The sequence below is a fragment of the Haliotis asinina genome, chromosome 5 (assembly GCF_037392515.1).
Source record: "Haliotis asinina isolate JCU_RB_2024 chromosome 5, JCU_Hal_asi_v2, whole genome shotgun sequence".
NCBI classification, from domain to species: Eukaryota; Metazoa; Mollusca; class Gastropoda; order Lepetellida; family Haliotidae; genus Haliotis; species Haliotis asinina.
Window position 1 is genome coordinate 51,113,831 of NC_090284.1, and position 70,386 is coordinate 51,184,216.

At 40.3% G+C, this 70,386-nt stretch overlaps 3 protein-coding genes and 1 pseudogene across 3 annotated transcripts; 3 read left to right on the forward strand and 1 right to left on the reverse strand.

Annotated features, from left to right (window-relative positions):
- Positions 1-17,362: 17,362 nt before the first annotated feature.
- Positions 17,363-35,849, forward strand: LOC137283762 (sodium-coupled monocarboxylate transporter 1-like). The gene is made up of 15 exons (XM_067815436.1): positions 17,363-17,737; positions 25,956-26,021; positions 26,422-26,473; positions 27,076-27,143; positions 28,294-28,448; positions 29,677-29,817; positions 30,279-30,408; positions 30,866-30,954; positions 31,468-31,583; positions 32,071-32,138; positions 32,848-32,934; positions 33,494-33,738; positions 34,102-34,202; positions 34,840-34,958; positions 35,721-35,849. The coding sequence occupies exons 1-15, from the start codon at positions 17,369-17,371 to the stop codon at positions 35,847-35,849; spliced, it is 1,935 nt and encodes a 644-aa protein (XP_067671537.1). The 5' UTR covers positions 17,363-17,368.
- LOC137283763 (probable G-protein coupled receptor B0563.6) lies at positions 22,632-23,168 on the reverse strand. The gene has a single exon (XM_067815437.1). It carries the CDS (start codon positions 23,166-23,168, stop codon positions 22,632-22,634), a length of 537 nt encoding a protein of 178 aa, XP_067671538.1.
- Positions 35,850-44,474: 8,625 nt separating the features above from the next.
- Positions 44,475-45,607, forward strand: LOC137283903 (substance-P receptor-like; annotated as a pseudogene).
- Positions 45,608-58,581: 12,974 nt separating this feature from the next.
- Positions 58,582-59,724, forward strand: LOC137283905 (substance-P receptor-like). Its single transcript, XM_067815579.1, has one exon. The coding sequence runs from the start codon at positions 58,582-58,584 to the stop codon at positions 59,722-59,724; it is 1,143 nt and encodes a 380-aa protein (XP_067671680.1).
- The last annotated feature ends 10,662 nt before the right edge of the window (positions 59,725-70,386 follow it).

The following is a 70,386-nucleotide window of genomic DNA, read 5'->3' on the forward strand; positions in this document are numbered from 1 at the left end:
CCTTGCTGATATCGAGGATGAGGTTATAGCTGCTACTCTGCAACCTTTGGGTAGCATATGCAGCGTCTTACTTAAATGAACCGTGACGTAGTACAGTGGTTAGAACATTGACTTGTCACTCAGAAGTCCAGCTTCAATTCACCTCTTAGTACACAATGTGTGATTGCCATTTCTAGTGTCATTCATTACTGGAATATTACTAAATATGGCATTAAAGCATATTCTCACGCTTATTGGGGCAGTGGTGTAGCCTGATTGTTATAGGGTTTGCTCATCTTGTACAAGATCTGGGTTCAATTCCCCACATGGGTACAATGTGTGAAGCCCATTTTTAGTGTCCCCCATCATGATATGGCTTGAAAACTGCTACGAGGGGAGTAAAACTCACTGACACAACGTTAACGGCTTGCAGTAGCACCCAAGAGTGTTGATATTTTCTCCTGGTGTAAGTCACTGTGATCCAGGCTGGACATTTTGCATTATTACCTAGAGCTTTGTGCACATCTAACAGAAGGTGCTTGTCTAGGAATACCTATTTGTGTGGTGTTGAAACAGCACACACAAACAGAGTATATTGACAGTTATTACGACTGATGTTTTACTGAAGACATTGGACATGTTGGTCTACCAGCCTCCAGCATTTAGTATGTCCTAACTGCGATTTTTATGATGTGCACATGGTATCTCGGAGGGATATACTATTAATAGGAACTTGTATAGACCCGTCAAGATCCGGGTTAGAAGTGCTTGTCGTGAGAGTCGACTAACGGGATCAGCTGGTCAGGATCACAGACAGACATTTGCGTGGGTCGATGGTCATGGTGTTAATTACTGGATTGTGTGGTCCAGAATCGATTATCGAACAGTGTTGATTGCGGCGTAAAACAACAATCAAAACACGTTAACGTATGATGTCACAGAAAGATAGCACTTTTAAAACGAACTGGCATTAACGGTCGCATCCGCGAAATCATGTAGAGCTGTAGTCATTCCAGTTGTACAAAGCGACCTTACTGTCAAGACGATCGCAATATCCTTACTCTAATACAGACTTAAGTCTCGGCACAAACTTTGACTTTGTGCCACGGGTCCGTGTGTCCACTTACACAAAGCGATCGTAACGCTAATAACATACACGTATTTGTGAGTGAGTGAGTGAGTTTAATTTAAACCCGCGCTCGGAAATATTCCAGCTATATGACAACGGTCTGTAAATAATCCAGCCTGGACCAGACAATCCAGTGATCAACAGCATGGGCATCGATCTGCGCAAACGGGAACCGATAACATGTGTCAACCAAGTCAGGGAGCCGGACCCCCCGATCCCGTTAGTCGCCTCTTGCGACAAGCACAGTCGCCTTTTATGGCAAGTCGATTATTTAGAACAGTATTAAAAACTTTGCCAAGAGTACTCATGAGGGAAATACCTCTAATTATCAGGGTTTGTACAGTCCCCCCTTTTTATGAATAGGGATGATGTGTTTTGTTAGAGTATGGGAGTTCGTTGCGCTGAGATCGTTTTATGAAACTGAACCTAGGACGAAGTTAAACACCATTCCGAACAAAAGCAATATTCATTCACCCCTCTCCCAACTTAAACTGATTGATCATGAGGAATTATTCTTTTCAAAACCACATTCGATCAGCCACACGTGGTTTGTTCTAAATTTAAGACCCCTAATATTACTGTTGCAAGTCATGGAAAATTTAAACATAGACATCTTCTGCTACGTTAAATTTAGACTAAGGCTTAGAATTCGAATATAAATAATTTTGATAGTAACAAATATCCTGTTTGTATAGAACTGGAGCCAGTGAGATTGAGACTCTGAGGAAATCTAGACTTGCTTCAATAGGGATTAAGCATTACAGAGAGGGCTAGGCAGTAGGGGAAATATTTTGGTTCAGGGACTGAGACAGACTATTTTAAGGACGCAGGCCCCTAACCCGACACACAACCCAGTGACACACATTCACACCTCGCAGGGATTACTGGTGGGGGCGATGACCGCGTTTTGTCGGAAACGTGACCTGAGCGTGAAATTAAATCGAGTTTCCTGGTGCTGGAATTCAACGACTGGAATAATGTAACTGCATTATTTGATGTTATACCATTTCAATGCGAAAAAGTAACAGAACCATTTGTGGTGTTTTCCTGAATCACTGTTTAGCTGTTGACAGGATATTATCGAAATATATGTGATATGCGGGGTCGCGGTGGGCGAGCTGTCTAAGGCGCCAGGCTACTAATTCAGCGAGCTTGGAGGTGCTGGGATCGAGCCCACCTGTGACCGGGTGTAAAAAACCTTGGAGTCAGCTTTCTGTGCAGACTCTTTCAGTGTTGTCACAACCCCTAGTGTGCAGTGCACAACCCTGTGCATTTAAAAGAACCCACGAATCCGTTGGAAGATGACCAGATGGTGACCACACGAATACGTACAAACACCTAGTTGCGGGTACAGCAACGTGCAGTAAGCATGGACAAAGAACTGTGACTATATGTCCCAGTCCTCCCAGCTGTGAATGGATACCTCGTAAGGATGGGAAAGTAATATTAACTCGGTGCGCCTGGTAATTCTGCAAGAGTTGTATGATCCCCATGCAGTTGAGACTGAAAATACGATGTGCCGTTGTGATGGACATCCAGTGATCGAGGGGGAAAAGCGCCCTTGAGCAGTTGGATATCGGCGTTATGCAAATATCTGGCTGTATTGTATTCAAATTGTATTTGACTCTAGACATTCACGCCCGAGAAGAGATGAAGTGTCAAACGTCAGTTCACAAATTCAGTGCCGTGGGTGTCCGCTATTGGGTGTGTCCACCATTGGCGTTGAAGCAAGCTCGACAACGACACTAAGCTATTTATATTGAAGAAAGCTTGAGGAATGTTCCATGTCTGGAGACACTGAACCAATGCGTGTCAGTTAACATCAGTGGCCGAGCCTGGCCTCGGCCTAAACGTCCATCCATTTCTGGCTTTCAAAAATCAAATCGCCCGACGCCTGGCACAAGTCAGTTTTCATGTCGGGCAATCAAATAATGGTATCTTCCTTGTCCGTTGGCTACTAGATAATTTCCTCTTACGGTTTCATACTGCAAATAAACTTGGATTTAATTTTGTATCTGCTAAAAATGTAGTTATTGAATTTTGCAATGATAATAAAGTAGAATTATCGTTTTTGCTATTTGCCATTTCTCGATAAATAGTCCAGTAAACATTAACATCAAATATCATATTGAATTATTCTTTCGTAATTGCAGCATCATAATTTTGTCATAAAAAGCAAGGCAAGTGGAAAATTAGTCAGGACAAGTTATTTTCTTAAGGTCACTTGCCCTGAAGCAAGTGGCGTTTTAGAAAAGAATTGAACCCCTGCATTTTACCCAAATGTGCTCGATAGGAAACAGGTCCGGAGAACGAGATGGCCAAGGGAGTACCAAATGTTCTGATATCTCGAGAAACCTTTCACAACACAAACATTTTCCTTAGACGGACATTATTTTGCTGACATGTGTCTTTACGTCTCTGTCCTTAAATAAACGGCTGCACGTGAGGCCCAATGATCTCATTCTTGTATCGCGGACCTGTCAGATTGCCATTGACAATGACAAGTTGTGTCCCACCGTCATGTGACGTCATGTGATTCCTCCCCATATCATCTCAATTTCACTTTATTTGATTTACTCTACTGTTTAAAGTGAAATTCATCGGTGCGTTTTCACTTGAAACAGACTATACATGATCAGTGATCTGTAGGTCTGTCGAGGTAATGGCATTTTCATCACCAAAACTAATCAAACGAAAGACTCAAACTTTAAGTTTGCCACGCTCGTGGTTGAAGAACACAACGGAGGTAAGCTGTTAGTTTGGCTTTGGCTGACTGAACCACTCAGTATTAGCTTAATATCAATAAATGTTGTTCTATGAACACCACGTATTTGTGCTCAGTATTTCAATCTTGTGACCTGTGGAACAGTCACGTGACTGACGACATTTGCTACATTAACAACTCTTAGAAATCCTATGGAAAGTGTGTTTGGTAAAGGTATCTACTGACCTTGAAGTGTTCAGATCCTTTGCAGTAAGTACATGGTACATCACTGTGTAATTTATTTATATGTTGTGTAAATGTGGCATGTGTGTCTTGGGAAGCAATGGCATCGCAGATGAACAAGACATGAAACTCGTCCTCAACAGACACAGAATATGTAAAAACGATATTTTAAACATTGTGAAGAGACTCATTTTACATAATACACCTACCACGGGAAGTTCGCGTCGTCTTGCTGAAGACAAGGGTTCGATTACCCACATGGGTACAATGTGTGAAGCCCATTTCTGGCGTACCTGCCGTGATATTGCTGGAATATTAATTTGTCAAATGCAACAGAAAGGGAAATAATACGCGGTTCAAGAACTGTGAGACAGACAATATCTCGGTAATTCAACTATATTGAAAAACAGCCCCGCTCCTGGACCTACTGTGGGTCGATCGGTTAAACACCCCCCATTCTTGGACTAGTCTTACAGGCCCTGAACCGCATCATTTTCCCTTCAGCCCAGCCTGTTTTATAGTGCGAAAGCTCTGAATAAAAGTCTAGAGTTCCTCAGATTCTGAATCTCTCATCCCACTGGCTTTCTTTTCAAATGTAAATTTCAAATAAACTGTTTGTTTCTGTCAGAATTATTTATATAATATATATTTGGACCTTGAGTTGATCAATCGGTTAAGTAGCGTCGCTGGATCTACTGTCAGCCAGTGGCACGGCCGGTATTCTCATTACAGCTTATCAACACGGCTGTTATGTTGATCTGTAGGCTGAATTTATTTCCCGCCCTTAACAAGCTGGAAAAAGGAAATCCGAGTATGAGGTTAATCTTAACTGTAGCATCATAAACTTGCAGTTATGGTTGAAACATTAATTAGCAGCACCAGAAACCTGATTGTTGCAGCGATGTGAACTCGGATGAAGTATATTGATTTAACTGTTTTGCGAAGACGGTGCTACCCCTTCCTCCTGGTGTGGCCTAGAGAGCGCTGACCTCCAGTGTGGCTGGGAAGCACCGATAACAGGGTCAAACGATTGTATCCAAGAGAGGGCGATATCGGGTTATGTGTAACGGGAGAAATGGTTCAGATAACTTCCACCTGGCACGGTTTTTCTTTCTACTGTTATATACCTTGACGTATAGCAGATCAGTACTTGTTATAGACACAGTTTACTTTGGAGAAATATGTGAACGTTTTTACACAGGACCCACTCAGTCAGGAACTGAAGGTTTCTTCATGGGAAAGGGTGAAATAGATTATTCATCCGACGAAGCCCCATCATATGTACAGATCGAGTTTGGAAGGTTTTTAATGAAAGCATAATCTTGACTTAATAGTTCGAAACGAATTATCTTGACTTAATGGCTTCGAGACGAAATGAGGTATGCTAGTGGTTAAAGCATTGGCTCGTCACGTCAAAGATGCCGGTTCGATTCCCAAAATGGATACTATGTTCGACGCCCATTTCTGGTGTCCCCCACTGCCATTTTGCTGGAATATCGCTAATTGTGGTGTAAATTTAAACTGACACACTCGAGTGGAGGTTGAAAGAGAAACGTCAGTCGAAATTTAAGTGTTCAAGACAGTTGTTTCACTTCGCCGAACCGACTTCTGAATAGATGAATAGTTACTAATGAGCCATCACTGGTGGTAGGGGCATATCTAATGCGATAAACATAGTGATGACAAATACTCCACCATAAAACTCATAGGAAGTAGGACAGTGGAACGAGAGATCCTTCGGCATACGCAGTGGCGAGGAAGATGAATGTTTGGATTGGCCAATGACAATCCCTGACTGTGGTGAAAGGGGAATAATATGGTGGTCAGGATGACTCAAACGTTTGATGCATGTCATCATATCCTTAAGTTCGGAGATCGATGCTCATTACGATCACTGGATTGTGTGGTCTAGACTAGATTATTTACAGAGAGCCGCCTTATAGTTTGAATATTGTTCGGTGCGGCGTTAATCAGCAGGCAAGCCAAATTGTTAGACATCCAAATGAAACCTAGAATGCCGTTCATTTGTTAGTATTAATTAAGAGAGACACCAGTGGTCCATGGAATGGCAAACAATCTTTCGGTGAGAACAGTTTCATCAGGGATATGACGGTGCCAATCGGAGTAAGAAGTACACAAACCATTCGGTCCTGTGTCACTTTTGCACAATGATATATCAGGTGATATCGACAGAGCATACTGTAAAACTTAAAGAAAATGAACTAATATTTTATAAGAAAACAAGCGATCCAAAAAGCATTCTTCAGGATATAAAATGTACTTGTAGCATATACGCTCATCAGTGTTTGCTTATGAAATTTACACAACAGTTCCACTTTTATTAATGCGCAACTAAACAACTTTCAATAATTCGCAACAATGCAGCTTTTAATAATGTTCAACTTTCAATAATTGTCAAAGGTGCAACTTTCAATAATGTGCAACAGTGCAACTTTTAGTAATGCGCAACATTGCAACTTTCAGTAATTCTCAACAGTGAAGCTTTCAATAATGCGGAAAGTGCAACTTTCAATATTGAGCAACAATTAATGCAACTTTCAGTAATAGGCAACGATGTAACTTTCAATAATTCTCAACAGTGCACCGAGAATTGTGTCAACCATATTTTGCAACAGTGCAGCTTTCATCAATGTGAAACAGTGCACCTTATTCAGTCTGAAGGTTCAAAAACCTAAGTTGGTGTTTGTAGGTAAATACAAACGTAACACACGTTTCAACCCCTAGTCTCCGTTCATAAAAAATTACGTGGCCAACGTTGAAGAGATCGGGATTGTAGGTTATTGAAGTTTTTAATGACATCCTAAAAGGCTGTAAATTATGCTGTTGTTAAGAAATAAGCTACTCATGGTCGTTGTTTATGGTACAATAAAACCAGACAGGGAGACTAAGTGTTTTATTTCATTCCTAGTGGATAGTTCTCCTTATTATAACACCTTCAACGTGATAAAGTAAGTTACTACTGAAGGTATATATAACCGGACAAGTCAGCCATACATCACTCTGTGGCCAACTAACAAAGTCACTGTTTATTAACACAGGTAAGCATCGTGTACTGTCTTGCGCTCTGTTGTATGGTCGGATGGTCAGGCTCGCTGACTTGGTTGAAAGATGTCAACTGAGGTGAGGTACTATTGTGTCTAACGGAATGTAACATTTGTAGTTTTTGTGTGTGAATACCAACTAACATGGTATGTGTGTGTGAGAGTACTCTATATAATTTGCCGAATGAGGAATGGCCCTGCTATGTATATCATTTCAGAAAAGGAGGGGATATTCTAGTTTTGCTAGCATACAACAAGTCAATGCCAGTGCATATGAGAAACAGTAATACAGATGAAACCTTTCCAAAAGAATGTAATAAACTGTCACATTTTCCCATTAATTTCTCTTCAAAATCTGTTTTCTCTTTGGTTCATTATTTGCATTTTATCAGTTTGTAAATCCAATATACTTCTATAATGGTACATAATTCATTGTGTATGCGCAAATCATTCTGTAATCTATACATTCATCTGAACTTCTTCATGTATATTTATTACATGAATACTTGAATACATGTTTCATGTCCTCCAGCATATGAATGTTTATCAAGAACTATATTTATTAAATACACATTTAATCTTACGATAACAGTACAATACATCGAGCTTAGGCTATTTCCGTGTTGCTTTTCGATTCCTGTATTACACAGCTGCCGGATCTGGTTCATATTAAAACCACTTGAAATACCGTGTAATCTCTAAACATGAACTCGGATATGTCATGGTATAAGAGCAACTCTTACCACGACATATTCTAGTTTAAATGCCGTGCTACCTTCAGCCACAACGACGTGTATCCAACACAGGTGTTATGTTACTGATTGAGGTACTTGTGTTTCTGCATGGCTAAACTTAGTAAATGTATAGTGTGCACTAAACTTCGAGTCTAAAAATGTGATTAGTATGGTTGTATATATGGCTAGTATATCTGTGCATCTGTAGATGATGTGACCATAGGTGTTTAGTAGCCACCGGCGTCCCTGTCCTTCAGGTACATCACTTGAACACGCTAGAAACCCGTGATGGTTTGGATGCCTGTTCGGGCTTGACTGCAGGCATGACTGCACCATACACGTGTCCATACGTTTCACCACAACGGTAAACGTCGGAGAATAGAATATGGCTAAAAGTGGTGTAAAAGGCCAACTCGCTCATGATCGGTCATTGTAAACATTCCATAACAGTTTCTAACTCCTTTTGGACTTCTGAATTATATACACTCCGTGGCTGACTAATAGCTCTGTCTTAATTTACCGAGGTTTTGTATCAATGTGGGTTTGTCATGCACAGCAGAGACTCTGCTTAGCGTGTTGATCTCCTGTACGGTAACTTATTATATGCTGAACTGCATATCTGAGCATTAAAACGAATAATTGAATCTAAAATCAGGTTAGTTACAAGTGCGTAATAATTACATTTCTCCCTCATGCCTTTGTTGTTAAACACAACATGATCTTAATGCAATATGACGACAATAATTTGAAACTGAATTAGTTTGTAACTTTCAGGCAAACTTTGGAAACTTTTTCGCACACCGATCCTTGCCTGGAACCTCCACAGGTGAATTAATCACAGATCTGACTGTAAAAACTGATAACTGTGTTTGTTCTGGTTGTGTCTTGACACGGAATATAACACTGATAATTAACGATCAAACAATCGGTACTAAGTAGCTGGCAGCTGATAAATCAGAACATGTACACCAAGTGCATCCATGTGCCCGATAAGCTACAACACATCACCAGAACAGATTACGCAAAAGACTCTTCCAAAGATTTTTCTTCACCGGCAAACGCTTGTAGGTCCTTGTTGGGTATTTCTTAACATGGATCAGCCTGATAACCTCGTATGACCCTGGATGACAGAGGAGTATAATATGACTCCCAGCTGCCAACAGGAGTTGCCCAAGGCGTATACTCAGGTGAAGGTTACACTGAACAAAGTGGACGCATGAAGTACCTAGCCATGAAGGACATCAGTTACCCTCGAGTCCAAATAGGGTGTGCTACATTTTGTCTAAAGGGGACAGGTGAATGAGCTTTTGCTGCACATGCAGGTATGGTATTTTGAATCCAGATGTGTAATTTGTTCTCCGTTATCATATATATATATGTATGTATGTATGTATGTATGTATGTATGTATGTATGTATGTATGCATGTGTGTGTGTCTATATATATATATATATATATATATATATATATATATATATATATATATATATATATATATATATATATATATCCATTCACGTTTTAAATTATCATTTAATAGTTCATTTAAATAAGAAAGTAATTAAATGTAATACTGCAAGTGCAAATTTATCCTCTTTGTGATAGGATCCACAAGTGTATCGGAAGTCGAGAGAATCATCAAGAGAGCAGTGCTGCATCGTTGCCAAATACGCAGTGAACGTAGCGGTTGATTTTGAAAATAGAACTTCAAAGCCGTCACACCTTTAACCCCGATATTGCACATGCGAAAGGTGTGATGTGGTCTTGCAGCTGAAATTAAGAACAAACACATCCACTTGTCAATGATATGTAGCTAAGTAAAGTTAAACAGTCGATGCATTAAACTTCAGTTGGTTTCTTAAACTATTTCGGAAACCAACGCTTCACGTAATTGAAGTCGTATCTCCTTGATGTATATTTGTAAGTTTCCCTGGTACGTAAATATATATATTTACAGGATTTATTTCTTTTCCTTTACATCAAATCTTCTCACCCTGCCTCATCCAAACAGATGGGTTGTTTCTGCAACCCCAGGGAGCGCAACCAGCAATAAAGGAATAAATGTATGAATGCATAGCCTTGGTGTGGCTGCTGGAGAGATTTATCGCCTTGCCGTACCATATCCACTATCCCCTAAACGTCTTAACAGTTTGAGTGTTTATCCCAGCCACTTCATCAGGGTAACAGGACACTCAACTCTGCTTCGACTTTAGCCCTTAAGTAAACTTTTAGCTTCGGACAGACGTTTTCACACGAGGATAGTGAAACCTTTGATGCGGTTGAGCTTCTACAAGTTCGTTTCGCCTGGAAGCGAGTGCGGCTTTCTCTTTGACTTTAGTGTGTATTTATCCCCGGAAAAAACTAACGGCGATTTGAGGTATGTCAAATTCCTGCTCCCAGGAAGTGTTCATAGACTATATTTAGCCAATGGGAATCTGCTCAGAGGTACCTCATTGGGAAAGGTCTCGGTGTTCCACGCGGTAAGATTGAACATTTTCATTGATCATACCTCCGATGCAAACCCTCTTTGTTCTTTGCTATGCGTATGAAGATGTATGTTCTTAATTTCGAAATCGGCGTCTTTCGTGCTAAACTGTTGCTTTAATCTAACGCGAGCTGAACACGTGGATGTTCACAAACAAAAGACAGGCTTGACCTATTTATACTTCGAGTGCTCGTAGGTACATACATATGGGTCACTTTGTTTACGTGTGTTCAGCTATGTGAACCTTCAATGCCGCATGTCTTTAAGGTTTGGCAATGTGTCCCCAAACACAGCTACCATGTTACTGATTGCGATCATGAACTAAGTGGACGTAGCGCGTTCTACACAATGATTTTTAAAATGTGAGATTAAGCACTTGAGCCACTTAGCTTCACCACCCAATGCAGTGTGATGTACGTAGTTGCCCAGGGGACACACAATATGTCATCATTTGCCGAAGTTACGTACAGAACACTGCGATACTCAGATGTTATTTGATTTATATATCAATCCAAAAGAAATTGTCCTTTCACAATTTCTCTCTTGCAAGCCTGTTTGAGCTATATTTACATGCAGTGTGTTCTTTCAGAAACATTAATGTATAACATTTTTGTTAAACCGTATGAAATCGGTCACAGTGACATGTTGACATTAACAAATCTCCAGTTGCGTCCCTTTTTCATATTTAAAATTGTTGACGTCATCGTAGAGTACTAGTATTTACCTCAATGCTGGTCGTGTACTACCCCTACGAACTGCTCTATCAGGACAACTGAGTTCATCTGCATAGCACATATATACATGTTATGAGTGTATTCACAGTAATGTATGCAAAGTGGTGCTTCATATGTTAGTACGCGATCTTCCAGACCGACACCGTCCCTTAACGTCTTAAATGTATAATTAGCTCAGTCGTGGATCTAAATTAGCTTTGCTCGTCAGAACAGAATTTTATTTCAGAAGCACAGAATGGATGTTATTACGTAGTTAATTTATCACGCACCGAGTGAATAAAGAGTCATTGAGTAAATGCGTGTTTTAGAATACCTCGGTGATGAAATCTGACACCCGTGTGTCAGAGCACATCAGAAGCTTAGACACGATTAGTGCCCAGAATTCAACCCCCGGCCGAAAATATGTTGATTCTGTAAGTTGACAGAGTAATATTTCCTGAACATTTCACCCCATCCCGGCTTATGGTGAGATGGGATAAAAGGTTAGCCCTCGTCCAGCGACTTGTCACTTTCTCTGTACTTACGCAACGTCAGAAGTATGTCATGTCACAAGTCGTGACCTCCGTTTACAAGGTCTGGCCCATATTGTGGCCATATAGGCCTGTATGTTGTACAAGCTCAATGTGAACCACCTGTGGACAGATGTTGGGAGGTGTTGACAAGAATGAATTGTGACAGTTGAAAGACCCTTCTTTGTGAGTGTACATAGCTCATAGCAGATAGACACTTGAACCACTCTGGCACCAATTTGCGAATCATTATGCTTTTGTTTATACACCACTCATATGTGAGAATTAGTGTTCACAGAATGCCACGCCCATTCCCAAGAAGTTGTTCCCACGCTTGGAAAGTCTGATTTAAAAACGGCCTGTTGAGCTGGTTGAAACCGTAAATACTTTCTAACACCGTGTAGTGGCATGACAGAAATTCTACTATATTTTCTTTCTCTGTCTCCATCAAATTACTCTGTCATAATGACGATATATGGACGGATCACACAAACTACGAACATTTACATACTCATGAAGATTAGAACTGGGGTTAGAACTAGGCGCCATTGTTCAAAGCGACCTTAGCGCTAACATGAACGTAACTCCCATACCTTAACATAGGCGTAAGGTAGTCTTAGCACTAAGGTTGTTTAGTACAACGGCACTCTGGTCTTCATTCTTGTCGTAAGAGGCGACTAGCGGGTTAGGGTTGTCAGGCTAGTTGACTTGATCGCACATGTCATCGTATCCCAATTGTGATTTTCATGCTGTTGATTACTGGGTTGTCTGGTCCAGCAAGTCAAAACCTTGATTATACAAAAGTCTCGTTGCCTATTAACTGGGTACCGTTCTATTGTGCAACGTAGTGCAATAACCAGTCCCGAATTTTATACAAATTCATTGAACTAGATACATCTATACTAATCAGTATGATTTTATACATCTAAACTACACTCCCTCTAATCCTTGCAAACACTTCGTACAGCGTGCACTGTCGTACAACGAGCTCTGACAAACGGAAACCCTGAAATTGTGCAAATCTAAAACGAGGCTCTGCCGCTTCAAAAGTTTGGCGGTTTGGTACGGAAGTGATATTATATCTCACTGTGCGTTACAGAACCACACTGAATAAGCGCAAAAAACATAAGAGGTGTAACCAGTGAGCCAGATGCATTGTGAGTCGTTTTACGATATCATCAAATAGGAGCAGTCTGTGACGTCTTAGTTAAGGTCATGCTGCGTACACCTCGATATAAAATATAGGAATACAGTGTTATTAAAGTTTAAAAATGGAATTCATTTGTAAATATCATTTCTTCATAAAACAACGAATTGGAATTCAGTGTAACCAGAGTTGTTTGTGATGTCTGTTTTCACTTCCAGTCGAAAAAATATCGGATCGACTGAAAAGTAGGTCATTGTCTGAATAGGTTTATGAGACTCATGTTTCAGTATGATTCGAGTATGTATGTACGGCGCCATATAGCTGGAATAAAAAGAAACAAGCAAACGAACAATTACAAGTAGTTGTTGTTCAAAGACCAGGGAACAGTCTAATCCGTAGTCTGTCTCACACACCCTGAACTATATTAATTCCTCTACAGTCTAGCCCTCCCTGCAATGTCAAAACCCTAAATGAAACAAGTCTAGATTTCCCCAGCTTTAATCTCCCAGCTCACCGGGGCTCCTTCTCAGGTCAAATGGGTTTACTCGTTGCTATCAAAATTATGTATATTCAGAGACTAAGCGTTTGTCTATCTAATCCGTCTCATTGTCCTCGAAGGTGATAATTGATAGTTTTAATGATAATTTCTAATTTCCGATTTCCATATCCCCTAATGAGACAGTACGGAGCAGTTCCGTTGGTGCAAACGGTAACTGATACTGGACAGAAATAGGTTGACGAGTCACGCTAGGTTGTATACTCACATCCTCGATTAGATGTTCTCTTCGAAACGAGGGTTGTAGAACAATCTCGCAGGCTGTAAACAAGCCAAGCTGACATTTTAATTTAAATGATCAGTTTCAAGCAGGTGTCAAGTGCTTCCAATTTGTGCTGTAAAGTATTTCTTGAAGAGCATGCATTGGATATCTCCCCCCTGCTAAACTTTACGAAGAAACCGCGTTAACGTCCCAGTATCATGGAAATTATGTGCAGGTTTTCATCCGAATAGACATTTGGTATTAGGAGTATCTCTTATATTCAGCGAGTTTTTCTGAGTATACTATATCAGCAATAAAAGTTATATTCAGCCTTACGGAATCTTTAACGCCCAAAAGTGTCGAGCATGATAACGTCTTTCATATACGAATGTACTTTCATGTAAGATGTTTCCTTCAGTGTCTGAGATTAGCCAATATTGCAGCGGCAGCATAAAATAAAGTTCTGACTAAAGCTGGTGTTTAGATATTATTTCTTATTATGAAACTATTAATTATTACCTTATAGGCTTGTGTAAATCTATACATCACAGAACTCGCTAAATGGCAATCATAATATTGGTGAAATGTCCAAGGAGGATGTCCCATTGGGACCTTTAGAAGTCACGTTTTAATTTAGGTCTCACAAACTATGCGTATCAATCAGTAGGTATCTCAAAATACAAAATGTGGCGTTTAATGTTGCATATGTGAACAGGGTGGTCTTGTTTACCAAATGATCCCGGAAAGGTACGATGATCGATTTTTCTGAGACCGAGTGCCTAAGTATTCTGGGCGTATAGAACCCTTCACAATGTATGGCAAGCAAGAAAGTACATACATAATGACTCGTATTCTAACATAAAAACAGTATATTATGAACCAGATGTATTAACAAAAATGAATAAATGTGTAGAGGCATAATATTTACTAGTACCAACAAGTGCCAACTTCCAGACTACCAGAGTATTAGGAAACGACATAAACAACATCAATGCCATAAAATGTTATTTTCAAAACTTGGCACGAATGATTAGCAATGTAATACGTTAAACACAGGGTGCTTGAACAAAGTTGGAAATCATTTGAAATCCCGATGCATTAGCGTAAATCGGTCGCTTTTCATAGGTATCAGTATTTGACTGCTCTGTTGGTATTGCGTGAGAGGTTCTGTTTTGACAGTGGTGATGAAAATCTAGACACATAATCAGGGCGAATCGGGATTCGAGCCCATGGTAATAACACCCTGACCCATCCAAGGTAGGCAACTCTGTATAGCGAATTGTGGCTCGTGATGCTATTACGCCTTTCGTGGCCCCCGAGTATGAAAAGGCAAACAGTTTGGCTCATGTCATTATTGCACTACGGGGCTTTCAACAGAGGAAACACGACGTCACAAGGTCAATGACCCACTTTCTCAACACTTTCATCTACAGGGTCGATGACCACGAACTCTGCCATTGTCAGTAGCACAGATGGTGAAGTCATGTCAGAAACTCACACGGGGTCCAGCTAGTGTCTCTGGCGGATACTGGACTGGAATTACCTCGGTAAACAGCTAACGGGCAAAGGCATATATGTTTCCAAACCTAACAAATAAACACGTCTGTCCAGAAATAATCATGTTGTGAAACTTCATCTTGTTCATGAAACTTCATCTTGTTCATGAAACTTCATCTTGTACATGAAATTTCATTCTGCACATGAAACTTCATCTTGTACTTGAAACTTAATCTTGTTCATGAAACTTCATATGCATCTTGTACATAAAATTCATCTTGAAACTTCATCTTGTTCATGAAACTTCATATGCATCTTGTACATGAAACTTCATCTTTTGTTAATTGAGCATGTTATCTGAGTAGTATGGCATCGTCCCTAAAAATATAACCGATTAGTTACAATGTCTTTTGTTTTCGAGTGACTATGCATCGACAGATACAGGTTACACTTGTTTTTATAATTTGTAGAGCTACGCCGTTCATGAGATATATAAACAACCCAGTTTGGCGACACTGTACTCTGGAAAGGACGGAAAGATTGCCGGACTACCTCCACATTGCTGATAAAATCCCAGCAGGAATAAATACAGAATCGTTGTTTCTGATTTTGACCGATCTTAAGAAACGAAGACGTGGAAATCTGGACTTGGTTTAACTGACGTTGAAGAGTCCATATATTTACCTCAGTAACACATCTGTGTAATGTGCTGTCCGTTAACAGCCCATTCATCATGGGATACTAAAACTTCACATGTACACGAACAATTTCGGAAATCTCTCCCGTCAAGCCGATCGTGTCGACCATTTTGACGTCCTCTATTAATTTCATAAAAAAAGTGTTACGGCGCTCTGTCATCGTGACATTTGCGCCTTAGGTTGTGCGTAACACAATATATTTTATCTATAGATGGAACTATTTGAACTTAACTGTTGAAAAATCAACATAAAGAGAACTCTGAGCATAAATATACTCAGGTATCCTCACATTCTCAGCAACTATTTTGTTCCTCTTTACGGTTTGCTGTTAAATTATGGATCAGTATAAACGCAAAGTAACACTTACTGAATGAAATTTGTAACACTTACAATGAATTAAACAGAGTTAAGCTTTTATTACATGTTCGTATATAGCCCTTGTGAGCATTTTGTAGTCCTTAAATCACAACTGTCTTTAATATATTGTCTAGTCTTGATTTCAAAACTGAAACAATGAAGTTAAAGCAGAAAATTACATGCAACAGGATTCAGTATGAAACCACAAAGAAATTACACTTGCTAAACAGTTATGTTATAAATTAACTACGTCTGCAAATAAATGCAGATAATTGTAAAGTAATCACGATGGCAATACAATTACAACGGCAGTTGTCTCACAGTGGCTGAATCTAATACAACGGCAATGGTAAGAGCAATAACGGCAGCGAACATCGAAGTGTTTGTCGAATCAGCTGCTTAGTAGAGGCACCACTGTACACAGGCAATCCACAACACAGAACCCGCCCTCCCCCCTCCCACTCCCACCCCCTTTTTTCAAAAGGCTGGATCCGCCCATGGGAGTGAATCCACAGTGTCTGTATTTGTACCTATACATAATGAAGACAAACATCTGCATACGAATACGGGGCGGTGGGGTAGCCTTGTGGCTAAAGCGTTCGCTCGTCACGCCGGAAACCCGGGTTCGATGCCCTACACGGGTACAATGTGTAACGCTCAAATGTTGCTGAAAGCGGCGTGAAACTTCGCTCACTGAATGAGCATGGCAATCGTGTTGTTGTTGCCATCTCAAGTGACATTACAAGGGACAGAGCAACATAAAATATTTAAACAAAGGCATCAATGCGAATAAGAGTTTGGTAAGAAGAAGAATGCCAATCTGTGTGCATGCCACCGTTGACATATGTGTTACAAACGATTTAATAAGGATATATGGGGTTCCCCAATAATATACTATGTTTTGTTCCACATTCTGATCAGTACAATAAGAGATATTGACCCCTGATTATCCACTTTTTATTTGACCTAGGCTGCGACTTAGCGCGTAAGTTTGTAACGTCCATTATTCCCTATCTTTCATGTAATCTAATGCAATGTGATGAAACACATCTGTCAATCAATATATCTGTGGATGGTTTTCATGGTTTTATTGCTATGTTAGCCGTTACCCGAGAGTAGTTTTTATCTTGTCAATCGTCTGTCCTGTGCTGTGTAACCACGGATGCGCATACAGCTGTGTAAATGTTTTGACAATGTAATGGATGAACCTTTCGATAAACCAAATAAAAGGCAACATCCGCCAAAGGTAACCTTACACCACTCCTCAATAAAGTCTGTCAGTACAACACACGCTTTTGTTTTCAGGCACATCATCAGGAGCAGTGAGCAAAGATGGGGGAGCGACAATACAGTTTCCAGACCGGCCAGAGAAATTCGTTCCACTGGCTGGATTTCGTCATTTTCTGTGGAACGTTGCTCTTTTCCGCCGGAATTGGTATATTTTACGCCATCAAGGATCGCCGTAAGAAAAGCGTAAAGGATTTCCTTCTAGCAGGTGGGAACATGCACATTATTCCCGTCGCCATGTCATTGCTGGCCAGCTTCATGTCGGCGATCACTTTGCTAGGAACGCCGGCTGAGATGTACAACCACACGACGGTGTACATCTATATTGGTATTGGCTATTTCATAGCTATGGGGCTCTCGGCGCACATCTATGTTCCGGTGTTCTACAACCTTGGAGTGACAAGTGCATATGAGGTAAGTGTTACACCACGAGTCCATAACAGCAAGATGACAGTTTACTGTGTAAATATCACAATTAATGAGTGAGTGAGTATGGTTTTACGTTGCCTTTAGCAATATTCCAGCAATATCACGGCAGAGGACGCCGGAAATGGACTTCACACATAACACCCATATCGGAAATCGAACCCGGGTCTCTCTTTGTGACGAGCCAACGCTTTAACCACTTGGCTACCCCACGGCCTCTCAACACAAGTAATTTGACAAGACTTCGTGGAGACACATACGTACTAATTTCACCTGACATTTACTGCTGTGGACGCTAGAAATTGGTTTCACACATGGCACCCATGACGAGTGAAACCTTTAACCACCAGGCTACCCTGCCGTTCCCGATACTTAGACAATTTAAAGCGAAACCAAGAAATAACAAAGACATGTTATGCAGCTAAAACTTTTATTATAGAACATGTTAATCAGTACAAATTACTGCTTGTGAATAGCAAGACATGATAACATCAATAGAGTTCCAAGAACGAGGCAAAACTATGTAAAAGTGATAACAGCAATGAAAACAAATTAAGGTCACCTCGTTGCAATAATGGTCGGGTTTCCAAGCTTTGCTTAGACAGGTAATCCAGGTGAAACGGGTCTCACCAAACTGCTGGAGATCATGAGATAAATATGTAATATGAGCAATGGGGGTGACTATTGAAGGGGAACAACTATTGCGAATGTTATAGTATATTGCAACATGCTATTGCGAATGCTATAGTATACTGCAACGTGCTATTGCAAATGTTATAGTATACTGCAACGTGCTATTGCGAATGTTATAGTATACTGCAACGTGCTATTGCGAATGTTATAGTATACTGCAACGTGCTATTGCGAATGTTATAGTATATTGCAACGTGCTATTGCGAATGTTATAGTATATTGCAACATGCTATTGCGAATGTTATAGTATATTGCAACATGCTATTGCGAATGTTATAGTATATTGCAACGTGCTATTGGGAATGTTATAGTATATTGCAACATGCTATTGGGAATGCTATAGTATACTGCAACGTGCTATTGCAAATGTTATAGTATACTGCAACGTGCTATTGCGAATGTTATAGTATACTGCAACGTGCTATTGCGAATGTTATAGTATATTGCAACGTGCTATTGCGAATGTTATAGTATATTGCAACATGCTATTGCGAATGTTATAGTATATTGCAACATGCTATTGCGAATGTTATAGTATATTGCAACGTGCTATTGCGAATGTTATAGTATATTGCAACGTGCTATTGGGAATGTTATAGTATATTGCAACATGCTATTGGGAATGCTATAGTATATTGCAACATGCTATTGCGAATGCTATAGTATATTGCAACGTGCTATTGCGAATGTTATAGTATATTGCAACATGCTATTGCGACTGTTATAGTATATTGCAACGTGCTATTGGGAATGTTATAGTATATTGCAACATGCTATTGGGAATGCTATAGTATGTTGCAACATGCTATTGCGACTGTTATAGTATATTGCAACGTGCTATTGCGAATGCTATAGTATATTGCAACATGCTATTGCGACTGTTATAGTATATTGCAACGTGCTATTGCGAATGTTATAGTATACTGCAACGTGCTATTGCGAATGTTATAGTATATTGCAACGTGCTATTGCGACTGTTATAGTATATTGCAACGTGCTATTGGGAATGTTATAGTATATTGCAACATGCTATTGGGAATGCTATAGTATATTGCAACATCCTATTGCGAATGCTATAGTATATTGCAACATGCTATTACGAAAGCGGCAGTCTACCACCTGTTCCAGTTCTTTTGCAATAGTTGATTTTGTCTCCTTGAATTCATTCATTTAAAATCATTTTCCAAATAAATGTAAAGTTTATATGAAATGAATACGAGTTGAACCGGTTTCAGTCACTTTTTATTACTGACAAGAAACTTGAAACTCAGATCAAGTAAACAATTAAAGCATAAACTCAGTGAACCTGTAAGTGTGCACCCAAACATTCTGTATTTTGCGTTGCACATTTATCATCGGAAGTAAACTATCGATAGTCACACATACTATCGATGTATCGATTGTTTTGCGATCGTTTCTACCATCAGTTCATTATTATCGGAGACTCAACAACTGCAATCCATCAATAGTTCGATGTATCGTTACAGCCCTAATGAGCATGACTGTGCCTCCTTTGTATATGTGATCACAGTCCAAATATAGTAACAGAGACTGTCCTCAGCTGAATCCTAACAGAAACATTGTGGTACAAAAACTGTTGTAACACTTTAAAACAATCGAGATCGACACTAACAATGTTAATCAGTCAATTAATCGATTTATCGATTATTTACATTAATTTTGAATGTTTACCTCTACGAAGTTTCATCATTCGATTCGTCTTAAATCTCACTGTAGACATCAACTGCTGCTGGAGCTGACATCGACCTGGTTTTATCACTGCGTAAAACGAATTACCCTAATGGCCCCGAGGTTTGCTTGCATAAGATGGACAATTGATTTAATAAAATCCCTTTCCGTTGATGACGTCTAATTATAATTACATTTTTTACTGAGTTAATGATTAGTGATAATAACCTATTACATTGCTATAAAGGTGAAACGTATTTGTGCCGTCAAAGTGTCCTCCTTGACACAATACAACTCTGCTTTTTTTAGGTAAGAGGTTTGAATGGGGTTTCAGTCACAAGTTTCAAATCACTGTTGGGACCATATTTTTTAAATAAAAAAATCTAGACTTTTGCAATAATATATTGTTCGTATATGTTATGATTATTACATATTTCAAATTTGAACAGAATCGGTGAAGAAATATCGCCACTTCGATTATTTACCGACCGCCGCCATATAGCTGAAATATTGCTGAGTGCGGCGTAAAACAAACTCATTCACTCATTTTTGCATTTTATGTAATGAGGGTAGCGGTAGAAGTTTTTTTGTTTTTTTTATTATTATTTATTTATTTTTATCACATCACGCCGGACCACCGAACCCGTCTTATGACAATCACTGACTGCTGAAGACCACTCCTAGCCCGAGTCTTTTCCACCTGGAACCTTTATAAAATCAAGTGGGGTGGTGGCGTAGTCCGGTGGTTAAAGTGTACGTTCCTCACTCCGAAGACCCGGGTTCGATTCCGCACATGAGCACAATGTGTGGAGCCTATTTCTCGTGTCATGTGTCCGTGATATTGATTGCTGGGATATTGCTAAAAGCGTCGTAAAGCTAAACTCACTCACTCACTATAAACTAAAAATATAGTGGCAGGTTTGTGTTAATTATTCAATGAGTGCGTGAATGAGCCAGTTTAGTTATATTCAAGCTAGATTCTGACTATATAACGGCAGCCTGAAAATTATCGAGTTTAGATCAGACAATCCAGTGATCAACAGCATGAGCATCGATCTACGCAACTGGGAAACAATGACATGTGTCAACCAAGTCAACGAGCCTGACCACCTGACCATTGGTTACTGAAGACTGGTTACAGTTCTCACGCGGATCTTCACGGGTCGCTAATTATTTGACATTTTGTGTTTACGAGAAATGTACATAAATACATCCTACTCTGAGTTCGTATACTGTGTCTGAGAGGGGTCTCCATGTTCAATCGCAACACGGGATAGCGCAGTGGTTAAAGCCGACGTTCCTCACGGCGAAGACCCGAGTTCGATTCCCCACATGGGTACATTGTGTGAAGCCCATTTCGGGTGTCCCTCGCCGTGATATTACTGTAAGATTGCTGGAAAATTGCTAATATTCTACATAATTAAAGTTAAGGTAAATACGCATACAAGCATTCCTCTCTCCTTTTGAAGAACAACCGCAATGCATGTTCGCAACATATTTAATAAATGGATCCAAAACTATCCTCTGTAAGGTGCAATTTGCATTTTACCCTAACATTCAACCCTCGTGTCATGCATTATCACATGAAAAGTACTTTCAAAATTACGACAACGTATTTGAAACAAAGCAAGATCAAAATGTCACCTGACCTCCCTCCCGGATTGCCAGGCGAATCCATTACATCGCCATGTGTTCAGTCCACTTTCATCAAACATTGTTTGATTCTTAAAGTGGTCTGACTCATCACCACCTTTCACAAATAGTTTTAGTAATTCAAATAGAGGTCAAACTTGAAATGACAATGTCCGAAGAAGAACCAAGGTTCCTGAACACTTCTGACTCAAGTGGAGGGACATTGCATTATATACTACAAACAAAAAGTATGGGAACACACTAAAATTTGATAGTCATACATAAACTTAAACGTGCTGAGTTCATTTATACTCGTAGATAAATGTACCTTATCTGTGCTAAATGGGCACTTTACACGATTTGCAGTGAAGCAACTGTTTCGTTGAGTGAAACATTGTCAGAAACTACGGTAAAGAATCAAGTCTGGGCCAGACAAACTAGTGATCAATAGCACGAACTACGAGATTTGGGATGACAGGTCAGTGAGCCAGACCACCCCGTCCATTTAGTCACATTTTACGGCAAGCATGATGTTCTGAGGGTTAATTCTACCCCGGATCTTCACGGGTTCAATTGAACGTAATTGTAAGTCTGCTTATTATCCTTTCACAGTTGACGACAAAGTTTTACCTTAATGACACCACAACATGATAAGTCTCACCCAGAGTGCAGGGTATCCTTATAAATTTGTTAGATCGAGACTGTTAACGGCGTGATTGTCTAACAAGGCATGTATCTGTGGACTTACTTTCGGCCCCAGTGTCACCATTCAGGAGCAAGGAATGCAACTTTGAACTCTCGAAGCCAGAGCGGGTTCTGGGTTTATCTTAAATGATGCCTCGATATTTTATCGATTGAGCCACACTTCCTATGCCACTGTTGAAACTGACATCGTTGATAATCTTACTTCGCTTGGGGACGTGTCGTACTTCCGGTCTGAAAGTGTCCACTTCCGGTACACGACACGTTTGAACTCCATGCGCATTGGTCGGCTGGAAATTATGTAGATGATGAAGTTAGCGGAGGCGTTGACAATTTCAAGCCAAATTGCCAGTATCCCCACAAGGTTGTAAACGTTGTTCCGAGTTATAGGAAAGTTATATTCGTAGTCAAATAGCTGGGACAGGATATTGATGGCACCCGGTGTCATACAGAAGAAGAACAGAAGGGCCAGACCAAGCAATGTCTGAGTGATCCGCCGTTCTGCTGACGACACGTCGTGGTTCTGGTCCGTCATCTTGGAGCGCGCGGACTTGGAGCGGTACAGACTGACACTGACGGTGATGTTGCAGACGATGACGATAACGATGGGGATGAAGCGGATGACGGACAATCTGACAATGTACAGAGTAGCATAAAATTCCCGGTTTTTCCCGAACTCCGACAGTTTGAGAACTGTCGTCATTTCTGTCGAATTTAGTTTACGCAAATCGGTAGGTACGAACTCCAGGGCATATGGAACGAACAGGGCAATAACCAGAAGACTACAGATAAATATTGAAGCTCCCATTGTCTTCCTTGACCACAGAGATTTCACTTTCAAGGGGAAAAGGACAGCACACAACCTCTCTAGTGATATTACTACTATCAATAGATTTGATGTTCGACCAAAAACCGACATAAGGAAAGATCCAAAATATGGAAAAGCTTTTCTGGAGATATACAATCCAGGTTTATAGTTTAAAGCAATGGTTACCCCGACCAGACAGAAGAGTATCATGGCAATGAGGTGTAGAAAGTCACAGACAGTTATTGAAAGAAGAACCATCTTGGTCGTGTCCCGCATTTTGTGACGTAATAGAACCACAAAACTGATGACGTTTCCCACCAGGCCAATTAGTGCTGTTACAGGCATGATGGTCGTGTACATTGCAATCCGAAAAGTGACCATGTCGTCAGCAGGGATGACAAAGTAGCCGGGTGGATATATTGACTTTGGCGTAGTCCAGGGGACTTCGGTAACGTTCACACCGTCCATGCTGATACCGGAAGGAAAAGTGCTGATGGGTACCACTGTAACCTATAAACAAACAGAAATTCCTAGAGTCACTTAACTGACTGAAAATACGCTTACCTATTTGCACACCTACAATAAAAGCTACAAAGCCCTTGAGTATTCTGTTAAGTATATCTAATACGATTATGAGCGCATGTTTATAAATTACTTTCAAATAATGATGATTGCAGATGCTATGTGTTTTGATAATTTCTTGGTCATCTAATATATAGCTTTAAACCAAATGTTTTGAAATTATCAAACAGACTGTAACAATAAACAAAATCTAATGAAACATTGATCGATTAATGGTGAAACTTTCTATGAGGTTCATTGGCCTTACAGAAAGATATACTGAATCTCAAAATAGCAATCACAATACCAGTCTTAAGGTCGTCGACACATTGAACGAACTGCTGTTAAGGGTTATTTTATTATTATAACCCTCAGCTAGATTTAAGAGTCAGTCTTTTTTATTCCGTCTATAATAATAATAATAATAATACTTAATTACCCCTGGGGGAATTTGTTATTGAGGTTAGTAAAACATACCGATCTGTCTTTAAGTAGTTGATAAATCCAATGGTAGGTGATTAGATAATGATCACATGAATACGCGCGACCACCTAGTTGAGGGTACAGCAACGTGCAGTAAACTTGGACGAAGTACTGTGATTATGTGTCTTAGTCTACCCAAGTATCGGAAAACCACATTAACTCGATGCGCCTAGTAGGTGACTTTTGAAAATACAATGTGAATAATATATAGAAACACAATGTGAACAATATATATATATATTGTTGGACGTGTATAAAACAAGGCGTACCTTATGTTTAATCGGAAACCGTAGGTGCCGTGTCTTGTTCTGATCTTGCACCGACCTTGTCCTGATATTGTCCCCGATCTAGCGCTGACCTTGCCCTGATCTGACTCTGATCTTACACTGATCTTGTCCCGTTCTTGTACTGATCTGCTCCCTATCGTGCCCTGATCTTGTCCCGATCTTGCTCTGATCGTGCCATCAATCGTGCCCCAAGTTGTGCCTTGATTGTGTTGTGATCACCCTGCACTATCTTCTACAATATATACCAACTCTCTAGACAAATACCCGCCCTCATAATTGAAGGCTGCTAAGATGATGCCATATTATTAGATGATACCGATATTTTAGTGTGTGTGTGTGTGTGTGTGTACATTACAGCGTGTAATCGATCATACTGCTAGGGGCCTTATTACAAATTTATCTGATCAATTTTTGATCCACTGTTGTTACATAGGTCTTCGAGGGAAGTGGGTCAGTTGGTGCTATTCGAATGCTTCACAGGCATTCATTCTGCAGATTGCTATAACAATCCATTATGATTATATGCTCAGCACAATGAGAAACGTGACACCCACATTAATGGTAATAATTGCGAGGGGGTGTTTCGCTTTGGTTCTTGTACAATGTCTAGGAGGTATTTCGTTTTGGTTCTTGTACAGTACCTACGGGGTATTTCGTTTTTGGTCTTGTACAGTACCTAGGGGGTATTTCGTTTTGGTTCTAGTACAAAATCTAGGGAGTATATCGTTTTGGTTCTTGTACAATACCTAGTAGGTATTTCGTTTTGTTTACTTGTACAATATCCACGGCAATGCCATCTGAGTTGTTTCAGTATGGTCTTGGTGACCTACGTGACACATTTGGTCATTGAGGGTGAAACACATCAGTCAGGCGCAGCAGTTAAAGAGGTCACTATAGCGATCGCATGAGCATTGAATTGCCAACCCAAGGCCATAGCGAGTAAAGGGCGGGTATACCACGATTCACAAATCTGCAAAGGAAGCGTGCCATGGTTCGGGTGAACACTGGACAATCAGTCAAGCAGTTGCACAAGTCTAGTCTGACAAAACACAACGTTGGGGGTGGCTGTTGATGCCGCAGTCCCCTTGGCATCCTCAGTATTGTGTTTGCCTGGCCTATATACGTTCTTCATAACAGCGCACACACTACTTCCATTGTGTTATTCAACACGTGTCAAGTTTTCAATTTGGTTGAGTACGTTTTTTCGAAATCCTGAAAAGGTTCTGTTTTGATTCATTCGTAGGTTGATCTAAACTACCTTCTGTGCCATCCTTGGTGTTAATGTGTATTTTGGTTCCAGGTTTTGCTAAAATATGTATTTTTTGTCACAATCATGTTTGTTTTTCCGCAGTATCTGGAGAAGCGTTTCAGCAAGGGAGTGCGGACTGCCGGCACCGTCATCTTTTGTACTCAGACGGTAGGAGCAAATCAATGACTTTGTTTAAATGTAAAAACATACGGCCACTACTACTATATAACACACTGTATGATCAAAATAAACTCGCCTATTTATTGCTTGCATCACACATAACTTATTTACATGATTTTCCATTTGGTGTACTGTCATTCACTGCATGCACAATGTTGTTGTTGGTCTGTTGTTTAACGCCAAGCTCAGCAATATTCCAGCTGTATGGAGGTGATGTAAATAGCTGAATCTGGAGCAGACAATCCAGTGATCAACAGGATAAGCATCGACCTGCGCAACTGGGAACCACCTGATCCCGTTAGTCGTCTCTCACGATAAGCATAGGTTATTGAAGACCCGTTCCAAACCGGCTAAACCTGCAGCTGTACACCAATGCTTTCCATTACAGATTATCTATATGGCGATAGTGCTGTACGGCCCATCCCTTGCCCTGAACGCAGGTACGCCAACATCGTAAAATGATCAGCTGACTGACTGACTAATTCGCATGATTTTGACTGTAGTAAATAAGTTCAGCTTGGGTGAGTGAGTTCTGTATGTACACACGGCCTTTATTCAAGCACCACCCACTTTTATGTATTTGCTAAGCACGAAAACACTACATGTATAAGCCTTAGTCTGATGAACACAAAAAACGAAACTGAAATTGAAATCTGGTAACAATTGATATGCAATGTATAAGGAATACCACTCCAATACAAAAAATATCAACAATGTTGGAAAGTATGGTCACCATGACTACGTCACCAATGTGACTGTTACGTAATCCTCAAATAATGTTGATTGTGATTGTATGGACCATCCCTGGCCACCACGTCAGTCTCATACTGGAAATTAAGACTCGAATTCTCAGCATCGGAGTGCTCTGCCATTCCATTTGATGACTGGGGCTGCGGGGGAGAGTTTTTGTATACTGCGTCTTCGATTCCTAGGGAGTTTGGGTTTTTGTTGATGTGTTATTTGTTTTGTTTGATGATGTTATTCTTGTTGTTATTGTTTTTTGCCCAATTCATAGTGCAGTGTTGTTCTATTATTGTTTCAGTGACTGGTCTGTCTCTATGGGGAGCAGTGGCCGCAGTCGGGATTGTTTGTACGTTTTACACAGCTATTGTAAGACATACCTATACGTATTTGTTCATTAGCCTTGTGTGTTGCAATAGATGTTTGATCGAAGAACATAGTTTACCTATACGTATTTGTTCAATAGCCTTGTGTGTTGCAATAGATGTTTGATCGAAGAACATAGTTTACCTATACGTATTTGTTCAATAGCCTAGTGTGTTGCAATAGATGTTTGATCGAAGCACATAGTTTACCTATACGTATTTGTTCAATGGCCTAGTGTGTTGCAATAGATGTTTGATCGAAGCACATAGTTTACCTATACGTATTTGTTCAATAGCCTAGTGTGTTGCAATAGATGTTTGATCGAAGCACATATTTTACCTATACGTATTTGTTCATTAGCCTAGTGTGTTGCAATAGATGTTTGATCGAAGCACCTACTTTCTTCACTCAAATGAAACACGTCATTCGGGCCATGTTGATATTTGATCGTACATTTGGTTACTCAGTTATCACCTTCAACTGTTACACCCTTTAAGTAGATTAAATAAACCTACCATTTAAGTGAATTTTTCAAACTATTAATCTCGCTAAATAACTAGGGCTAAAATGTTCACGTTTATGTTCACTGTGTATGCCCTGTCAATTTGGGGCATATAATGATACAAGTTCCTCAGTCTTTTAAACCAATCAATTTGGTAATAATGATAATAGCATCAGTTTCGTCGGTTTAAGTAATTAAATATTGTCATAATTCTCGGCGTGTTTAACCTGTGGAATTTTGTGATGATTCTCTATTTTGTGAATATGATCATAGCAAGTCCTTCAGGGAGTATTATGTGTTTATAAACTCAGACGAATTTCGAGATATACCATTTTCTGTATGATGCATATTTAAAGGATGTTTATCGAATATGTACAGCATCCAGTTGGCGTCAAGCCTAGCTGTTTGCATGTAAACTTTTAAATGATATAATAAGCTTACTTATTCATTCATCCGTCCATCCATCCTTTAATTCATCGACACCCAACTAGCGTCAAACCTGACTGTTTGCATTTGAAGTTTCAAATGATAAAATAAGCGTTACTTATTCATCCATCCACACATGCTTTCATTCAAGATAAAATAAGCGTTATGATAAAATAAGCGGAGCTTGTTCATTCATTCATTCATTCATTCATTCATTCATTTCAGGGTGGGATGAAGGCGGTGCTGTGGACGGACACCTTCCAGATCTTTATGATGTTGGCGGGGCTCGCAGCCGCTATGATCCAGGGCTGTATAGAAATAGGTGGCTTCGGCAAGGCTTGGGATATAGCCGAGAACAACCACAGAGTGTACTTTTCAGAGTGAGTGAGTAAATTGGGCTCAGACAGTTGACAGCAACATCATAGCTATTGTTTAGCTGGGCGTAAGTCACGGAGCGCGTCTTTGGCCATGTGGACACAACATCCGGGCGGAAAGAAGAAGCTAGGGTTCCGGGCCTACCAAAGCCCCTGGCAAAACAGGGGCCAACTATGTACTAAACAAATCGGACGCAGCGCACGGAGATATGGGTGTTCATGGATCTTGCACTCGACGTTAAAACCCTGTTACCCTTACCTGTAAAAACGAATATGATTGTATTTCTTTCGACAGATGTACTCTCTGCAACACACCTGGCGAGACACAAAATATATTTGGCATCTGTTCAAGTATGCTCCGACTATGTATCTTTTTTATCAAGAAGTTTGTTGGCGATTTATGACTATGCCTATACACAATAATAAGCGCACATGCTTGGTTTTAAACTGACATGTCTGCTGATAATATATCGGGTCAACCTTTGACTTACTGTGTCCCTAAGTATATCAGGTCCATCTTTGACGTCAGTCTATTGATACCACCACACACGAGATTACCGTGCATGCTTGTTGAAATTCTTTTTATCAGTAAAAGATGCCTGCAAATACGTTGCGGCATCTGGTCGTGAACTTAAGATGGCCGATTCAGGCGACTGGTGGTATAAAGTAGATGCACGATTGAATCACACAGGCAGTGTTCCGAGTTGTTACGTGACGCACGGTATAGCTGGAGTATAGTCCTCACACCGGTTGACTTTACAACCTGCTGCAAAAACATCTCTGCTATTCAAATTCCATAGTCAACAGAGTTTTGATTGTAGCAACGCATTCAACCGGCAACGAATTCATCTTGCCTCGACATCTGTTTGGGAGTATGCAAGCAGCCCAAAATGTCGATTCTTGTGGGATGTTTTCATTCATATTCATAGTCTTATCCTTCCGGGTACCCACTCATTGCAGAGTGCACGTGGTGGGACACAATAGGCCTGAGCTCGTTTTGATTACCGCCAACTCAGTGCATGAAGCCCTTTATAGCGTTAATGACATCGATGTTGCTGTAGTATTCCCCAAATCGGTTACACTGGCGGGTGAACAGTGGCAGTGTTCCAAACTCACTTGCCAAAGAAACTTCCAATCAAGTTGTATTTTCCAAAGTGTCTCAATCTCCGGGATATTACAAATAAAAGGAAATAAATATTGACTGGTAAAGCCTGAAATGTCCATGTATTTACAGTTTCAGCGTTGACCCGACTGTGCGCCATAGTTTCTGGTCTCTTACAATTGGCGCTGGCTTCCTATGGGCGTCCGTGTATGGAGCCAACCAAGCTCAGGTCCAGAGAGCCCTCACGTGCTCATCTTTGAAGGATGCTCAGATGTATGTGGTCATTTTTCTTATCACACAATATGAAATGTATTATGATTGTAGCATCTTCAGAAAGAATTTTAAGAATACGTTGTGAACGTCTATGGCATGCATCAATTGCAGCCCACCCCACCCCACCCCTCATTGTCGCTCATGTTTAGGCTTTTATATATTATACATGGGGCGACAAAGCGTTATGTTTTGATCTTGAAAATGTAGCTATGCCGTATTGTCGCCCTTTGGCTGAATGCAAAAAATATTTTTTTCAAAACGTGACAATGCAGCATAGCGACATATGGCCGAAATGTGGCATTGTCAGGATTTGGTTACTTTGCCTCTTTTGCTTTGCTTGTATTTGAGAGGTTGACAACGCGACAATGCGACAATACGACAACACGACAATGTCCCTTTTAGGATTCCATAGGTTAGCAAGTTTTCAATGCTTGTGTTAATGCCCACTGCTTTCATCCCAGCGCCCTCTGGATCAACGCCCCCGGGCTCTGTGTCATCCTCGTGTTCTGCACCATGATCGGCATCGTTATGTCCGCCTTCTACGCAACCTGTGATCCAATCAGCTTCGGTCTTGTATTTGCCTCTGACCAGGTAAACTCAGAGTCGGTGTCGACCACGCCATACGAAGTGTAAAGACTGTCAAGAACACAGGTCGTTAAACTGAGAAATGTATCAAATGAACCAAACTCCAGCAGTAATTATTGTTGGGCCAAGGGCGAATATATCCACTTGTTTTCGTCTTCCGTTTCCCACGGCTTCTTTAAGTGTGATTTTAATCAAATACTTACCAATCCTTATGCACGTTGGCCTCCGCCATTGCCTTAACCAGAATTGTCTGATTCTTATCAACACGGAACATATTCACATATGGTTTGTTTGGTGTTTAACACCACACTCAGCATTACACCAGCTACATAACGTCGGTCCGTTAATAATCGAGTCTGGACCAGACAATCCGGTGATCAGCAGCATGAGCATCGATCTAGACAACTGATTTTTTCATGATCAGAGAGTTACAGACGTGTTAATGTCCACTTCCATATTGCAGCTGTTTCCACTGTTTGTGATGGATGTGTTGGGCCATGTACCTGGGATCCCGGGACTGTTTGTCGCCTCCATCTTCAGTGGCGCCCTCAGGTCGGTCTACCTTGGCTATACAACAATGGTCTTTTTAAGATATCTGCCCAGTATTATGTTATACGCGCTTGAAATGAAATATACAAAACTCATTTTTAGACAAGTGATGTATAAAAACAATGTCGAAATGAAAATTACATTCATGTAATTGATTTTATGTCTCTGAATACCATAGTTCATACTGTTTGTATGGTGATGACTGTCCGTTATTTGGGGTTCAAAGACAAAAGAGACGGTGGGGTAGTCTTATGTTTACACGTCCTCTCGTCATGCCGGAAACCATCGGTTCGATTCCTCATATGGGTACAATGTGTGAAACCCATTACTGATGTCAATCGCCATGATATTACTGAAATATTGCTAAGAGCGGCATTGAACTGAACTCACTCACTCACTCCACGTCAAAATGCCGAGAGAGAGGCGAGACGAGACACACAGAGAGAGGGACAGACAGACAGGCAGACAGACAGACAGACAGACAAGTGTTATATTTCTTACGTGTCATACTTACAGCACTATATCCTCTGGACTAAACTCTTTGGCGGCAGTGACCCTCCAGGATATTCTCAAACCATACTTTCTCAAAGGAATCAGCGAGAGCAGAGCCACCAACATTTCTAAGATCATAGGTAAGTAGCATAGCAGCAGGCAAGAATTCAATTTTGCTGTTTTTAGTGAGTAAGTGTTCATACATTCGCTTGAAGAAGATATTTTCCTTCACTTCTTTGATATGTGGCCTGAACTACAGGACATTCCAATCCCGAATTCTATAATATATTCTTCAGGACTGATTGTTGCAAGACCACGATAAAATGTTGTGTTTATAATTATCACTGGTTAATTAGAAATTAATTCACATTTGAAAATCTTTGAAGAGGAATAACTACCTCTCACTCTCAGTTGTATTTTATGTCCTGACACTCGCACTTCAGCACACATATAGTATTATTAAGATCATCACGGAAAGTTTACATTTATACGTTTCCCACGAGTTATCCATCCTACCGATGTCATAACTATCTATGACTCATGAAAGCTGCTACAGATAGACTATTCAGCGACATAACAACAGGACACACGCTATGGCATTGTTGATAGTATTCGTCTTTGTTGCAGCTGTTGTGTTCGGTGTTATCTGTCTGGGACTGACGTGGGTTGCCTCCAAACTCGGCGAAATTCTACAGGTAGCCATCCCGATTTCAGTTGTCCACCGTCCTCAAAATCTTAGTGTTTTCAGTTGCAGCCTTCGACAATACAGTTCTAATGTAGCTTATAACTTTTTGAAAGCTTGTAATGAATTGTCGTTTCATGTCCCAATTATAAGGCTAAATAAAAAAGTGAAATATTTCTCGGGCATCGGTGCGTCACTGTTTTTGTTGCCATTAAGAAAAAATAATTTTGACTTAGCCGCCTCCAGATCATCCATTTGTCTACTATAAGAATGGGTGTGAGTGAATCTACTACTCATTATAACGTGCTAAAATTGTAAAAAACTGTATTTCTGTATTTTCTAAATGTCCTACCGCCCTCGTCACTTTTGAAAAAATGTGCTCGAGAAACATTTAATTTTTTATGCAGCCTACAGGTTGTTGCACAGAATGTGTTCATATCTGGATGATTGGTGAATATAGCTAATGCTTTAAGGTGCCGTATTTCCTATTGTGACCATCAGTTCACCTTATTCTGTATACTATGAGAACCATGACGAACGAAAGTATAACGAGCTGGGAAAGAGTTTGGTGCTGATTAGGGTCATTCTTCCGTCCGCATCATTCTCAACACGTGTGTTCCTCAGAAATTCAAACGTCTGTAATCTGTGACACACATTCTTCTCCTCCCATATGAATTCCACTCACTCACTCACTCATTTTTACTTTAACGGCATGTCACTAGGCGGCGTTGTCTTTGTTTGGAATGCTGGGAGCCCCCATGCTTGGACTCTTCACGCTTGGAATGCTGTTTCCTTGGGCCAACAAATGGGTATGTACCCGAAAGATATTCCCTTTAAAATAAATATTTTTGCATTTTGTAATCCATCACAAATTCTTGAGGTTAACGTGGCTCTAGGTTGACCGGAAACCAATTAATCCAAGGAAGCCCATGTAAGTCTAGATTTCCATGGTCTCAAGTATCTTGGCTCCCTTTCATTATGTTTTATTATCATTCTTCATGAACAGTTCTTTTTCTGTGCAATATGTTTATTTCAGAGACGAAATGCTAGTCATTGGGGCTCCTGTTCACCATAGCACAGGATTATGCACAGGCTACCATGGCAAACGATCAAATATTTAAACTGCTTCAGTATGTCATCCTGACCTGGTAGATAGATGTTCATGTAGACTTGTACAAGTCTCTAGGATAATTATTTATGGCTTTTATCATAATGTTTAACAAAAATATAAATAAAAAGAACTCATTGTCCCTCTGACAGACTGGCGTTCTTGTCCGTTTATGTAAACCTTTCTCTTCAAAGGAATGAATAAGTATACGATAGTATCAACCAGGTACATATAATTTCTGTTTGGTGTATTCTCCCCAGGGAGCATATTCTGGCCTGTTCACCAGCCTCTTTATGATGTTCTGGATCGGTATTGGTGCCCACGTTGCTAAGCTACCAGCGAATAAGAGTCCAATCAGTATCACGGGATGCAATTGGAACATAACGTCAACAGCTACGTACACCTCCCCTGGATATGACGTCAACGCCACGCTGTCAACGTTAGCCTCCCACAACGTCACAGCGATACCCACTGTCTTAAACGTGACCGAAACAGCAGAGGACTGGTAAGAATGCCAGCGTATTGTTCAGGGAGCACATCGGTGCACATTGACCTCAGATTTGCTTCTAATATTTTACTGATCTTGTAATGGGTGTGATTGCTGGTGATTGCATTGATGCTGTTCCAAAGGATGCTGTGGTCAGGGTGAGCTTGGATGTGGTCAAAGATGGCAGATTTTGAGGCCTTGTTCTTCTTTGTTTCTCACAGGGATGGGTCTGGAGGTTTCACCGACGTATGAGTCACCACGGTCACAATTTATGTAATTGTATCATAGAGTTTAAAGATTCTAATAGTTTCTCTCTAATGTCGTATTGCCACAAAGCTGCAAGCTGTACAACTGTTCTGTAATTGCAACGTCTGTTTGAAGGAGCCCTCTGAACAGTCTGTACGGCCTGTCCTACCTGTGGTACAGTTTCACTGCTGTGCTGATTGTCCTGTTTGTTGGCTTGCCTGTCAGCTACTTCACAGGTGAGTAACCGGATGAAAATCTCAAATCCCAAGAGAAATTCAAACACGTATAATATATCTTTCGAAAAAAAACGAAAATGAAACCGACAACTTCATTGAGAGTGACACCCATTGAATACTGAAGTGATGACACCAGGTGTTCGCTCTCCGTGGGTGAGTAAGAGTTGGGCTTAAGAAAAATAGTGCAACCTTCCTCCGATTGCCATTAAATAAGATGGGCGCCAATGCTTATAGTTGTTGAATTGATTGTTTTATTCGGGTGAGCGCTGCCCATGCCAACGTGAATCTTCAAGGTGCAGACGACTATATTTTCGCTTAACTGTAAAAAGCAACCAAATTACAAAATCTATCGCTCACGCCACATCGATTAAATAGTACGTGCTAAACAGGCAAGTCACATAACATACATTGTAGAAATGTGTAGTGTCGATGATCAGCCGGAACAAATTTCACTTGGCATCCAAGGCAAAATAACCGTAACATGTTTGAAAATGTTGTTCTGGATCAAAGTAAGTCCCTGAAGAAACCGGGTTATTCCCCAGTATGTGTACAGCTCTCATTCCTGGGCATGTACTCCTTGCCCACACCAATCATCCTGCTTGTAACCGTGTATATTCGGCCAGCTGGATAATTACAGGTTTTGAGGACATCGAGAAAATGGACCCGCGTCTGATCTGTCCCTTGTTTGACGTCATATGCTGCTGTCTGCCGGAAAAATGGAGAGAGGCGTGTAGATGTGGGATTAATCACCAACAGGTACCAACATTAGCTGTGTACTGAATGTTCAATGTAAAGATAGGGGCTGGGTCACAGGGAGGCCGTTTGTGGAGGAGTAAATTTAAATCTTAATGTTTACAATATCTGAGTTTAACGCCGCTTTTAGCAATATTCCAGCAATACCGCGGTAGTGGACACCAGAAATGGGCTTCACACATTGAACCCATGTTGGAAACCGAGCCAGTGTCTTCGAGGTGACGACCGAACGCTTTAACCACTAGGCTACCCCACCGCCCTTCAATATCTTATGAAATGGCAATGGATGCAAACTTGATCTCGTCACTATATGGCTGGAATAATGCCGATGTGACGTAAAACATAACTCAACTCAACTCAACTAAAATTCGGTATCTGCTGCTCTGGTAGTTACAAGATTCTCAGCCCTCGTATTCTCACAGCTTCTCAAGAACTATGTTATATTTTAAACCATGGTTCATTCGTCTAACGCTCTGTAACTATGCGCAGTTGCGTCACTTGCCCACACCGGAGCCTATGGTCGTGGGTTCAAAGTCCAGTGCTCGTAGTTCTCACCCAGGTTGTAATATATAGAACATTGTTAAGAACGGTTTTAAACTCAACTCCCCAATCCACTGGACCAGACTCGATGCTGTCGGGTGAAACTGCTAAACTCTGTTCAAAGAGCAGTAAATCCGAGATTTAACAAGGATATGAAGATGTACACATGTATCTGCAGTCTGTCTCTACCTGTTAAATTGAACTGTGCATTGTGCAATATTTCAGGACGATGAAAGGCCAGACCCAGGAAGAGATGCCATGGATGGGAAGACCGTCACCGAGTTAACCTCGTTTCTAGATCGAGATATCGAGATAGCCGTGAATCCTCCACCTAAAGAAGACGTTATGTCGTAGTATTCCACACATTATGAGAGAATTAGGGAGCCTGGCCCAGTTTCATAAAACGATCGTAGCGCTAAGTAGATCCCATACGTCAACACAGACTTAAGGGAGATCTACGATCGCTTTGTGAAACAGGCCTCCGGACAACAGAGCTCTGGGTCCCGTTTCATAATGCGACCGTAGTACTTAAAACTTTACTTTAACATTGCCTTGCGCGGCTGTAGCGCTGATATCGCTTTTCTGAAATAGGGCCTTGATTTATGTGTATTTCTGTGGTGCAAGGACTGGATTTCGAACCGTCTGACCCGCTTCGGACACGTCCTGTACAGGGTATATGACTAGGGGATGTGCTACATCTCGGGGACTGGGGTTTTATCTAGTTGACACTCTGCAGTTCAGGGATAACGTTCACGACTGGCTGACACATCAAACGTCAGGGACTGGTTTTATGACTAGCTGACAGCCAACGCTTCAGTGACATGGTTCATGACTATATGACGAGCCAGTCCCAATAAAATCAGATCTAACTGCCAACTTCTTGTAAAGAAAGACGACTTTTCGCAGACTTTGTCTAAACAATTACAACCAGATCTATGCCAATTAGAAAGTAGTTTTACGAGCTAGGCCGCACCAATAAAAACGAGAGATAGACGTTGATTTTAAAGCCAGTAACTGTCGTTAGGAATATCCCGTGTTAGCCTTCGTAAGGTTGAAGATTAAAAAACACATTCCGACTGTCACTCTCCTGATTGGGTGTGCGATGTTGATACATGCTTCCTTTCACAAGTTTAGACTCACTTCAAACACTCACAATATGTTATGTGTATATATCTGGTTATATCGAAGATCGATTTCTCCATTAACTCTGGGGAAACATCTGCACAGCACATGCAGATGAACTGCTCGTGGATCATGCATCAAATTGCTGTAAATAATGTACAGATATCCTGGATGTGCACAGCTGCATTTTGGTATCAAATTTTGTTAAAAATTCGCCAATCTTTACTGATTGTCATCACTTATTAAACCCATGACGTTTTCAAGGTTACGATGTTGTTTTACAATACTTCAGTGCATTAGTAATCTGTACCTTTAAACAGTATGGAAAATTTAGTTTAGAACAGCTGCCTGAAGAAAGTAGCTATATTCACACCAGTGAGTCTAATATTTTGAAAGGAAGTACCGGCAATGGCGTTAATGGTATCTCCTCAAATCCCTGGATGAGTGTTCCGAAAACTAAAATCAGAGTTTAATTACATTAGGTTTATGACTGTCTGTCGTAATTCACTTCGTGGACTGGATTTATGACTAGCTGGCGCGCTATACGTTTCTTACCCAGTTATGACCAGTTAACGAGCCTGACTTACAGATCATTGTCCACTTGCTAGCTGGCGTCTTACACTTGCCGGACTGATGTGCTCACGCACCGTACTTCAGGGATTAGATTTTCTCAAGCTGGTTTGATTCACTTAGTAGACTGGGTTTATGAATAGTAGACACGACAGGTGTTAGGGACTGTTTTGTGGCCCAATGAATACGCAATGCCATTTAGAAAGTGTCAGAAGTAACATATTATATGAGGGATTACACTTTCTGGCGACTAAGGTGCCTGGCAGTGTGAATTCGAACCCGTATTGGACTCGACTTAACAGAAGTACTCACTAACTCAGCAAGTGCGATCCTATATACAGCATATTACATGGGACCATTTTTCTAAATAGCTTTCTGTGTTCACTGCTTTCTGAAACGAAAACCGTGTCAGTTATAACCTGTCAGCGGGGTTCATAATGTACGTGACTGAGAATACCAGTCGTCCGACTTCCATTTCTGTGTCTGAGTGGGTTAGATCGCTGACTTTTGTGTCACGGATGGGTACTCGAATCTGCACTGTACTGAGAAAGTGCAATCCCAAATATAACATATGTTACGTTGGTTTCACCTCACCGCCAGTGTGCTTCACCTCATGTTGTAGGTTAATGGCAGGTTGGCTTGCACTTGAAGCACAGCTTTATCGCTTGGTGATATGGTATAATTTACGGGCAGGGTTTATGCCCAGTTGATGTTCTTTACCTCAGGGACTAGCTGACATACCACACTTCAGGGATTAGATGGCCACCCGACAGTGGTTGATTATATCCGATTGTTTGTACTGGCATATTTTGATTTGTAAGATATCATTTGATAGAAATTTATAAATATTAAAAGTTACAGATGTGTAGATTTATATATATGTGTGTATGCGTCTCTTCATGTAAAATCAATGTTTAGCATATTGGGTAATCTACAAAGTGGATATTACATGTGTTGGACAACCACCAATGTCAGCTTTGCAGGTCACGAAATGAAAAACTGTTTCCAAGAAGACAGTTATTCTATTTGTTAAGCACTTGCTTGGATGAATTTCATTATCTTAGACTGGTCATCGATTTAGACTGAGAGTAGTCCCAGCTGTGAAGCTCAACTCAATAACCAACTCAAATCATTTGGGCCTAAGCTGAGATCACTCTAGAATATCTTGGGCCTATGTTGAGGTCATTCTATTATAACTTGGGCCTATGTTGAGGTCACTCTATAATAACTTTGGCTTAGGTTGAGGTCACTTTAAAACAACTTTGGGCTAGGTTAAGGTCACTCTATAATAACCTGGGCCTTCGATTGTTTGATCTGGAGAGATTCTACAATTTTCGGGAACACTTGATATTTTCTTGCATCCGTTCATATGGTTGTTATCACTGGTTTGACTTGGTATGACGTATGTTAAAAATATATACGAGACTGATGTGGCAGATATTAGCTTGCGTTCAAATGTTGATCATTTTCGATCTTTAATCTGTCATGTCAGTAAATATGGCGTTTCATTTTCAATTTTTATCATCAGGTTTTACCAACCATTACATTTATTATTCTGAAATTTTTTTTAATATATATTTTTGTCAGTTGAATTGCTAAAATCTGACGACATGATTTCATTCCGATTTTAGACAATGATGTCATAAGCAGTCGTGATGAAAACATCCTTTTACCCAAGGCCTAATGTGTTTTGATGTGTATTTGTTCTCTGAGATCATCCTCGGAATCATAGCCTTGAGTCAGTTTATGCAAAAAGTGTTAAGGAACCAATGTCCCGATCCTCAAAGCTCTCATATCACTACGACATTCGTAATCCTATGATAAAGTACAGAGTTACGACAGGTCGTAACGTTACGAAAACTTTGTGGATCGAGATCATTAAAACTCGGTACACGTCATCCTGTATCCAAAGTCCACTGAAACTTTTTCTCGAAAATACCAACAAGGTCATGCACTTAGAATGTTTATGACTAAGTAAGACGCCTTTAGTGTGGTCCGATACATCATCCTTTGGATGAGGCATTAAAGTCGTAAGGTGTTGAGTGACCTTCACTGAAGGTCAAGTTTCCTGAATGGTCATCCGAAAAACGATTCCGCATCAGTGTCTACCGAATTTTAATATTAAAGACAAACATCCCGTGAGTGAGGCTTCCTAAAGTAGATACTTTTAGTGATGGTACTTCATGAAAGATGTAATGCATTCTCCATATTTCCCTAGGGTTTTATAGCAGTACGGTTGAGTTTAATATAATCCCAAGACGGGAATGCATGCAACAAGAGATGTTGGATTTCGTGTTTGGTCAGATAAGAATACTGAACGACCGCCAGTAGTTTCATCAGGGGCAAGGCATATGTGGTTGCTGTTTCTGTAGCTGCAAGGTGGAACACATTGATTTCGAGGTTCTTCTGTGGACAAAAGCATCTTATGAATACACATTGCCATTTAGAAAGTGGTCAAATGTAACACATGCTATATGTGGTATTGCACTTTCTTAGAAAAGTACAGATTCTAGTCTTTTAGAGTTGAGTCTCATCCGAGTGTGGGTTCGAATCCAGGATTGGACTCAACCAACCAAATGTACTAGAATCTTTAGTGTACTAAGGAAGTGTAATCCGAAATATGACATATGTCATAAAGGCAACTTATGTTTTTCATGTATTCTATTCATTCAGCTGCAATGGGTTCGCTCAGGAGTTCTATCCCATGTATCATGGTTGTTGATATTAACGTCATTTGTAACGCACAACACGAACAGTTGACTGTTTCACATGTATATGCATGTTAGATCTTAATGTGGAAGAAAGCAAATTAGGATTTATGTATACCCCTTTCTAAACAGAAACTTTGTTCAGTATATGTATACATCTAGCGTATTTGTAAACTAGGTTGTTATGACTTTTAGAATTCAATGTATTTTTTCATGTATTATTTTCAAATGGCTCATTACATCATAAAACATGTTCCGTTTTTGTAATTGTTTGATCTTTTCGCGATCGCTTACTACATCTGTGATGTAACCTATGTATGGGATTGGAGATCAAATGGTGTTTATAGACATAAGAAATGGTACTCTTGTACTATTGGTACTATTGTTTGCCACGATGCTCAGAATTCAAAGAATTACTATTCTGGAGGATGAAGATGGGAGGGGAGGATGGGATCTGAACTTGGGTATGGGTGCAATGATGGGAATGATGGGAATAAAGCGACAAGACCATCCACACATCCTGGACTTCTATCTTAAAGCAGAAACAATTAAAACATGAGCGCGTTCTGGTGTCACCACCGTTCCCAGTAATCAATTTCATGGGGTCACGACGTTGTCACAATGTTATGCTTTCGTTGATACAATACTAATTTGTAGACTCCCATTTACATTGTCAAATCATTTTCAAGTGACGTGATATTAGCATATTTTACGTTGCCAAATGTGCTTCTCACTATATATATTAGGTCATATTTGGTTTCTCAGAATAACCACATTTGAGGTTTTTTGTTTTGGAGGGACAGGTTTTACTTTTCGCTTTAACGTTCTGCTTAACGTTAATAGTGGAATAGTTCTCCAGGTAGTGAACAGAACATAAGAAACAAAGCAGAAATCAACTTCAGTGTTTATTCGTCAATTTTAATGTTGTTTCGGTCGAATGTTTTCTGAAGTTAATAAGATGTACGCTCTTGTTATTAGGAGTTTCAGGAAAGAGACGTCGAATCAATGTTTCAAAAAGTATGAAACATGACAGTTTTAATGAACAATGACTAAATATGCGGAGTCTTCCAATATCCTTTTAATGTAGTCTCAAAGTATATTCTGCAAGGATGAAATGCAGAAAATAAATACATTGTTTGTGCACATAAGTACGTAGTTCTACAATGTTTTCATAATAAACAAATATGCACCGATGAATAGTAGATTATTACATCAAACTGAAATATACCTTATCTCCAAGATTTGAAATGAACCTCGAATTGAATATTAAACTCCCCCATGTGGGAAACAATACTCTCCACATAATGCAAATAATACTGTAGACCAGTTATGCTCGAAATAATACAAGTAAAAGGTGTAATAGCATTAGCGTAATGATAAACCACTTGAATATGCCTGACAACGGATAAGGCATATACCCTAAAAGGTAAATGGACTCACAATTTACTCAAATTCGGACTCTATAGCCACGTCAAAACGCAGAAATTTGTATACGAAGTAGTTGTATATAGAACTGTGAATAAAACCTCTAAAGTTTAAACACTCCTTTCCATTATTAACAATACTTACACATAACAAATTGCCAACGCAATATCATCTCCGAAATAGAAATGGAATCTTCCAAAGCGTGCACTCGAAGATATTTGAAAAGAGAAATGCAGTATTCCACAAGTTGCAAATATTAATGAAATATCAGTCATTAAACCATATTGTAAGCATTTTACAAGAAGTGTGTCATTTCCTACCTGGAGAGTGATTTCTCCGCACAGAAAATTTGAAAGGTTGAGTCAAAATACATACCCTGTCTGTCCATGCTCTCGCTCTGACATGTGTTCTGTGACTGAGCGCATCGCAAAGTGCCTAAAAACACTAGTTTATAATGGGAGATGATTTGCAATCAATGTCCAATGTGCAAACCACTAAGCAAATAAAGGAACTTTCTACAGTTATGAAAAACACGTAACATACTTTGTTATTAGTCTCAAATGAAAATGCCACCAAATGAATCTGAGCTAGTTTACTCCTCTGCTATACACTTTAAACACTATAAAATCCATGATACATACCCATGATACACAAACAGTGTATACAACACAAATCTCAGTAATCATAATAACATTCAAATTTCTTACGTTTCAGAACTGTTTAAACAGTAGCTATAAAATAACATTTGTTTCATGAAGTCCTCTTTCTAGAAATATAGAAAGATACATGCCTCGGCTACAAATTACTGACCTCATAACATATCACCATACTCCCTTACAGTGATTCTCTTAGTAATAATAAACATAAATAATGGATGAATACATTTCTAACATACAGGTAAACATGACTGTCAATAATTCTCTGGTGCACAGATTCCATGAATTTAATAAGTGAGTTAACAAGTTGAGTTTTACGCCGCACTCAGCAATATTCCAGCTATACCGCGGCAGTCTGTAAGTAATTGAGTCTGGACCAGACAATCCAGTGATCAACAGCATGAGCATCGATCTGCGCAATTGCAAAAACGATGACCTGTGTTGACCATGTCAGCAAGTGACCACTCGATCCCATTAGTCGCCTCTTGCGACAAGCATAGTCGCCTTTTAGGGCAAGCATGGGTTGCTGAAGATCTATTCTACCCCGGAATCTTCACGGGTCTCAGAAATTTCAGAACAATAACGTTGTGTAATAGACTTTAGTTTTGACAAAATATATAAAACTAAGTGACTTTTTAAAATGTGGCTGTAACGTTGTGAAATGACGTTATAAAATGACGTAATGCTAACGTTGTGACAACATTGTGTTATGACCTTACCAATCTACAATCTTCCCAGAACGTTACGAAAACGTTGTGTTAGCTGGGTTGGTGGTACCAGTGTAATATCTACATGGCATATCCATCATTGATAAAATGACAAACTTACTGGGATTGGCTCATTATTAGAAGCGTCTTTACAGGCACGCCGTGATGACTAATGACAATACTTAGGATAAGTAGAAAACCTCGGTAGTCTGATTAACGCCTGAAACCGTCAGGGAAATCCAGCTAATCAGAAGGTGGTATATTATTCCATCTCGCATACGAGAGCGTCATTTCCACCGGCTTTGGGATAGATTACCAGTCCTAAGGTACGTGTATCCGTTTTGAGACAGTTGTTTGGCATTTTTGTCTAGCAGTACATCTTCCACTTTCACTGGTCTCCTATTGTATCTTTGTCAAAACTTGCATCTTCGTTTGTATTATGATGTTATATATCTGCTTTCGATATTTAGGGAAATATATGTTAATGGACTAAAGTAACTGTGCATTACATGAAATTGCATATCTTAAAAGGTATACAAATAGCCCTAATAAGAATGTAGCAAAGCATTTTCCATACAATTTGACATCACGTATCGAGCATGGCGCGTGCACATTGTGCACAATAAACTTATTAACGTTTTGTACGCTTTTTTCACGCCTGAAGTTCACTCACTTGACACTGAAAATTGGTCGGACACAACTTGTCATTGTCAGTGGCAATTTGACAGGTCTGCAACACAGGGATCAGGTCACTGGGCCTCATGTGCAGACGTTCATTCACGATTCAGCAAGACGATGCCCGTCCACGCACCATGCTCCGTTGGGACTAATTTCCCGAGACAACAGAATATTCTGGTACTCTTCTGACTAGCTGTTTCCCAGCACCTCTCCCCAGTCGAACACTCAAGGGATAGAATGTAAAGGGCCCTTGGAGGTCCGGGTTAGAATAGGCCTTCAGCACCCATGCTTGCCATAAAAACGACTATGCTAGCCGCAAGAGGCCACTAACGGGATCTGGAGGTCAGACTCGCTGACTGGTTGACATGTCATCGACTCCCAATTGCGCAGATCGATGCACTGTTGATCACTGAATTGTCTGGTCCAGACTCGATTATTACAGACCGCCGCTATATAGCTGGAACAATGCTGTGAGCGGCGTAAAACTAAACTCACTCACTCCAAGTAAAGGAACAACCATTGACTCCCCTGGGCAGCTGTTTCTCCGCATCTCTCCCCTATCCTGATATCTAAGGATAGAATGGAGAGACGTTTACGCCAAATAAAGAACCAGTCATTGACGTTAACTGAATTAGGAGAAGCTTTAGTTCAGCATGGAACAAGCTTCTCCAAACTTTCATAAATCGCTTAGTGTGAGTCGTTTTTGTCAAGCCTGTATTAACGCCAATGGTGAGAACACACAATGCTGAATTTGTGAACTGACTTTTTACACCACATGTCTGTAAGGGCGTGTCACGATCCCTAGAGTCAAATCATACCGATATCGATCGTATCCTATCAACAGTTAAACACTGATTAAGGAAAACACTACAAATCGTTAAGAAAGGATAAGATGCACAAAACAATGCACAGTTACTGTATTCCAGTAGTTCACAAGATAAAAGTAATATATAGTTCAGTCTGAATGCAAAACCATGCCGACCTTCTACAAAATGGTCAAACGTTTTAAATGTATCAAATACCCCATTTCGGGGTTTTACAGCAAACTTCACATGTGAAATCATGACAATGTCGACAGTTGTGTTAACGTTATTTATAGATCAACCAGCCACAATGGAAAACACGACCACAGACGTCGATTATTTCCACAATTCCACAGAGGACAGTTTCATCACCACTGAACTCCCAACCACAACACCGAAATCTCTCTATCCACCCGGCTACTTTGTCATCCCTGCTGAACACTTGATCATTTTCCGGTTGGCAATGTACACGATCATCACGCCAGTTACAGTTCTTATTGGGCTGGTGGGAAACGGCATAAGCTTTGTGGTCTTATTACGTCACAAAATAAGGGACACAACCAAGATGATTCTTCTCTCTATAACTGTGACTTTCTACACCTCATTGGAACGACGCTGTCATCCCTCTATGGACTCACCATTTCTTTAGATTACAAACCTGTACTAGATATCTTCAGAAAAGCTTTCCCATATTTCCTTATGTTTGTCTTCGGTGATATTTCAAACGTACTAATCGTCGTTATCTCACTGGAGAGGTTATGTGCTGTGATTTTACCGTTAAAGGTTAAATCACTGTGGTCAAAGAAGACCACGGGTATTTCAATATTCTTCTGCAGTCTTCTAGTAATAGTGCTCCTGATTCCTTCATCACTGGAGTATAATCCAACTGATTTATCTACAGACAATTCGACCCAAGTGTCCACAAGTCTTACACTGACAGAGTTCGCGAAAAAACACCGGGAATTTTATACTGTGGTAAACACCATCAGAATGTCCCTCATTCGCTTCATCCCTGTAATCGTCGTCACCATCAGCACCATCGCCATTAGTGTCGGCCTGTACCGTGCAAAGTCCTCACGCTCCATGATGACGGATCAGAACCATGACGAGTCGTCAGCAGAACAGCGCATTACTCAGACATTGCTAGGCCTGACTCTTCTATACTTCTTCTGCATGACACCGGGTGCACTTGTCATCCTTATAACCAGCTTTAACAACGGATCAGCCCTCCTTCCTACTAGGACCAACGTTAACGTTCTGTTTGGAATACTGACAAATTGGCTTGCAATTCTGAACTCTTCGGTTAACTTCATCGTCTACATCGTGTCCAATCAACAGATGCGTGGAGAGTTCAAGCGTGTCATTTCTTGCTGCCTTATAAAGAAACGACCAAACCGGAAGAACACCTCAGTGACATGCGCGAGTGACACCAGCACATTCTAGTTGACCGTATCGTCAGTACAGGTGGATGTTTCTGATATCCATATACGGAACCTGTCTATTTTCACCGATAACGCATGGATGACTACAGTGATCACATTATCACATGTACCCTGTGTTGGTGTGTCTACGTTCCAGTTTACATGCTGTCAACCCTGCGTTACTAACTGTGCATTTCAGCTTAGATCTTGTGAACCTTGTGTCCATAACTCAACATTTCAGCTTAGATCATGTCAACCCAGTGTCGATATCTCAACATTCCAGTTTACGTGCTATGTGCCCTGTGTTGGTAACTGTGCATTCCATCGTAGATCCTGTTGACCCTGTTTTGGTAAATGTGCATTCTACTTCAGAAGCTCTTTTTCTGAGTAAGAGAGCATGTACCTCTGTCTTGCTAACTCCACATTCGGACTTACATCTTTAGATCTATTACTAGATCGCATACTCGTATAGTTTGGCTACTGTACGTTAGCTATGCGTCTTTTAACTTTGTCTTCTGTTTTTCGTTGGCCGGAAATGTTCGTCCTGACTCAGGCTTGTATAACAGTTGTTGTAAATTACGAAGGAATGAATCGACAATATGTTCTGTTGTGTACTTTACCAATCCTGCATAATTGAAGGAATAAAGAATTGTGTCTGGCTGAGACTGTATACGCTATTAATCTAGTCTGACTTCGATCATGTACACCTCGTCGGGCAAGCCTGTTTTTGCGTGGACACACTCGTTTGACCTGCCCTGGTCCTGGCAGCGGAGACGTCCCTGAATTAAAAGTGGACGCCTTTCAATCGTTCAGTTCAATACGACTCAATATGCAGGCCAACTTCAACAAATATAGGCAGAATGGAGTGTTGTCTGTTGCCCGAGGAGTAGGCGTTTCTTGTTCTTACACCTGGAATTATGTGATATGGGCAAATCTCCTTGACTATGCTAGATGTATGAAGGAATCGCATGACACTTATTATACCAAAACACGAGGAAAAGCACTACATAGGGAAAAAACATAATGTTTTGATAAACACTGTGGTCGCTTATAACATTAGCATGTCATTTCATGGAAACGAACATTTAACAAATTTTGTTCAAAGTCCATGTTGTATAAAGGTTACATATAGACACTTTGGGAACAGCGATTAAACGAATTATGCCTGAGGGCCAAGTGTCACCTGTAGAGTCTCGGCCAAGCTGTCTGGATATGGAAAAGTCAGTAATGTAATGACAGTATCTTACTCAGGATGTCCGGATATGTTTCAACTAGATCCATCACAGTATCGGGTGAACATGACAGCAATGAAAGCCTAATTAGCAAATAATGAGTAGACACAGAAGCCCCTTAACACCTTGATCTCCACTCAGAGAAGAAAGATGTTAATACATACCTGAAATAAGTGTAGTAATTGATAAATAGTATTGATAACTTTCTAGTTGTAGGATTATTATGGTTGTTATGCTCTTGTTTGTTTATTTCAGGGTATTGGGGGGTACTTTTGTGGTAGATTAGTTTGTTCTGCTGATTTTTGTTGTTTGTTCAGTTCCATAAAATCGTTTGTTCCCGCGTCAGTAAATACATGTTCCGTGATGTCATAACAGACACACGGGTTTCCTTGAAGGACATATTGATGATCAATGTCGGAAATGAGAATCAAGAAAACCCCATGCAGAAGATTCAATAATACTTTAGGTAGTATACAAAATATATACCCATATGCATACACATATTGTGCAACTGTAAATTACCAAACTCAGCACACAATATTTTACAGCGTGTGTACTCCAGTGAGTGTGGTGGGAAGTCAGTACACTCAAAGTCAGTTAAGGGCTAGCCTAACTTTCGTCTTTGAAACATAATTGGTCAGAACAGGGATTCGATTTCTAGAGAGCCTACGGAACATCACTCGCACAATGACTGCACTCAGCTTCTCATGCTCATGGCGGTTTATAATTGCGGCTTCCTGGCAGTATACATTGATCACCAATGTCCGTACTGACAATCAACACAACGCCGTACCAGCAGAAGAAGAGGATTCGTTTTACCTGTACAGAAAATATAAACAGACCTATCAAAAATACTTTAGTCATAGCATACAAAATATATACCCATGTGCATAAACATACTTACGTATTATGCAACTGTAAAATACATGCACAACACACATTATTTTACGGCGTGTGTGTTGTATAACACATATATGCAACACCTGTATACTCCCGTGCGTTTGGTGGGAAGTCAGTACATTCGAAGTCAGATAGGGGCAACCCTAATTCTCCTCTTGGCACAACTTTGAAACGCAATCGGTGAGAAATGGGATTCGAACTCGCGTTTATGGGTGTCTTGAGAGCTCAGGAGATTTCACTCAATCAACGACTGCACTCAACGAATTTTTAGACGGCTCAGTTTCTCATACTCACTCACGGTATAATGAGAAACATGGAACGCCTTATAAAAGAAACAATGACTGAAACAGTCCTTACATTAATACGAAATACTTTGCATCACCCGTGTAATGATGAACAAGATATGAAATGATGCGGCCTGTGTTCGGACGTCTATCTGTTGGTTTTACAATTTTTTAACAGTTTCTCTGAAATCATAAGACATACTCATACCGGATCAGGGGGTCGACCTAATTAGGAACTGGGTGTCAACTTTACTGAGCAAGGATTAATTGTGTTTGTTTAAAGCCACACTCAGTAATACTCCAGCTATGCGGCGACGAAATGTAAATGATTGTGGATAGACCAGAAAATGCAGTGATAAACAGTAAAAAAACGGGCCTGACCTGAGGATCAATTCTTACTCAGATCTTCAGGGGTTATAATAGTCAGGATCCTACCTGGATCATGCAGTAGGTGACTCGGGCGTGCAGTGATTAAACTGATCCATGCTCCATTATCCATGCTGAAAATGTTTTTAAAACATGTACTTGACCATTATTGGGGCCACAGTTATGACTGACATGGAGATTCTGTATCAGCTTCAATTGTCCATGACCTGGGATCATGACACCAGCTCACCCATCAAGCCTGTTCAAATGTTAAATCTTTGTTTGTAGAGCTTTTCCAGACCCTGAACCTCCTCTGCGTTAACCCCCGATGCGGCCGTAAAATCGCTAGTCGTGTCCACATACGTTGCTGCTAAATAGAAGAGCCAGTACGCTGCCTGCACACAGAGCGATATGAATTGATCATATGTTCTTCAATATTTCTCCTACCTCAGTGAAAGCTCTGGTCATTATTCTATCCTATATAAGTCTATGTTCTGAATAATCATATGCTATTATTCTACATACACCGCTTGACAAAATGTTACTGTTATCATTTTGGGTTGAATTTCGAATAAAACAGAGACGTCTTTGTTTTTCTATTAAATAGAAAATGTCACAGATGGTATTCTTTTCTTGTAACTGTTGACTGTCATTAAAGTTTCTGCAGTTCGATAGGCCACGTATTTGTTATATAAAAATGTATGGTTTGAGACCTTCCAAATATATTGGTTATATAATAGAACAAGAGAAGGTAAGATACTTAAGTTGTTATTATTGTATTGTTGAGATCTGTGTGATGTGCTCGATACACTGACAGTGCCACAATCAGTTCCATTAGGTTACACCGCCATTCCAAAGCATGGGTATACCGAATGCCAAGTCACATGAATAAAACTTCGAATGGAGATTGGCAGCCCGCAACCGATTTCGAATGGTCTGTGAAGACAGTCGACCTCTAAACATCTCAGCCCTGGTTCGTGTAGCCGGCAGAAATCTGTCACTTTTATGACGTAGGTCGATTTGACGGTCTTCTGCTCGTGACGTCACACGTGGACGACCCGACCTTGTTCGATCAGAATTGGTGCCAGTTTGTTCTTGACGACCTCGCAAGTCATACACTGTACGGCGGCTTCATCTAATTGCTCTTGCGCCGTCAATAACTGATCTTCCTGCTTGCAACATGTACATTTGACAATTGTGGCAATTAAAGTACCGATAGAACTGTGGTTTAATAGTGTTTTTTCAGTTCTTGAGGCCAATGCATCACGTGCAAGGAAGAAAACTTCGATGCGAAGATCACGTGATCGACTGCACGTGCAAAACATGATTTGACACTAAGGTCATTTGCACGACGAATGGATGGGTTTGAGTGGTTTTTGCTAACGTTTTTCTAAAGATAGTCGAAAGATAGGGATCCCATTTCGGATACCCTAATGTATCATCAGAGAAAAAATATTCATTATTTTTTAAAATTACATTTTGTGATATTATACTCAGTATAATATATGGCCATCCTCAGATCGCACCCAGTCGTGGGTGACAACAAAACTGACGGTATTGAACTGAATTGAATACGAGGCTGAATTATTCTGTTAAGTAAGTGCTACCCCATTCTCTTCCTGCAGAGGTTACTTGTCATATCTTCCTACGAACATCTGTTCTAATACGGCCATATTTCGCGGTTCTCATAAAATCCCCTGGCGGCAAAATAATGGCAGCAGATTTATCTCCTTTTTTTCTGTCCAATCAGAACACGTGTTACGTCGACTTTGATTCAACTTGACAAATACAAGCAATGTGGAGAAACAAAAATAACATGACTGAGTTCTGTCTAGAAGAAACATTTGAGTATCTCGCTCGGGAAGAGGTTCTAGTTTTCACGATGCATCCGGAAATTACCGAGATCTTTCGAACGATCACTTTTGAAACAAGGTCGCTGACTGCACTACTAAATCCGATTGCCTCCAATCACGAGTCTCTCACATGTCGTTTAAAGAGTTCATTAAGCACTTCATCACGTTTACATTTAAATATGACTATCAACTTTAGGGCGTACCCATACATTTTGTTTGAAGTATAATTTCCCCTTATATATATACTCACAACTGCTAGTTAGATACAGATCAGTAATCAGTCGTTGAATGGTCTTGTCAAAATCTTCTCCAGTCGTTTTGTTATGTTAGAGCGATAGATCCAGTGTTCTTTCCGTAACCTAGATATGTTAGAGGTGGCACAACACCCTTCCCTTACGCCTAACCTTACAATATCCCTATATGCAGCAGACAAGGAACTCTCCTTACCTAGATTTCCTGGTCCCTAAAGATGATAAAGACGCCCAATGCCGGCGTCTACAGCAAACCAACCCAAAAGGACCAGTATCTCCACTTTTCCTCCAGTCATCCTATCCCAGTCAAGACAGGGATATTTTCCACCCCGACCAGACAGACCAAGAACATCTGCTCCACAACCGCATCCTTAGACACCGAGCTGGACCATCTCATGCATCTCTTTACCAGCTGCAACGAATATTCCGCATCTTTTGTCGACCAGACCACCACGAACACCCTCGACCTTCAGGGTGTGTGACCATTTCAGCGAAAACCCTTCTTTAACTACAGAAAAGGGTGTTCGTTCAGTAGGTCCCAGGTGGGGTTGGTTCCGCACGGTGTCACGCCGACTTTCGCGCTGTAAAGTCAACGTCACACATATATAAAACAAAACACCACATAGAGAGAATATCTCCTCCTTCGCGACAAAACAACATTAGCAATACCTTTGAAACAATGTAGGCAACAAGAAAAAAGGCACTGAGGCTGTAACAGCTGGAAATAATTCAAGTTTGAGAAGTTTGTATGTATATAGATGTTTCGATGGATTTTTGGTGCTTTCGCATCTAGATCGCCGTTTTAAGGCTGTGGTTCTGCCCTGTTGAATAGAGGGCTATGTCCTGTGGAGTAGAGGGTTATGTCTCTTGAAGTAGATTGTTCTGTCTCCTGGAGTTGAGAGTTCTAACCCGTACAGTAGAGGGCTCCGTCCGTAAGGTAGACGGGTTTGTTCCATGGAGAGGAAGGTTCTGCCCCGTGATGTAGAGGGTTCCGTCTCTTGGAGTAGATTGTTCTGTCTGCTGGAGTTCAGTGGTTCTGTCTCGTGGAGTAGAGGGTTCTGCCCCATGCATTAGAGGGCTCTGCCCGTAAGCTAAACAATTTTGTTCCGTGGAGAAGGGGGTTCTGCCCCATGGTGTTGAGGTGTCCGTCTCCAGGAGTAGATTGTCTCAGTCTCCTGGAGTTGACGGTTCTGTCTTCGAGAATAGAGGTTTCTGTCCCATGGAGCAGAGGGTACTGTCCCGCAGAATAGAGGGTTTTGTCTCCTGGAGCAGAGGGTACTGTCCCGTTGAATAGAGGGTTTTGTCTCCTGGAGCAGAGGTTCTTCCCAAGTAGAGCGTTCTGTCTCCTGGAGGGTTTTGTCCTGTGGAATAAAGGGTCCGCTCCTGGTGTAGAGGGCTCTGTTCCGTGAAGGAGGTTCTGTCTTCGAGAATAGAGGGTACTGTCTCCAGGAGTAATGAGTCCTCTCCCGTGGAGCAGAGGTTTCTGTCCCATGGAGGAGAGGGTACTGTCCCGTAGAATAGAGGGTTTTGTCTCCTGGAGCAGAGGTTCTTCCCAAGTAGAGCGTTCTGTCTCCTGGAGTTTTCTGTCCTGTGGAATAAAGGGTCCGCTCCTGGTGTAGAGGGCTCTGTTCCGTGAAGGACGGGGAGATCTGACCGTGGAGTAGAGGGTTCTGTTCCGTGGTGCACAAGGTTCTGTTAATAAAACATAAAACAAATGATTAATATCATCATACCCAGCCACCAGTGTTTCTACCAGACCAATGATGTTATAGCTGCTACAGAATGAGATAAAGTAGTTATTACTAGTCTTACAATCCGTTCACGTTCTAGGACAGGTATAACGTTGCAATCACAGTTCTCTTTTTCAATATTTTGACGTTGCTTAATGACGTTGATAGTGTTTTGGTTTTCCAAGGAAGTGAGTGTTTCCCTCACAACGCGAATTGTAGGGTTAAAAATATCTAATTGATGAGAAAGAGCTGGAATAGAGTGTTTCACACTTACATCACTGTCATCCTGTTCCTGTGGTCTTGTCGTCCTGGTTTTCTTCGGCGGTCCAGGATTCAAATATACGTCACCTGCCATGATCAATTTCAGAACTGTTTGAAACAAAACTAACTTGCCGGTGCTGCACATTTCGTATGATCCAGTGTAAAAAGTGTTTGCATGTGGAAGTATTGATCGATTCCTGAAACAAACCGCACATTGATTCATTTGACAGCACGATGTAACAAAACGATAATTTCAACATAAACTGTCCATACATCATGCCACAGCTGACAGAAAATCATCGTCTTTGGATATGCAGGACAATGTAATGAACCAAAATGAAGTGGCCAGACATTTTCGTGTCCATTGAAAAGCGGTCTTATCTCTGTGGAAAGGTTTTCAACGTTTTCAACGTTTTCAACATCATCGGTAAACGTGTTTGGCAGCTTCACTGCTAGATCTTCAGTCCTGCCCAACAACGAAGCACATGTCAATTTCAACAATTGTGTTCATCTTACTTATAGATCCCGCAACAATGGAAAACTCTGCCACAGGCATCCTTTCCAAATCCATCATCACTCAACTCTCATCTAAAACACCGAAATCACATCTGGTCTAGAAGCCAGACCTCCAAACTCCAAACTGGCGACCGAAAGTGATGTGATTTTTCATACTCAGAAATGAGTAAGCTTTGATTTTAAGACGGTTGTCATCAACTACCATTCGTGACTACCGCGCAGGGGTCCTTTTTATGTATGGTATTGGTAAGAAAACAGCCTCTATGGCTTTAAAGCGAAATTTAGATTTCTTGACAAGTCTGGGAGAATCCTTTGATGTTTCAGATGAGGTAATGCAGAACTGTGAACAATACAATATATCTTGTTATTCTAAGATCTTGTTATTCCAAGATCTTGTTATTTGTCTTTGGATATGTTCGTTCGTCGTTATCTCGCTGGAGACGTTACTCGCGGTGATTTTATCTTCAAAGGTTAAATTACTGTAGTCGAAGAAGACAATGGTTATTTCAATGTTCTTTCTAGTAATTCTGCAGTCTTCTAGTAATAGTGCTCCTGCTTCCTTCATCATTGGAGTATAATCCAGCTGATTTATCTACAGTTAATTCGACTGAGGCGCCCACAGTTCTTACACTGACAGAGATTGGGAAAAAAACACCGGGACTTTTATGCTACGATAAACGCAATCAGAATGGCCCTCACTCGCTTCATCCCTGTCGTCACCGTCACCATCAGCACCATCGCCATCAGCAGCATCGCCATCAGTGTTGGTCTGTGTCAGTATGTTGGTGACCAGCACACATCCCATGGACCCTATGCTCGTAATTCTAGATTCCACCTTACATCCCGTGGGCCCAGTGTTGACAACATTCCAGCTTAGATTATCATCCCATGGACCCTGTGTTGCTAATGCTGTAACGTAGTTTAGATCCCATCGACCGTGTGTCGGTAATGTTGTAATCGAACTTAGATCCCATAGACCCTCTCTTGGTAATTCAGGCCTTGTGCTGATCATTCTGTAATCTAGATAAGACCCCCACAGATCCTGTGTTGGTAATATGGTATTCTAGATTAGAACCCATGGATCCTGTGTTGGTAATACTGTAATCTACCTTAGATCCATGGACCATGCGTTGGTAATACTGTAGTCTAGCCTAGTTCCCATGGACCTTTTGTTGGTACTCATGTAATCTAGCTTAGATCCCATGGACCCTGCGTTGGTAATAACTGTAATCTAGCTTAGATCTCAGGGATCAGTCCTGGTAATGCTATAATCTAGCTTAGATCCGATTTACCATGCGTTTGTAATACTGTATTCTAGCTTAGATCCCGTGGACCATATGTTGTTAATACTGTTGTGTAGAGTAGATCCCATGGACCTTGTATTGGTAATACTGTAAACTAGCTTAGATCCCATGGATCTTGTCTTTGTAATACTGTAGCCAGCACATGAGATACCATGGACCATGTATTAGTAATACTGCAGTCTACCTTACATCTCATGGTCCTTGTGTTGGTCATACTGTAATCTAGTTTAGATCATATGGACCCTGTGTTGGTCATGCTATAATCTAGTTTAAATCCAATAGACCCTGTGTTGGTAATACCATAATCTATTGGTAATACCATAATCTACTCATTTTGGAACTCTTTTTCCAGGGTATATATTCTGTCTTGTCCTCCTCCAGCGACCTCCTACGAGGGTGTGTTAGACTCAGTAGTGGAGTTTAACGAAAAGTACTGAGACTAGCTTCACTTAGACTGACTGCCTTGTGGAACCCCCTGGTCCTGATGATAAGGTCAGATAGGGTTGCTCCAACACGAACTTAAAATTGTCTTTCTGCCAAATGTGTGATCTAAAAAATGAAGCAAACGGCCTCTCAACCCAAACCCATGTAAATCTCTTAAAATACCATATTTCCACGTTGTATCATAAGCTTTTTCAAGGTCGGAAAAGATTGAAACAGCATGCCGGTTATTTACAATGGATCTTTCAACGTATAATTCTAGTCGAACCAAATGGTCAATAGTGCTTCTGTTTTCTGCGAAAACCGCATTGAATGATAATAATAAGATTATTGGATTCTAGAAACCATAGTAATCTATGACTGACCATGCGCTGGATGGTTTTGCAAACGCAAGTAGTTAGCGAAACGGGTCTATAATTTGATGGATTTGTATGGTCCGGGCCAGGCTTAAGTATAAGGTACAATTCCTTGACGTCACGATGGACGAAAGTGTCCTTTTGTCCAGTATGATAAACAAATGTTCAGAAGTGTTTGGAGAGGTGTACTGGGAGTTGATATCATCAGCACCTATTGCCGCATCATGAGTTTGTGCTAAGTGAACTCTTACAGTGAAAATATTTCATTATGATCTTCACTATTATCAGAACGATAGTTAATGTTGCTTTGTTCATGATTATCTATATATTTCTGAAACGTTGGATTACAGCTTGATGAAAAGGAAAGTCTAGCTAAAGTTTCACCCAATGTGTTTTGAATGTGAGTTTTATCAGTTAAAATCCTTCTTTCAAAAGATGAACAATAGGATTTCTACCTATGCACTTGATTCTCTGTATTATGTTCCACACTTTCTTCATGGGTATACGGGAAGTAATCTTTGATACAATGTTCTTCCAGGACTGACGTTTACTTTGTTTAAAAGTACGTCGAGCCTTGGCATTGTTTATTTTGAACTTATTCAATTTGTGAACAGTAAGGTGACGGCGAAAATATTTCTCTGCCTTCTTTCTACACTTCCTAGCTTGTTTAAAACTGTCAGCAAACCATGGTCTGCGAACACGTGGTTTAGCAGAAGCCTTCGGAATAGTTTCATCAGCAATATTTTTCTCTCGGTTGGCCTGCCCTGGGCTTGACATCGGAGACGACCCTCAATAGAAAGCGGATGTCTTTCAAGGCTTTAATGCAAGGCTAATCCCTCAACATCCATCCAACCCACCTACATGCCGTTTTACACACTCAATCTTCAGAATTGACTTGACATTTCATCTTCTACAACATGACAGCAGAATATATATAATATGTATAAATACATTTATGGCAACTATTCATTTTACAGGGTGATAAATAGTACCGACAAATTATCAAACTACGGAATCCCCAATTTCATTTAATAACAACGACGAAATAAAATAACATGTCATGTCATGCCCATGAAAACGAACTTTGATTTTGATAAATTTTGTTCAAAGTCAGACTTATATAAATTTAACACACAAGCGGTATCCCACTGTGACTGGACTAATAACACCTGGAATACATTCAATTATCATATTCGTATTTAAGTGTAAACTACAAAATCTCGGTCTAGATAACAGGATTTATCTTATCCATCGCCTTCACAGGACTGGATGAACATGACAGCAATGAAATCCCAATCAAAGAAAATAATGACAACACCCTGAAGCCCCTTAGCATGTTGATCATTATGAGGACAAGACAAATCTATAGGAAACACACCTAGGATCAATGATGTATATGAGAAACAATATTGATAAACTTCCACCTATGCTTACCGTTATAAACTATGAGTGATCATTTTACATTTTCGTGTCTTGTTTCTTTTCTAATTTCTCTTTTGGGAGGGTGTGAGATGAAGACAATGCTGTGTGCACCAACAGATGAGAAAATCTTTTATACATGCATATAAAATATAAAATTTACAAATTTACCAAAAATGCTTTAGCAAAGCAAACAAAATATATACCCATGAGCATACACATACCTACACACTGTGTAACTGTAAAGTACATGTGCATCACAGCGTGTATACTGTAGTCCTTGTTTTGAATTATATTTCACTGCACAAGATTACTACACCGCTGAATCAAAGAGATGTAGTTGTTTCTATAAGTTTAACATACGACTTCTGCGTCAAACAAAACACATGTCTTTAGTAGTCAGTTGACACATGTGATAATTTGAAAGATAATTTGAAAGAACATTCTCTGTCTAAAATAACGCCAAGTGATATCTATACACAATGACAAGGTTTTCTTGGCTTCAATTAACTGGTTAAAATTTCAAGTTGGGACATTCCCATTTTTATATGGGAGTTGCCCAAATTGACGCCTCGTTCAGGGTCTGAAAATTGGTAGTAGTTGGCATAATTCTACTTTGAATATTTTAGTAAAGACATACCAAAGGAATCAAGTAACTGTGCTTAACATAAAGTCGCATAAAATAAAACCTGTTTGAAAAGTTACATAGTCCTAAATATACATGTAACAAAGCATTTTGCATGCCATTTGATGTCACGTATCGAGCGTGCTACATTCACTTTGTGCAAAAATATATTCCTAAAATTCAATATAAACGGCGCGTACAACATGCCACGTGGGTATACAGCAGACTGAAATGGCCCAGAAAGGTGGCTAGACATTTTGATGTCTGTCGAAACGCGATCTCATCTGTGTGGAGACGTTTTCAGCATCATGGGGACACGGGGGATTTGCCTCGGACCGGCCGTCCATACGTCCCGTCACGTCACGTCAGCAAAACCACACTCTGCTGACCCATCTGAGAAATCGATTCCAGGCTGTGGGAGCACAAAATCTGTCCCCAAGGCTTTCAATACGTCCAGTTTTTTTTTTCTCTCCAATGCCTCCCACAGGAACGTCATGCCTGGTGCAGACAGTATCTACTGCACAGGAGACAAGATGAGGATGGTGTTTTGTTCAGTGACAAGTGGGAATTTCATCTGGACAGTTCAGATAGCAGGGCAAGGGTGTACAGTATGCTGATGCGTGCGTTGTTCAACGTGGACATTACATCTCATGGTCGGACACAACTTGTCATTGTCAATGGCAATTTGTCAGGTCTGCAATACAGGGATCAGACCATTGGGCCTCACGTGCAGACGTTCATACACGATTCAGCAAGACGATGCCCGTCCACTCATCACGCTCCTGATGGGACAGATTGCCTGAGACAACAGAACATTCTGGTACTCTTCTGACTAGCTGTTTCCCAGCACCTATCCCCAGTCGAGCACTCAAGGGATAGAATGTAAATGGTCCTTGGAGGCTCGGGTTAGAATAGGCCTTCAGCACACATGCTTGCCATAAAAAGCGACTATGCTTGTCGCAAGAGGCCACTAACGGGAACGGGTGGTCAGACTCGCTGACTTCGTTGACATGTCATCGACTCCCAATTGTGCAGATCGATGCTCATGCTGTTGATGACTGTTTGGTCCAGGCTCGATTATTTACAGACCGCCGCTATATAGCTGGAACATTGCTGAGTGTGGCGTAAAACTAAACTCACTCACTCGAAGTAAAGAAACAGCCATTGACGTTAGATGAATTAAGACAAGGGTTGGTTCAGATATGGAACAACATTCTCAAGCTATTTTCAATCACAAGGGCGTGTCACGATCGTTCGTATCAGATCATACGGATTTCTTTACAAATGAGATGAAACCAAATGATGCACAGTTGCTTTATTCTAGTCGTATACAATATGTGGTTCCGTGAACGTGTTAAATGTATCAAATTCGATCTTTCGGCCCCGTACAGCTTCAAATGTGAAATAATGACAATGTCGACAGTTGTGTTAACGTTATTTACAGATCGACCAGCCACAATGGAAAACACGACCACAGACGTCGATTATTTCCACAATTCCACAGAGGACAGTTTCATCACCACTGAACTCCCAACCACAACACCGAAATCACCCTATCCACCTGGCTACTTTGTCATCCCTGCTGAACACTTGATCATCTTCCGGTTGGCAATATACACGATCATCACGCCAGTTACAGTTCTTATTGGGCTGGTGGGAAACGGCATAAGCTTTGTGGTCTTATTACGTAACAAAATGCGGGGCACAACCAAGATGATTCTTCTCTCTATAACTGCCTGTGACTTTCTACACCTCATTGGAACGACGCTGTCATCCTTGGTTGGACTCACCATTTCTTTAGATTATAAACCCGGAGTAGATATCTTAAGAAAAGCTTTCCCATATTTTTATTTCCAAATATTTGTCTTCGGTGATATTTCAAACGTACTAATCGTCGTTATCTCACTGGAAAGGTTATGTGCTGTGATTTTACCGTTAAAGGTTAAATCACTGTGGTCAAAGAAGACCATGGGTATTTCAATATTCATTTGCAGTCTTTTGGCAATAGTGCTCTTGATTCCCTCATCCTTGGAGTATATTCCAGCTGTTTTGTCTACAAACAGTTCGACTCAAGCGTCCACAAGTCTTACACTGACAGAGTTCGGGAAAAAACACCGGGAATTTTATGCTGCGCTGAACGGCGTCAGAATGTCCCTCATTCGCTTCATCCCTGTAATCGTCGTCACCATCAGCACCATCGCCATTAGTGTCGGCCTGTACCGTGCAAAGTCCTCGCGCTCCATGATGACGGATCAGAACCATGACGAGTCGTCAGCAGAACAGCGCATTACTCAGACATTGCTAGGTCTGACTCTTCTATACTTCTTCTGCATGACACCGGGTGCATTTGTCATCTTTATATCCAGCTTTAGTTTCGGATCGAATCTTCTTTATACTAGGACCAACGTTTACACCCTGGTTGGAATACTGACAAATTGGCTTGCTGTTCTGAACTCTTCGGTTAACTTCATCGTCTACATCGTGTCCAATCAACAGATGCGCGGAGAATTCAAGCGTGTCATTTCTTGCTGCCTTATAAAGAAACGACCAAACCGGAAGAACACCTCAGTGACATGCACGAGTGACACCAACACATCCTAGTTGACCGTGTGGTCTGCACAAAAGGATGTTTCTGGTGTGGCATGCCGCACAAAGACGTCATGACGTCTGAACACCTGCCATCCAGATACAGAACCCGTCTACTTGCACCATTAATGTGTGAATGACTATGAACATCGCCAAATGACACTTCAGTAATCATAGTATGGCATGTACCCTTTATTGGTATTTTTACGTTCCAGCTTAGATCCTGTGAACCCTGTGCTGGTAACTCTACATTTCAGCTCAGATCCCGTGGACCATTCGTTGGTATATTTGCATTCTACTTCAGATCTAAATGTCTTGGTAACTGCATGTTCGGACTTACATCTTTGGATGTCAAAGATAAGAAAACAGTAACTCCTTATGGAAAAGTATTTCGTTATAGAATGGGTTCAATCCAAAGGTGGATATTGTTTGTTAACAACATGATTGTACGTCACCTACGCACCATATATGACGCCTTTTGTATACTGAGTCTTCTAGTTTAGGGTGTGAAATATATGTCCAATAATTTAACCTCTATTGTAAATTACGCAGGAATGTATCTACAGTATGTACTCGTAGGTATATATTACGAGTATTGTGTTGGAGTAAAGAATTTGTGCCTGGTTAGTCCATGTATTTACGGTCCATACTCCTCGATGCGTACACCGCACTCACCTATCCAGTGCTTTAGAGGGCACATCTGTCTGGCTTAACTTGATCTGTAAAAATCTGATCCATTTCGCCTGGGTTGACAGCGAATTAACCTGTCCATGAGATTGCGTTGACTTCGTGTAGGCACACGTCATCAGTCAAGCCTAGTATGTCGGTACAACATAGACCGCTCAATGTTTGTGCAGTAATGTCCATTCTCTAAACCGACTCATTAAAAACATCCGTTAAGACTTATCCATACGTCCCCTTACGAAAGTGCTATGAAATGATATTAGTATATGATAAAATGGTAAATTTGTCCACGCACATGAGGGGATTACGTTTGAATCGTGGTTTTAACTACATTTGGTATGATCAACCTGTAACTTGGACTTCAAATTTCATAATGACTTTCACACAAAGTTTACATGACATATTTCTTCACGATTGATATTGAATTCAATAAGGTTTTCATAAACAGTTTAGACGCTTATAACATTAGCATGTCATTTCATGAAAACGAAGATTTATTCAGTTTTGTTCAAAATCCGTCTTATATGAAAGTAAGAAACAGTCAGTTTTGGAATGTGAAATGAGCATTGTCATAGTCACCTGCAGAGCGTCACCTGCGGAGTGTCACCTGTAGAGTGTCACCTGCAGAGTGTCACCTGCAGAGTGTCACCTGCAGAATCTGCGTCAGGATGTACGGATACATTTCAGCTGAGTTCATCATATGAACAGGATGAAGATGCCAACAACGAACGCCCAAGTAGAAGTTTTTTTATTTATTTATTTTCATATTTTTCATGTTATTTGTCATTTACAATAGCATCACAGTAAACTTTAAGATGAAAGGTTACTGAGTGGTTATGTTTGGTTTCACGCCGCTTTTAGCAATATTCCAGCAATATATGTGTTGTGTGTGTGTGTGTGTGTGTGTGTGTGTGTGTGTGTGTGTGTGTGTGTGTGTGTGTGTGTGTGTGTGTGTGTGTGTGTGTGTGTGTGTGTGTGTGTGTGTGTGTGTGTGTGTGTGTGTGTGTGTGTGTGTGTGTGTGTGTGTGTGTGTGTGTGTGTGTGTGATATCACGGCGGTGACACCAGAAAAAGTGCTTGGACACATTGTACCCACTTCGGAGATGGTTCCCGTGCCTTCGGCGTGACGAGCTAACCACGAGGCTACCCCAACACCCGTAAAGCCAGTAATGTAAAGTCAGGATCTTACTCAGGATGTCCGGATACGTTTCAACTAGATCCATCACAGTATTGGATGACCAAGACATCAAAATTAACAAATAATGACTAGACACAGAAGTCCCTTAACTCCTTGATCTCCACTCGGACACGAAAAGCATTTAGAAGATACCTACGATCTATGGTGACAAATAGTATTGATGACATTCTATGTTTGCCTTCCGTTATTCCTGTAATTTTCCACAGCACCTTCATCTCCACTTGGACGAGGAAGCTTTTACTGCATACCTAGGATCAATGGTCTAAGTGACAAATAGTGCAAATCACCTTCGACCTGTATATTTGTTAATTCCATTATAATTATGAGTGATCATTTTACATATTCATGTCTTGCTGGGTTAAAGAGTGGTTGTTGTTTTTATTTTGTTTTCTGTATTTTATTGGTTTTTGTTTGTTTGTGGTTGTTGTTTATGTTGCTGTTGTGTTGCTGTTTATGTTTGTATGTGGTTTTCGTGTTTCTTTGGTTTGGTTTTTTTCTTTTTTTAAAAAAAAAGGAGAGAGAGAATGGTGTTGTTGTATGTAATGTTTGGAAGTGGGGGTGTTTGATTTGGTTTTTGGTTTTGTTATTGACAATGTGGTTTCGATTTGTTTGTTCTGTTAATTGTTGTTGTTTGTACGGTTCCATAAAATCGCTTGTTCCCGGGACAGTGAATGCATGCCATAGTATTGACTGATCAAAATAGACATGTGGCGGTATACAATTACGGCGTCCTGGCAGAATACATTGATCACCAATGTCCGTACTGACAATCAACACAACGCCGTACCAGCAGAAGAAGAGGATTCATTTTACCTGTACAGAAAATGTATACAAACTTATCAAAAATACTTAAGCCATAGCATGCAAAATATATACCCATGTGCATAAACATACTTACATATCATGCAGCTGTAAAATACATGCACAACACAATATTTTACAGCGTGTGTGTTGTATAACACATATTATAGAACACCTGTGTACTCCCGTGCGTTTGGTGGGAAGTCAGTACACTCGAAGTCAGATAGGGACAACCCTAATTCTCCTCTTGACACAACTTTGAAACGCAGTCGGTGAGAAATGGGATTCGAACTCGCTTTTATGGGTGTCTTGAGAGCTCAGGAGATTTCACTCAATCAACGACTGCACTCAACGAATTTTTGGACGGCTCAGTTTCTCATGCCCACTCACGGTATAACGAGAAACATGGAACGCCTTATAAAAGAAACAATGACTAATACAGACCTTACACTAATAAGGAAATACTGTTTATGTAACACTTTGCATCACCCGTGTAATGAAGATCAAGATATGATCGGACGTCTATCTGTTGAATGATTTTACAATTCTTGACATTTTCTCTACAATCACAAACCTACTCATATCAGAGCAACTTTCGTAAGGTCGATCTAATTAGGAACTGAGTGTCAGCTTTACTTAGCTGAGAGCAAGGATTCGCTTGTTGTTTAACGCAGCAATCGGCAATACTCCAGCTATGCGGCGACGAAATGTAAATGATCGTTGATAGACCAGATTATCCAGTGACCATCATACGAGCATTGAACTTCTCAAGTGGGATACGATGACGTGTATCAACTAAGTCAGCGAGCCTGACCACTCGCTGGATCCTGTTTAGAATCCTCTCTGCGTTAACCTCTGAAGCGGACGTAAAATTCCAACGTCACGGCTGTGTACTCGGTTCGTTTGTAATCAGACGCGTCAATGCGATGAGCGACTCCGCAGAACGATATAAATTGATGATTTGTTCTTCAGTATTTCTACTTCATCAGTAAAAGTGCTGGTCTATTATTCTATCCTAGTCAATCCTGACTTATCATATTCTATTATTCTACGTACACCGCTTGACAAAATGTTATTGTTACACTCATTCCCAGTGTCATCGGGACATTTTAAGTTGTTCACTGGTCACAACGGGGGCATGGGTTGAGTTCATTGGTCACGAAGGGGGCATGGGTTGAGTTCACTGGTCACGAGGGTACCTCATGTTCCTCGTGTCGAGGGTACCTCGAGTGTACCTTATGTTCCCCGAAGGTCGAGAGGAACATAAACAAACATCTAGGGTACCTCAACCCATGGTCCCCGAGGGATCCGTGAACAACGTATTTATCTTACTGAACACCTCAATGTTAATTCTGAACTGTTTGAAGCATGGGTATTGGATCGTACACTTCAGCCAACCTGTGTGAATCAAACGACTCGAATCATGCATCGTGCTGGGTTTTTTAACGTAGCTATTGTCGTGGTAAAGTCGCCGCCATGTAATTCCCCTTCTTAATATTTACAGGGACTTCATTTGAACTTTTTGTCAAAGTTTATTTATTGGAAAGAATGTCAAATGTTTTCGTAGCCATGGCTAGATCTTACGGACCACACAAAAACAAAACAGATTTAGAGTTATCTCCATTCCATCGATTTCCATTCGCAAAACATAGGTAACTGCCGTGCATCATGTGTCATTTTCATGTGTTATTCGAGATAAAAAAAGTAACTGCCACGAAGTACCGAATGAGTTGCTATTGGGCAACGGGGTATATTGCAATGTACCACGCTTGTAAGCCGGGTACATTGAAAATAAAAGAAGAGTACTCAGCCAATCAGAAAACCTTGTGAGGTAAGAATACCAAATATGTCGAGCAAGACACATGAGCGTGTGTTCTTGCCCCTGAAGACACGTATCCTTTCCTTCTCTACAAGGAAACAACTGACTAACACCCAAAACATTCCAATATTTAATAAACGTGGCCAGAGAGGTGATGATAATTATATTTCTTAATTTGAAATTTGAAACTGTGTCTTTATCCTAAGAAGTTCTTTAATTTTCTACCGACCTCTTGCTGTATATCTTAGTGGCAATTCGGATAATGAATTTACTTAACGAGATTATTATGACATGAAATTAATACTCCCTTTTCGAATACTGTAGTGTATATCAACGCTGTGTTGGTTAATAAGCCAGGTGTGCTACCTTACATCTTGCCAAGTGGTGGAGTTCAATACCATTGCACATAATATATCTGTATCGTGTATATTTTAGTCACATTAACTTACAGCAAAAATTCAGATATGATTGTATTGACAGGAGGTATTGTATTGACAGGGGAAGGGAGTTACAGGGTGTTATCTACAATACCATCCAGTGTATTGCTGCCCGAACTTGCTTGACGACAGTTACAAATTAGATCTAAGAAAATCTTGGAACTCCAAAGGTAATCAAATGTTTCTCTCTTCTTTCTTGTGAAAATTTCAATCGGAATTTAAATCTTCAGTCAAACTTATTTAAAAATAACATATCATAAACAAATCTTGTTTTCAGCATCTGCCGTTTTCATCTGAGGCAAGAACAGATTCCTACTGATACGATACATGTGAAGAGTCATTTATGTTTCAATATTGATGGTTTAGCGTGAAAAGTTTGAAATGACACATACATACATCAGTACATATGGACACGTTAAAATCAAAACATGTGCATACATTAAATGTGCAAATAATGACGTGCATCTGTATTATTGTTCGTGAACAAAGCCTTGTGTATGTGTCTGAATCGTGTATGTATGTATGTATGTATGTCTGTATGTATGTATGTATGTATGTATGTATGTATGTATGTATGTGTGTATGTGTGTATATATATATATATGTGTGTGTATATGTATATGTATATGTATATATGTATATGTATGTGTGAGTATGTGTGTATATATATATATAATATGTAATATATATGTAATAAGGGACACTGAGATATAAGCATTCAGTGAAGGCACAAAAGTATTATACATACTATAGATATAACATATATGTTATACTTTATAGCTCTGGGAGAGGTCCAAGTGCATTAAATTTGTAAGAAATGTCAGTATATTCTTCATCCTCGGAGATTACAAATTCGAGTTTTTAACCATGTATGCTATATTCAAAAAGACTGCATAATTATGTGGAAACCTTCAAACACACTACAATCGTTTAGTCTCACAGACACCTAATCGCCAGCTTTCGCTGGTCGTAGCCGTTTAAGTTTACACTTGTCAGAAATATACACTGAGTTAGTGATGTAAACCTTCTATTTTTCTGAAAGTAGTGGTGGTTGAGTGAACTAGATTCTTTCACTTTGTGATGTCGATTTGGCAAATCCTGGATGGTACTTGCCCTAAAACTAATATAATACTTTACAGAAAAATCCCAGGCATATCGTAGATCACCTTGATAACGTTCTAAATGCATTGTGAATTCATACAAACGTGTTGTTGGTATGTGCCAAGCCAAACCGCTCTATCACGTATCTGGTATTCAAAAACAAGTGCAGAACAGGTGCGCCGGTTACAGAAGCAGTGGTACTATGTTTGGAATCAAAATATTGGCAAAGCGATGTATTGGCGGACTGATGGATGCCATAAGCTGAAACACAGTTCACAATGAATCAGCATTAGCAAGCAAAGGTTTCCTTAATTACTCAGCAAATAAACACTTTTACAGTTCAATACGAAAATCAGATCAGGATATTGTCCATAACACTGCAATAAAATATCCATCAACACTCCTACTTCCGTCAACATATTTTGCTTGGTTGTTGATTAACTCGCAGACAGTTAAATCAATCCTATTGTCAACAATACACTTCACACACAAATGTAAACAAAACGCACAGAAGCATTTCCCGAGATTTATACAAAAATATTCGTTAGGCTGGTAGATGTGTCAATGGTTGTGATTGTCAGTGTTTGAGGAACTGAACACAGTGCAATGTCACTTGGTTTAAAAAAACGAAATAAACAATGGTAGGTACAGAGTTCAATATTGTCTAGCCGGCCCGTGAAGACCCGGTTAGACTTGATCTTTAGTAACCCAGGTTTGTCATAAGAGGTGGTTAGGCCCGCTGACTTGCTTGTCATCGCTTCCCACTTGCGCAGATCGATGCTTATGCTGCTGATCACTGGATTGTATAGTTCATACTCATAACCATTTATAGAGAGTCGCATTGAAGTGGGATTCTGGCTTATTATTGACAGCGCGCAAAAACTAATCTCACTCAAGCACTCATTGTCTGCCCTGCAATACCATACATGTACCTCAGGCTACTTCCACATGTGTTCAACTGGGTTCACATCTGGTGATGTGAGTGTCCACTGAAGCAAGGGAATGTTGGTTTGTGACAGGTAATCTCAGTTTGGCCGAGAATCGTCGTGCTTAAATGACGCTACATTCTTAATGAATAGAACAGGTTGGTTAAATGAGCGAACCGACATTATGTTGCACGGGACACGCAAAGGCTCTACCGCTGTGCGACATGACCACCCAGTTCATGGCATTGATGTCACCAAATCTAACGCCGCCAAATGCTCATTCCCTCACGCTGTGATGCTGCCACATAGGAGAAATGTCAATTTATCACAGGGGGCAGTCCACGAGTACAACCCCTACATAATTTCATGCACCACTTGTATGAGTGATAACCTGGCTTGTTTTCATAACACTGAGTATAAAAGTTGTGAAATCGAATAAGTACTTTAAGGAAACAACATAAGGATTTTGATTTTGATCAAATAAGAACTAATGCATGTAAGAAAAAGGACACTCTGTTGTGAATAGGGCGATTACAGTTAGTTCGTTGGTTCATGCAAGTATGCGGTAACTTTGCGTTTCAGTCAGTAAACAGCCATTTACTTTAATTTTAACGAATTACTTGTTGGCTCCGTTGCTTTACAGATGCTTATCACGTATTTAGGGCAGGTCATCACGTATTTAGGGCAGGTCATCACGTGTTTAGGGCAGGTCATCACGTATTTTGGGGCACGCTGGTTTGTATAAGGTTGCTCTCAGAGCTTCTGTCTAAAACATAGTATCCCTCACTTACACGTTGTATGTTCAAAATTGAATTGTTTTCAACGGACATTTAAAAAGTACCAACCGACTTCTTAAAGTAACAAGTTCGGACCAGGGAAACCAAACGAATTATTCATCAATGGCACAGAAATGACAACTTACAATTACGTGGGGTTTTTTACGTGGGGTTTCTTAGCGCTAAGAGAGCTTCGAAAATCTAGGCCCTGGATGTTTCGGTCCCTAGCAGGTGTGGTCTCTCTTGGTGTTCCATTTCTGTGTGGAATTGAAACGGGTACTAGTATATCGACTCCATAATCGACATATGGTGCCGCGCTGGTCTTGCAACGGCAGACAGATTTCTTCCAAACGTTCAGTGGCCATATTTGAGTCAGTAACATTCAATGTTGGCTTTTTCATCTTCGTTTACGTTCTAATGAAAATTTAATGATGAATTCGGTTTGCCTTTCGATATCTCTACTCATATTTCTGACACACTGCACTTGCACTACTTGGAAAACATTTTTTCTGCTTGCACCAGTCATGTATTGTTTTCATTTTGTAATGTAAACTCTTACAAACACATTTTGGATGCGTTGGCGCGCAATACACAACAACCATGACATCATTAACGGGATTCAAACATAGGTACATAGGTGGATGCAGCTGTCTTGAGAACGTGAGGGTGTACGCTATTGAAAAAAGGATTGGGGTGGGGATGGTTTTGTTGCACACTTTATTTCCACCCGAGTTTTAACGGTCAGTAACACAATTTCAGGGTGCACCCCTGCACCCCGCTCTGGATCCGCCTATGGAGATTGTCTTAATGACGATTGCTGTCAAAATATATAGCAATGAACTGAAAATGCCTGTACGTTTCTTCTTTTTTTTTATTTTGGGGTTGTTACTACTATTTTTTTTTATTTTTTTTTTTGTTTTGTTTAGTTTTTAATTTTGTGTGTGTGTGTTTGTTTGTTTGTTTTTTTTGTTTTGGGGGTTGTTTTGTTTGTTTTGTTTTGTTTTGTTTTGTCTTGTTTTGTTTGGTTTTGTTAGTGAAGTGTATTTGTTTTCAGCACTGTGGCTTGTATTGATTTCATATTCGTGTGTGTGTGTAAGCTCGTATATATGGCCCATTCAAAAATGTTAGATGAAATCCGTTTTACGGCAAGGGTAAGGTCTTTGTCACGTTGCAATCAAATCCTACTTTGTGTTATGGTTCGTCTTTTATATATAACCTTGCCCGATCACGCTCGTGCGTTTGTGATTAGGCATTAATGTAACGTGTACGTGACACAGTTAAGATACATATCATTAAAATATATGCTCCATTTTGAGAGCATACCAGTTGCTAATGCCAGTGCATTTGAGAAAAAGTAATATATATTATACACAACACAATTAACACACAATCCTATTTCAGTCCGCAATTGTTCTGAAGGACAGTGCTAATAAATGTTATCTCAAAGGATTATTTCCGATCGGATGAAATAAATAAATTGAAATTACTAGTCTTCGGTTGTCTTGACGTATTTCATTAACTTTGATTTCAGCTTCTACAAAACCTTCAAAAAATCACGAACAATTCCCACATTTTTCGTTTCTAATTCTTAGATGTTTAAACTCTCTCTCGCTCTCTCTCTCTCTCTCTCTCCCTCTCTCTCTCTCTCTCTCTCTCTCTCGCTCTCGCTCTCGCTCTCTCGCTCTGTGTGTGTGTGTGTGTGTGTGTACGTGTGTGCGCGGGCGCGTGCCTGCGTGCGTGAGTGCGTGTTTTGCCTCTGCTCTGACCTTGTCTTGCGGCAGACATGAGGGAAGGGGAGAGTGAGTTCAATTTTAGCAATACTCCAGCAATATATTATCCGTCGACATGTTTAAACATTGTGGCTGGCCTGATCATTAGTTACATGGTCCCATCAACTCAGGTACAATGTTTAAACGTTTCGGCGGATAATATGAAAAACTGCAAAGTAGAAATACTTTGCCCAGTTAAAAGTATTCTTGGACTTGTTTCGATAACCACCTCCAACTCACAGTGGATGGGGGCGCCCGTCAGAGAGAGCATACGTCATCACTCGCCCCTTTCCGTAATTCCGAGAAGACTTGTTATGTGGGAAAATACTACAAACCAATCAGAACGTAATGGTTGTGGTGCTTTGATAAAAATAATCCCGACTATATAAATCGTTTACGGCATTATGTTATTGTTTTAAAAAATTATGAAAAAAAACACATCGTCGTATTGAAAGTACTATGAACATAGTTAACAGAATTTTGCTGTCTAATGTGAAGTTTATGATAAGAATCGGGCAATTGACGGTGAGAGATTCAAATACACAACGTGGGTTTGTTGATATAACGGTTCTCACTGTTGTTTTTCTGACGATATTAAGGGCAGGTGGTGGTGGTTATACGTTCGCTTTCAACAGTTTCAGGAAATAGGATTATAAATATTATCAATATTATATCTGTAAGTAACTAATCAGCTTCAATCTTTGGGCTTCTATTCCACATCTCTGCGAATATTTTTAGTCTGACTTTTTGTTTGAGTATTTATACAGTTTTCAGCAAATTCATGTAAAATTCCACATGAGGTATGACAGCAAAGTTACAGGAATGTTCAGTTTGAGAAACATTTTAAAGTTATTTTTTAATTTTTGTTTTGGGACTTAATGTAGCTGTTTTTTATAAATTATATTGCATATTCAACAAAACAAATCTCATTTGTGATTATAAATCTTTTTTTCAGAAATATAACTGGAAATATAAGGTAATAATTACGCCAGGATATGTTTTTAACAAATATGTTTTTCTCTTTCTTTTCGTCGTATCGAGGAGATTTAATGCTTTAAAATAAATACGCGAAGACAAAAATCAGCAATACAATGTATGAGTACTTCGGTGATAATAAGTACAGATGGAATAACGACTAGAGTTATCGTTCCTGTTTTGAGTAGCTCT

What these genes read in the sequence shown, in the direction of transcription:
- LOC137283763 (XM_067815437.1), bottom strand. Translation starts at nt 23,168, where the DNA reads ATGACGACAGTTCTCAAACTGTCGGAGTTCGGGAAAAACCGGGAATTT.
- LOC137283762 (XM_067815436.1), top strand. Translation starts at nt 17,369, where the DNA reads ATGGGGGAGCGACAATACAGTTTCCAGACCGGCCAGAGAAATTCGTTC. An exon ending in TCTTTGAAGGATGCTCAGAT is followed by an intron (nt 29,818 to 30,278) that starts GTATGTGGTCAT and finishes CTTTCATCCCAG; the next exon opens with CGCCCTCTGGATCAACGCCC. An exon ending in ACCGAAACAGCAGAGGACTG is followed by an intron (nt 33,739 to 34,101) that starts GTAAGAATGCCA and finishes GTCTGTTTGAAG; the next exon opens with GAGCCCTCTGAACAGTCTGT.
- LOC137283905 (XM_067815579.1), top strand. Translation starts at nt 58,582, where the DNA reads ATGGAAAACACGACCACAGACGTCGATTATTTCCACAATTCCACAGAG.